The sequence below is a fragment of the Octopus bimaculoides genome, chromosome 2, assembly GCF_046866305.1.
Source record: "Octopus bimaculoides isolate indiv1 chromosome 2, ASM4686630v1, whole genome shotgun sequence".
Taxonomy (NCBI): domain Eukaryota; kingdom Metazoa; phylum Mollusca; class Cephalopoda; order Octopoda; family Octopodidae; genus Octopus; species Octopus bimaculoides.
This window is the reverse complement of record NC_142929.1, coordinates 145,266,251-145,338,339: the sequence shown is the minus strand read 5'-3', so window position 1 is coordinate 145,338,339 and position 72,089 is coordinate 145,266,251. Positions and strand designations below refer to the sequence as shown.

At 37.3% G+C, this 72,089-nt stretch overlaps 2 protein-coding genes across 3 annotated transcripts; one reads left to right on the top strand and one right to left on the bottom strand.

Moving 5' to 3' along the window:
* The first annotated feature begins 23,498 nt into the window (after nucleotides 1–23,498).
* LOC149137248 (uncharacterized) lies at nucleotides 23,499–41,120 on the top strand. Of its 2 annotated transcripts, XR_016240772.1 has the most exons (4): nucleotides 23,499–26,375; nucleotides 28,554–28,650; nucleotides 40,185–40,284; nucleotides 40,425–41,120. XR_016240772.1 is itself a non-coding variant. In XM_089347827.1 (3 exons), exons 1-3 carry the CDS (start codon nucleotides 25,422–25,424, stop codon nucleotides 37,034–37,036), a joined length of 1,110 nt encoding a protein of 369 aa, XP_089203953.1. In that variant the 5' UTR covers nucleotides 23,499–25,421; the 3' UTR covers nucleotides 37,037–39,280. The 2 variants fall into 2 exon arrangements, 1 of the variants encoding a protein (XP_089203953.1); XM_089347827.1 differs by lacking the exons at nucleotides 40,185–40,284; nucleotides 40,425–41,120 and adding an exon at nucleotides 36,978–39,280.
* Nucleotides 41,121–41,259: 139 nt separating this feature from the next.
* LOC149137247 (mediator of RNA polymerase II transcription subunit 14-like) lies at nucleotides 41,260–58,187 on the bottom strand. The gene is made up of 10 exons (XM_089339109.1): nucleotides 58,182–58,187; nucleotides 57,654–57,716; nucleotides 53,346–53,595; nucleotides 49,461–49,643; nucleotides 48,635–48,840; nucleotides 47,976–48,099; nucleotides 46,452–46,513; nucleotides 45,614–45,721; nucleotides 43,582–43,704; nucleotides 41,260–42,076 (listed from the first exon to the last, which is right to left on the bottom strand). Exons 1-10 carry the CDS (start codon nucleotides 58,185–58,187, stop codon nucleotides 41,810–41,812), a joined length of 1,392 nt encoding a protein of 463 aa, XP_089195235.1. The 3' UTR covers nucleotides 41,260–41,809.
* Nucleotides 58,188–72,089: the final 13,902 nt, after the last annotated feature.

Below are 72,089 nucleotides of genomic sequence, written 5' to 3'. Positions count from 1 at the left end.
GTTAAATGGGAGGAAAATACATTTACAACGCGCACATACACATACATACCAAAACACATACACGCATCCGCGCATACGCGTGTAGACATGCATACATACATACAAACATACATACATACAAACATACATACGCACATACATTCATACATACATACATATGCACATACATACACACCCACATACATACATACACACACACATACGTACATACATACATGCATACATACGTACGTACGTTCATACATGCATACGCACATACATACATACATACATACATACATACATATGCACATACATACATACACACCCACATACATACATACATACACACACACATACATACATACATACATACATACACACACACATACATACATACATACATACATACACACATACATGCAAGTGACCTTACACGAACGCATGCCACGCATGCACATACATACAAAATACGCAAGCATTTCTGCGCGTGCGTGCGTGTATTTATGTTACTGTGTAGCCCCATGTCTCAGAACTGATCGAGTAAACCTATGATCAAAAAAAGAAGCATTCCAGTTAAGATCTTCCGGTCCATTTTTTATTTTTAATACTATATAAACTAAGCGTATCTATGATTATATCCTCAAAAATGTCCTTCCTATTTTTTGAAGACAACAGGATGTAATTTGAAAGATTTGACAGGAATTTCAAGCAACACGAAATGGTGATGCTACTTCTTTGTGTCATATTAGTGAATGTATATATGTATATGTGCGTGATGTGTGTGTGTGCTCGCGCGTGTGTGGCGTAGGACTTGGTCACAGCGATGGATTGGTAGAAGTATTAGAGCGTCGGGCGCAATGTTTAGTTACATTTAGCTTTTGGCTTTTAGCGTCTAAGTTCAAATCCCACTCTTGTTCGTTTTACTTTTCTTTCTTCCAGAATTTATAATCTCTGTATCAAACAAGTATTGGATTCAGTACAATCGAACTTTTTCCTCTCTCTCTCACCTCCAAATGATGGAGCCCTTTGACATACTGCAAATGACTATTTCCAAGAGTAAGAACAAGGAGTGCCACAGAAAAAAAAACATGAATGTGGGTGCAGTTGTAGCTATGTGGTAAGAATCCCATCATACGTATTCTTTTATTCTTTTACTTGCTTCAGTCCTTTGACTGCGGCTATGCTGGAGCACCACCTTTAGTCGAGCAAATCGATCCCAGGACTTATTTTTTGTAAGCCTAGTACTTATTCTATCGGTCTCTTTTGCCGAACCGCTATATTACTGTGACGTAAACACACCAGCATCGGTTGTCAAGTGATGTTGGAGGGACAAATACGCACACACACACACACACACACACACGCGCGCGCGCGCACGCACACACACACACACACACACACACACACACACATATATATATATACGACGGGCTTCTTTCAGTTTCCGTCTACAAGGTTTTGGTCGGTCCGAGACTATAGTAGAAGACACTTGCCCAAGGTGCCATGCAGTGGGACTGAACCCAGAACTTTGTGGTTTTTTAAAGCAAGCTACTTACCACACAGCCACTCCTGCGCCTATATATGTAAATATTATATATAGTGTGTGTGTATGTGTGTGTGTGTGTGTGTGTATGTGTGTGTGTGTGTGTGTTTATCCCCCCCCCCCACTCACCGCTTGACACGGAACGGTTCGGCAAAATAAATCTATAGAATAATTATCAATCTTTAAAAAAAAAGTACTGGAATCAATTCATTCGACTAAAGGTTCCTCAAGACGTTGCTCCAGAATGACCGTAGTCTAATGACTGAAACAAGTAAAAGATAAAAGATACAAATGAAGATCGCGGTAGTAAATACTTGCCAATTTGGGTGTGGGGCTCAATAAAAGCTGCAGTCGACATTGATTGGAGACTGACCAAGGTCCCATGATGCTAACGGAAGATAACTTTGACCACACCCAAAGTAAGACCACTCAACTGATTGACATAAAATCACTCATAGATACATTGTAGTTTCTAATTCAAGTATATGCTTTTCTACTCTAGGCACAAGGTCCGAAATTTTGGGGGAGGGGTTGGCAGTCGATTACATCGACCCCAGTATGCAACTGGTACTTAATTTATCGATATCCGAAAGGATGAAAGGTAAAGTCGCCCTCGGCGGAATTTGAACTCAGATCGTAAAGACAAACAAAATACCGCTAAACATTTCGCCCGGTGTGCTAACGTTTCTGCCAGCTCGCTGCCTTCTGGTCCAAGTACATTATCTCCCCTCTCTCTCTCTATCTCTCTCTCTTTCTCTCTCTCTCTCTATCTCCCCCCTTCTCTCTCTCTCTCTCTCTCTCTCTCTCGTGCTACTATATGAGCATCTGCTTCTTGGTATTTCTTAGTATCGTACAACCTTCGCTCTAGCCCTGCCGACTCGTCTTTTATCCTCTCGACACTAATGTAATGTCTATTCCTACCCCTATTCATCACATCAACTACTGCTCATTGTCCTTCCTTCCCAGAATGCCGACCTCTGGAAATCCTTTCTTGCCCCTGTCTTTCCTGAAGGTGTCAGCATACAACAGTTTAAGCAGTTAAAAACGTCAATCTCGCAGATCTTAGGGTGGCTGGTTGGGAGTGTTGCGAAGCCATATACACTGCCTCTTATTCCAAACCCAACAATTTATCTTTAATCTTTTATCCTTTACTTGTTTCGATCATTAGACTCCGGCCATGCTGGGGCACAACCTTGAAATTTTAGCCGAATGAATCGATCCAAATGCTTTTTTTTTTCTTTTAAGCCTGGTACTTATTCTCTCCATTTCTTTTGCCGAACCGCTATATTACGGGGACGTAAACAGACCAACACCGGTTGTCAAGCAGTGGTGGAGGACAAGCACACACACACACACACACACACACACACACACACACACACACACACACACACACACAGATCAGAACTTAACTGCAGATCTTGGTGGTCCAAATCAGATATGCAATCTATGTAGGTGTCTTTTCAATACATTGTCTGGTTTAAAAAACCCCACATCAAACGCTATGATGGTTCTAAGGTGTAGGTACAGGAGGTGGTCAAACTCTGCATAAGGAGTAGACAACCACCATATATATATATATATATATATATATATATATATATATATATATATATATATGCTTGAAAATGGATGTGTGGCGTTCAATTAAATAGTAAATAATACACACACACACACATATATACATGCATATATAGGTGCAAGTCGTCACCAACGGTTCAAACAACATGAAATACGTAAACAAACGAGTTAAATATGTAAGCAACGAGGTAAGAAAAATGGAAAGCAGGACAAGTAAACATAGAGAAAGGACCTTTCATCAGTTGTCAGCTGTCTGTCTACTCCTCATTTTGAGCATTCAACGACAATATGAGTTTTCAAAGACAGTTGCTCTCATAAATTCTTTGAAAAATTTAGGCTTTATAGAGGGTCAAAGTTGAGAACAGAAACATGACAGTGGAGACATACAAGGAAACCGAACGACCCTCTATGTTTGTTTTCGCTCGGTTTCCTTGTATGTCTCCACTGTCATGTTTTTGTTCCCAACTTTGGCCCTCCATAAATCCTCGATTTCATTTTAGAATTTATGAGAGCATCTGTCTTTGAAGACTCATATTGTCGTTGAATGCTCGAAATGAGAAGTAGATAGACAGCCGATAACTGATGAACGGTCCTTTGCCTGTGTTTACCTGTCCTGTTTCACATTTTTTTCTCGTTGTTTACGTATTTCATGTTGTTTGAACCGTTGGTGACGTCCTGTACCCATTATGCATGTATATATATATATATATATATATATATATATATATATATATATATATATATATATATATATATATATGCATATATGCATATATGCATATATATATAATTTTGTTCGTTTTTTGTAATTGTGAAATTTTTTCGCCATGAACGGTTTGTGTTTTTAAACGGAATGTATTTTTTCTGATGTTATATCTGTTCCTGAATGATGTGTAAAGAAATTTTGATTTAAGCATCTTAATGAATTCTTTATACTGAAATATATATTGAAGAAGATAAATATGTTCTTTTGAATTTATACGTTTTTGCGTCGTAACTCCTTTATTATTATTATTATTATTATTATTATATATATATATATATATATATATATATATATATATATATATATATATATATATATATATATATATATATATATACGACAGTCTTCTTTCAGTTTCTGTCTACCAAATCCGCTCACGAGGCTTTGGTCGGCCCAAGGCACTTGCCCAAGGTGTTATGCAGTGGGACTGAACCCGGAACCATGTGGCTGGGCAACAAGCTTCTTACCATGCTGAGAGAGAGAGAGAGAGAGAGAGAGAGGGGGGGGGGTGCTTTCGAAAGCAAGGATTGTCGCTTTTGCTAACTGCTATGCAATAAAGTTTGTTACAAAATGTACTGACACCCTTCTGTTAACTATAAAGGATTCAATGGCTAAGTTGACCAGGTAGAATTTGAAACTGAACCATAAAATCTAATTGAATGGTGTTATCTGTACACACATTTCCCGACCTTAATTTAAGTGCATTTCTTCGAACAATCCCTGTGGCACGTATTTAATTCATTGTTAATTAATAAAAGCTTCTGTGTTTGTAAATTTCCGGACACATCAACTAAGAACTTTGCAACATTATAACCAGACCTCGTGTCTAATTAGAATGTTTTTATTTTCTTCTTTTTTTTTTTTGTTCATCACAGATGAACACTCATCAAATACTCTATTCTTTGAAACATTCAAAGATGAGGTGCTAATTTAAACACCTTGTATGAAATTTATTTCGACGTAAGCATCGCCAGAAATTGATCAGATAATTTGATTTGTCTATATCTTCGTCAGACTTGAATAAAACCTTCAACCTTAAGAAAAAACAAAATGTGTATACTGTATGTAATGCTGATATTATAGAGGCGAAATAGTTGACTGAATGGAGAAAGAGACCACCAGCTAATTAATAATGTGTTCGAACGCATTACAAAAAGGTAGATGGCTGGCTTTCCGCAAGGTTAACACGCTCTAAGAATACGAGGAGGTACCCAAAAGTAACCGGAAACGTTCTCTGTGCAACAAGCCCGTTGTAGTTCAGGCTTCCACCGCAAGAAGCCAGATGATGAAACCCTCAGGCACCAGCCTACCAACTGGCATCGTTGGATGATGTCGTACTGCCACGTGGTGCGTCTTTGTTTTGCAGTTCTTCTCTGTTCGTCGATTTTTGCGATAGCTGAAACGAAGGAACAGCATGCTTCCGTGAAATTCTGGGGAAAATGGCGGCCGAAACAGTTATGTTTCAAACAGTTTACAAGGACGCTGCCATGAGCAAAACAAGTTTACGGGTGGTTTTTCACACTTTAGGAATGGACACTTGTCGCTTTGAAGACCAATCTCATTCGGGACGACCTTCGACCTCCCGAACGAAGGAAACATCATGAAAATTCTTGAAATGATCTTGGAGGACCGCCACCGAACAATTGACGAACTTGATATGACTAGTGTGTTCTGGAGCTCCTGGCAACGAATTTTGAACGAAGAATTGCAAATGAAAAGAGTTGCAGCAAAATTTGTGCCTCGCTTGCTCACAGAAGATGAAAAGCAGTCATGACTGAATGCGTGTCGTGAACTAAAAGAACAGTTGGAAGTTGATCCGGATCTTTTTCGAAGGTCATCACTACGAAATTTGCAGATGTGGAAGAGGTGAAGAATAAAATGATAGAGATGTTCCAGCACTGCTTCGAACAGTGGAAAAGCGCCTGAACCGATGCATTGTTTCAAATGGAGAATACTTTGATGGTGATAAAAGTGTAAACATACATACATACATACAATTCTGTTTTCTGCTGAGAAAAACGGCGGCCGAAAGAGTTGTCATGCTTCAAACAGCTTACAAGGACGCTGCCATGAGCAAAACACAAGTTTACGAAGTTTTACGCTTTAGGAATGAAGACCAATGTCGACCTCCCGGACGAATGAAAACGTGATGAAACTTCATGAACTGACCTTGGAGGACCCTCACTGAACAATTGATGAACTTGTTGATACGACTGGTATGTCCTGGAGCTCCTGCCAACGAATTTTGAGTGAAGAATTGCAAATAAAAACAGTTGCAGCAAAATTTGTCAGTTACTACTGAATGCGTGTCATGAACTAAAAGAACAGTTGGAAGTTCATCCGGATCTTTTTACGAAAGTCATCACTGATGATGAAAGCTGGTGCTACGGAATTTGCAGATATGGAAGAAGTGAAGAAAAAAACGACGTAGGCTTTAAAAGGCATCACTTCGCAAAAGTTCTAGCACTGCTTCGAACAGTGGAAAATGCATCTGGACCGATGCGATGCTTCAAATGGAGAATACTTTTGAAGGCGATACAAGTGTAAACATGTAAAACTAAGTGAATAAAATAATATAGCAAAATTCCAGTTTCTTTTGGGTACCCCCTCATACTGTTGTTGTTGTTGGCACTCCGTCGCTTACGACGTCGAGGGTTCCAGTTGATCCGATCAACGGAACAGACTGCTCGTGAAATTAACGTGCAAGTGGCTGAGCACTCCACAGACATGTGTACCTTTAACGTAGGTCTCGGTGATATTCAGCGTGACACAGTGTGACAAGGCTGACCCTTTGAATTACAGGTACAACAGAAACAGGAAGTAAGAGTGAGAGAAAGTTGTGGTGAAAGAGTACCGCAGGGTTCGCCGCCATCCCATGTCGGAGCCTCGTGGAGCTTTAGGTGTTTTCGCTCAATAAACACTCACACCGCCCGGTCTGGGAATCGAAACCGCGATCCTATGACCGCGCGTCCGCTGCCCTAACCACTGGGCCATTGCGCCTCCCCCCACCTCATACTGCATGGAGAAGAAATCTGATAAAGGACGCAAGAACTCAAGTGTATCGAAGAAAACTTTTCATTTCATTATCTGCAATTTATAAAAAATCCCTCCTCATATATTTTGTTTATTTTGAATTACGAAAGATTCGGTAAATTTAGCTGAATAATCATGAACAACCAATTTAGATGTCATTGCTGGTGCAGATAATTAATTTATTTATTCACATCATGCAACAGCTTAGTATCTTTGTACTTAATGACTCAGAGCAATATTTCTGGTTTTCATTTTACATCATACGGTGTCAAGACCCGAGAATGATTTAAGGACCTATAGCAGGGAATAACGTTATATTTATCGACAGAACGATGGACTGCTTGAATCAATAGAGTGGTGAATAAAATGTTATGCTGTAATTAATTATGCCTTTTTACAATCTGAGTACAAAACACACACACACACACACACACACACACACACACACATACATTATATTCCGTCCAAATGGTGTGCAACCTTCTGTGTTGTTATTTTTAGTTGGATTCGCATCTGTGTAACATCATTTCTAGAAGACTTATGAGAAGGAAGGAGAGAGAAAGTTGTGTGGCTTTCAATAAGAATTATAATTTCTCTTTGAAGCCGCTCATTTTTGAACTCCGTTCTAGAACGATGTAGTTTCATTGTATATTGCTCTATCAGAAATTATTGTGGAGATTCGCCAGCTTAAGTTACTGATTAAATTTATTATTAGCGAAGTTGGTCGGTTGGTTGGTTGTTTGGTTCGTTGGTTCGTTCGTTGTACAAAACTTTTAACTGAGAAATCAATGACGACCTCAGTCAACAGGGAGGGCATACTTTCACATCTTCCCCGACTGATTGGCCTTTTTAATAATGTTTTCATACAGAAATCCTCAGTTAATAGGTGCTTAAGTATCCACTTGATTAGCTGCGTCTAAACAACAGTATGGATTTAATTGCATGATTGTCTATATACACACACAGTTACACATCGTGAAAAAATACGAGAGTGTGTATATGTGAGTATGTATATGTGTGTCTATGCATTTATATGTGTTTAGGCATCTATGTAGCTGTGTGTGTGTATGAATATTGTGTGTATGCAAACACATACACATATTATATACACGGTGACTTTTCCAACTCCACACGAAAGGAATAGTAAAAGAAAGCCTGGTAAGATTTTGTTGAGAAATACATTGGTGCTGTTATCACCCTCACACTCTTTCGCTGCAGGAAGAGATAATTTTACAGCGACTGATACATCATTAACGATAACCAATCATAGTAAAAATAATTGCTTTCATCCCTGCTACCATTATCATGATCCCTAGTATGGGCTTTTATGGACTTTTTTGTTGTTGATGTTTTTGTTTTAGCATTTTTCTCAGGAGATGAGGGGTAGGCTTTTCAAGAATAGTGAGATTGAAGCAATTGAAGCTTTGCCTGAACAGTTACAGGACAATGTATGCAAAGAAAAAATTGGATGGAATGCTTCAGAGTGAACTCCAGTAAAGCAAACAAGGATCTAGTGAGGTGGAGAGTTAATGGTAGTGGTGGTGACGGTAAGTGGCGGCAGCGACGGCGGCGAAGGCAGAGGCAGCGGTGGAGACAGCAGAGGCGGTGATAGTGGTGGTTTTAGTGGTGTTTAACTGATCGGAGTGTTGGACCTACGGCCTAGAACTATAACAAGTATTATGGTCATCCTCGCCGTTCCCCGGCGAGTATACATTAGTGGTTCCCAAACTATGAGTCGCGAACCACTGATGGGTCGCGAACGGAATCCTAGTGGGTCGCAAAAAGTTATAAAATTACGCATTAGCTTTGATTAACTGCTGTCTATCGAGATAGTTCAAGACTCATGTTTTCAATACCAGACTGGTTGTTTTATCAAGCAGTAGGCTTTTTTCACGAACTTAACAAATCAGAGGTGGTCATTTTCTCAAGTTATTTATTCGTACGTAATCGTAAAAAGGAAAAGTCTGTTTTTACCTATTTATAGAGAACTTTAACTAGGCGCAGTACAACACTGATCGAGCCGATAACAGTTACTGCTTCGAGGTTTTGTATTAGAGTTAATACCTGCCCATGGGGTATGGAGACGTTGAAACAGTTATAAAACGTTTTGTTTCACATTTAATATAAATAGTAAAATGAAAATGTAATCTGAAATAAATTTGTTTCTTTCATTAATGTTTTTACCCAGTAGAGTTAAATGGGTCACCATAAACTGGTGTCATAAATAGTGGGTCGCGTTTCTAAAAAGTTTGGGAACCACTGCATTAGACAATGCAGTAGTTCTAAATATAGAAAAAAAAATCGAGATTGTCCTGTCTAGAACACCATTGACCATAAGACTGCTCGATTATAACTGATCATGAGCTTAACAACTACAACTCCAGCCTAGATCAGCTTCAACAGTTCTACTTCTACAGTGATCTGCACCACACACAAATACATTACTATGATTTTCAACACAATCTCAGGATTTTTGCAGTTGCTCGTTGCGAGAAACAACAGCTAAACATACCTCTGATCGCATTCTGCCGTCTTAAAAAAGAAAGGATTCATTGGGTAAAGTAGACATAGATACACAGATTGCAAACACGGAATAGTCACAACTTTGATGATACGTCTCTTTGACTTGGAATAACACGAAACAATGATGGAACGCATACATAGTCATTCAACCTGCTAGAAATAACAGCCAAATCACTTTTACATCGCGCTCTGTTATCTGAAAAAAATTGGATGGCCTCTAGAAGTGAAGGTGTCTCGAAAGTTGACTAATTATTAGACTTTATTCACATCAATGTCACACTTGTGCACATCCATTTAGTTCACCACTATTATACACACACTCACACACACACACAAATATATAGAATCGCATACAGCTTCTCTCAGACACTAAAATATACATATACACTCACAGACTTCGGAACCCTTCCTTCGGGCATTTTCCCCTTAACGCATTTTTCCCAAACTCGTCTCTGATTTAAACCACTAACTCTATCCTCTTCCTGTCCACCATTGATAAACATGCTTCGCCTTTGAGAACCCTATATTGCTTTTTATATATTTTTTCATCCAAGTTTTTCTTTCTCTTCCTATCTGTCTGGGCAAAAGACAACTGCCCAAAACGTCGATATTTCTTCCTTTCTTTCACAGCACAAACATTGGCCTTGATACTCTTGCTAATTTTTGTTATGCCTTGTTTGTTTTTTCTAAATTTTGGTCATGTTTTACCCTTGATATACAAGAATTATTATCTTTAACAAATCTAAAATGCTCATATTTGCAATACAGTCCTCAGTAATATATTTCGGCTGATATAAAGCCTTAATAGATAAATTTGTTGGTAAATTTGTTGTATAAGTCTTAATACATAAATTTGTTGGTAAATGCTGCTATTTCCTGTTATAGATATTTTTTTCGTGCTAACCTATTTACTATATCTGTTTCAGCTTTGATCGTCTGATGATTGCTGCACTACATCGTACATCTGCACTAGACCAAAGGTTTCACATCCCTTTCCGTCAGAATCATGTATATTATCTCACAGTGATAGTCATATTCCAGTATTTTTCCTCTCTCTTTATTGCATTTTAAAATTTGACGCCTTCAGAAAAGATAAAAGAAAAATATTAAAAGCAATTAATATAAAAGCTGATATTTTTCTTAATCAATATTATACGCTGCTTAATTATGTATAATTTTAAATCAGCAACATATTCTTGAAATAAAATATTAAAGAAGTAATATATTTGACAACCAAATAAAATTTCAGTCAAAATTTACATAATTATTGAGTATTAAATTTCAGTTTAAGTTAACAACTAATATTGCACGAGCTGAAAGAGCTTCTATGTAGCCCTTCAGTCTGGTATTTATTGCAGCCAAAATTCCCTCAAATTATGCCCTGCAATTTAAAAAAAATGTAAAAGGAAAAGAACGTGCACCAGATGCACGATGCTAGAATAAAAGATGGGATAGTCACAGTGGAAACACCTTTGATCGTGGGTCTGCTCAATCAGGGTTAACTCAGAGCCAAACAACAACAACATAAGCATTAAATACAACACAATATCACATGCAGCCAACGAAGTGCCTCAAGCTGTCGCTATCTGCTAGAAATAGTAACCAAGTTTCTTCAAATTTCATCCTACCGACTTTAAAAAATGGAATTATAGGACTTCATGATCCCAGAATATACATATATATTTGATTATAGATCTACTCAATCAGAGCTGACTACAACCGAACAACAGCTTGTTTGCAACAGTAACGATAATGATAACGATGGTACTAACAACAGCAGCAGCAGCGACAATGAAAACAACCAAAAATCTTTCATTTACGAAGATCAACGTTTTCAATCTTATCTCTCTAGAATCTAGAAAAAAACACATTAATATTTAGAAGCGAAGAAATACATCAACAGACAAGAACAGGAAAGAAGTTACGCTCAGTATACCGCAACATCTTTTGGACCAAACGAAACGGGAAACAATTCTGTACAGATTCTTATCGATGAAAAGACAAATGAGAGCGTTTACCTTCAGACCAAGCAGAACTGTTTAAAGAATATAAGGCAAAATATCAATTTCGTAGAAGATGCCCATAAATTTGGATCCACTCGGGAATCCTAACCGAATATATAACTGAATATGTTACATCGATACCAATTTACCTTGGACACCACCCATCAGAAATCTAGTTCTGGTGGGTGGTAAAATGTGTGGTTTTGGAAGATCCTAGCAAACTGCTAGAAATATAAAGATTCAGAAAAGAAAATTAAGTTCGAATGGGGCTGGAGATTCTGATTCAGGTAAAACATGCGACATTGGACAAAATCCCCGACCTAACAGACATCCCAAGAGGACAACAACTAAATTGCTCTCCAAATTACTCTTAAAAGGGGGAAAACATTTGAGATAATGCAATCCTAGCTACCCCTAAATAGACGAAATGGCCGTAACTGGAATGAAAATGAATACCCTTAATTCTAAGTCTACTAGATCAATGTACAGCTAAGGTTAAACATTAGATTGGACAGTGGAAGAAATACAACGTCTCAAGTTTCTCACATTGTGCTTCCACATAATACATCACTACATTTTGGAGTGAGCAGTGTGATCCTTGGTAAAAAGGAAACCAAAGAATCTTTATTCAGAATGCTAGATTTCTGATACATGCGCAGGCATTTGACCTTCGACAAGTTACCAACCAGTCATGGAACTGTTCGAGTAGAACTCACTGACTGGGACTTCTCAACAACAACATACAAGTACCTTTTAAGTTGGCTTAAAGTGAATTTTCACAGAGAAGGGCGTATTGAAAATTAAAACAAAATAACAAACGCACTGCCAATAATCAATCTCTTTTAAATTACAATATTTAATTGAGAGGGTTAATTACAGTAACACCTGTAGTAAGAAGAACAAAATCATTAACTTGAATACTTTATTATTTCTATTGAGTTAGTAATTTTAATTAATTAAACATGTTCAGACTATTTTTAGTCTGTTAGCCCTTCACATTTTTTCTTCGAAGAACGCGTCCCTGGATAAGCCAACCTCCTACCAAAATCATTCTTATATTACAATAAAATGTATTTTATCGATGCCCGTGGGGATAAAAGGTTTACTTAGTCGACCCCCAAAGGGATTTGAAATCGGAACAGAAAAAGACGAAAGTAAATACTGACATGCACTTAAATTGACACATTACTGTCGTCACGTCCATCTTTACTTCAAATTAACTAACAAAATTAGCCGTGTGTTTTTATATTAAATAGGGCCAACTAATGTACTGATCTCCCACATCGACAAAAATGTGTCAGTTTGTTCATGCTCATAAAATTTTGTTTATGTTATTCACATATGTCGCATATGCGTATGCATACGCACATGTGTGTGTGTGTGTGTGTGTGTGTGGATGGACTGACGTACATATATGCACTTAGTATGTCGAATCGTTAAAAAAAATCGCTTTGCAACTACGAGGTCTCGGATTCGATCTCGTTGTGTGGTGTTTTGAGCATATGTCTATCATTTTTATAGCCACGGATCGGTCCATACCTTGTGAGCGAAATTGAGTTGATAGGAGCTGTATACAAGGCAGTCGGATTAATTTTACCAATCGTTCAAGAGACACAGTCATGTCTCACACACACAGTCTCGTTGACTCTGCCTGAGAATTACGTTAAGGTTACAAGTGCCGAATCTTCCTCGTTGAAACCGATGAAGAATGCTCCAGTTACATGTTTACGTATTCATGTAGACTAGAAGGAAATTGCAGGTGTAGGAGTGATAATAATCTTAATTAATTAAACCTGGAAAAATATAGGACAAGAAAATGGGATACAAAAATAATGCAGCTGAAGTTGCAATTTGTATTTAAATAATATGCCTTTTGGTTGGTTTCGGATGTGAAAAGGAAAGAAAAAATTTAAAGGGAAGACCATATTGCCTTTGAGTAGAATTTTGCGAATGTTTTCAAATTTGAAAGGCCATGTTCTTTTTATATGCATATCCTTTTTATATGCATATCTAATTGAAATCGTGCCCAATGGTTTATGCTGAGTTTACGAAAGATAAATATAATTTTGTGCACTTTGGAGAAGGAAGGTTTGTGCATTTTATCTTTTATCTTTTACTTGTTTCAGTCGTAAGACTGCGGCCATGCTGTGACAACTCCTTGAAGAACGTTTAGTCGAATGTATCGACCCCAATATTTTTAAAGGCTGGTACTTATTCTATCGGTCTCTTTATTCAAGCGCTCAGTTACGGGGGCGTAGACACACCAACGCCGGCTGTCAAGTAGTGAGTGGGGGTATAAACACAAACATAAGGACACATACACTTAGATATGTATATGATATTTACATATATACGACGGGCTTCTTTCAGTTTCCGTCTACCAAATCCACTCACAAGGCTTTGATCAGCCTGAGGCTATAGTAGAAGACACTCGCCCAAGATACCATGCAGTGGGACTGAACCCCGAACCATGTGGTTGTTAAGCAAGTTTCCTACCACACAACCACACATGCACTTATCCACACAGGTTTATAGAAAACATGAGCGTTGGTGGTTTGGAGTTTCAGAGTATTAAATAGCCCAAGAGTGTTGAGTTTCCAGAGCTTCATGGACATAAATTCTGAATATTTTGTCATTAGGTGGCATAAATTTTGCTTTTTAATTTAGGAAGATAGACGTCACATAAACCACCACATTATTTGTCTAGGATATTATAGCCTATTTGACTGTTACTAAGAAAGTCAAAGTGCATCGTAGTCACTCTTCACTACCAGTAGATGAGCTCTTATTTCTGTATACCTAAATGTTAGCTCAACTATAATAGGAAAAACATGAGAAGTAGGTAACTGAGCAGTTTAAAATTTTGAAAGATGGACTACATTTCCATGATAAACGAGTGCTTCAACTCCACCACATTTTATTTAATGCGGAGAAAATAGAGAAAATTCCATATAGGATTTTCGTCACAGAAGGAGTTGGAATCTAAAGAGAGAGAATACTTTTGCAATTGAATGAAACTGAAAACTTTTTTTTATTTAAATTCCAAATGCAGCTGCATTATTTTAAAGCTTCCATTTTTTATCTTGTACTTTTCCAGGTTCTGATAGTTCAGTCTTCTTGCAGCCAAAAAGAAAATTAAATAAACAAATGTTAAGACAAAACTAAAAAAAAATATAAAAGGTAGACAAAATTGAATTTTTTTCAAAATGTCTTAATTATTATATTAAAAAAAGTAAATTTCATAAACTGACAAAAAGTAAATTATATAAACATGCTAATGAGGAAACCAAGAGGAAAAGGAAAATGCCATTAGAGCAGCTGTAGATAAATTAAATTACGCCCGTTAGAAAACAGTACAACAATATGAATTCACATGCCCGAGAAATACCGTGAATTTCCTCGTCGTAACAGAGTTAGACAAGTAAGTTTTAAATGTTTCAAACGATTATAATTCATTTTTTTTTAATGTGGTGATTTGTCCACGCTCTTTTCAATCCTTGTAACACTCTAGGGAACCCTTTCTCTCTTAGAAAAACACTGCCAAAATGTATCTTGGGTGTGAGTAGAATTATTATTGAAGACTCGGAAACGAACCAAGTGATAGGAAATGTTTAGGAATTTAAGTTGCGTGGCTCTGGCACTACTAACATTATAACTTTCTGGTTCCAAATGAGTCAGGCATAACAGTGAAAAGAAATATAAGGACAAGAGTTGCAATTTATGGTCACACTTTATTCAAACGCCTAATGGAAGGTACAGCAAAGATTGATACACCTTAAATGATACTGTCAGAAAATATATCGGTTTCTCATTATGTGTGAGAATAGAGTGTGATTAGAAAGAGATTAGACAGCTATGTCTAACAAGTCAAGATACCATATAAAGGCTCTGTCATTGGTTACTACATATAAACATATGATATTAGAGTGTAATCTGCAGGTAATTTGGTTACTATTTCTTGCAGATCGTACGACTACAGAGAGCTTTTCATTATTAGTTCGTTCTTATATGTGGTAATAGACATTAGCTATGCGTGATTTGGCTGCCATTTCCAGCAGGTGTATCTACCTGTACCAAGTTCTCATAGTTCAAATCAAAGATTTTCTTCAACATGTGCGTATTCACACAAGCACAAACGCATACATATATACGTACGTACTTATGAACGTACAGTAGAGTGCATTTTGAGAGAGAGCATACATTAGACAACAGGGTGTGGTTTCAGGGAGATACGGTGGCTATTTCAGTCAGATCTAGCTACCATATAGATGTCACTCACGTTAGCTCATCTAAAATATGTGCACTTACATAAGAAAATAGTTTCAGGGAGATATGACAACTATTTCTATCAGGTCGAATTACAATTTAGAGGTCTCTCTTGTAGGATCGTGCGTGTGAAGAATAAGAGTGATATCTGAAGATAGGACAGCTATTTCTACCAAATGCAGATGTCTAGATACTGATTCCCCCTCCCCCCCATATATATATATATATATATATATATATATATATATATATATATATATATATATATGTATAAATAATGCTAAAATCAGGCATATTCACTTAATGAAAGCAATTTATTTTTCACACGATGCAATAACTCTATTCATCAATAAAAAACACGTCTGAAACAGCTGTAGCAAGTGGACTACAATCCATCTGTTATTTGTGTGTGTGTGTGTGTGTGTGTGTGTGTGTGTGTGTGTGTGTGCGCGCGCACGCGCGCTTCTTTGTCTGCTCTCTTGTATATAAAACAATAGAGTTTGATTTAAGAGCGATTTGTTTATTGTTTGAAGCAAGTCTGGTTACCAAATAAAAGTTTCTCTTGTAACTCTTATATACACATATACACATACATAAGATAGTAGAAAAGTAGTTGTTAGCTAGCCTACACAGTTTGCTGAATTTCTTTCTTTTCAAGGCGTGGTTGTTGGGTACAGTTCTTATAGAAGACAATGTTCTGACATTTAAAATGTTGTACAGTTTGTTGGTGTAAATGTTTATCTATACTATATATAAAACAGGGATGTGTGTGTAATCGCTTATCACGTGAAAACGGCTTCAACATTTACTTCCATACTTGTGATGCATGAATAATTTGACCTCGGATAAATCTTAGGCTCTTCATTTAATTTTTTTTTATTAAGATAAATAATATTGCTTTATATTTAAGATTCACTTCTTTAAAAAGGTTCCTCAATGTCAACTTCCGGTAGCCATAGTCTTTTCTTCACTTTCACTTCAATCGTTACTGTTCTCAATAAAAGTTTACGTTTTCAATCGCTAACAAGTTCACATTTACTGATGTAAGTAATTTCATCATTTACTAACAGAAGTACGGTTTTGTGTTTTCCTGTTGCTGAGGTTTTTTTTTTCTGGTACCTTCGATACTGGCTGTTTGGTTCACTGAGTAACAAATTTCGCTTCAACCTCACTTTCACTTCAATCGTTACTGTTCTCAATAAAAGTTTACGTTTTCAATCGCTAACAAGTTCACATTTACTGATGTAAGTAATTTCATCATTTACTAACAGAAGTACGGTTTTGTGTTTCCCTGTTGCTGAGGTTTTTTGTTTTCTGATATCTTCGATACTGGCTCTTTGGTTCACTGAGTGACAAATCTCATCCAGGAATCAAGAAATCAGATACACTTGGCAGAGTCTATGTTGTCCATCCCAACTACTCAGAGTGCTACTATCTAAGGCTTCTATTACACCATGTCAAGGGACCCACATCATTTACGGCCTTACGAACGGTTGATAACACAGTATGTCAAACATATCGCCAGGCTTGCCACCTCAGAGATCTTCGGGAAGATGATGCACACTGGGATGCCACTCTGACAGAGGCACAAATGTGCAAGTCTCCTATGCAGCTCAGAAACCTCTTCTCCATCATGCTGGTGAACTGTGGATTGTCTAACCCAAATCAACTTTGGGACAAATACAAGGAGGGGCTTTCTGAAGACATTCTTCAAAGAATTCAATATCAGTGTGACGGTGATGTCACATTCAATGATGACATCTTCAATGAGACATTAAGATTAATAGACGACAAGGTTCAATCACTGGGTGGAAACAAACTTGAAATCTATGGTCTTCCAGCTCCTCCTGTCACAGATGTTCAACACAGATTAGCACAAGAGCTAATCAGGGAAACATCATACAACATGGAAAGTTTGCAAGCAGTTGTCAATGAAAAGGAACCAATTCTGGTACAGGATCAAAAGGAGGTATACTGGCAAGTTCTTACATCTCTGGACAATACCACTGGTGGGGTTTTCTTCTTAGATGCTCCTGGAAGCACAGGAAAGACATTATTGATCAACCTGCTCCTTGCCAAGGTGAGACAGAAGAAGAAGATTGCTCTGGCTATTGCAGCCACCCTCCTAACAGGTGGAAGAACAGCCCATTCAACATTCAAGCTGCCTCTGAACTTCATCCAAAATGAATCTCCTTTATGCAACATAACAAAGAATACAGCGTTAGCAAAACTCCTTACAGATGCCAAACTTATTGTCTGGGATGAAGCAACAATGTCCCATAAGGCAGCCTTTGAAGCACTTGATAGAACACTACAAGACTTCAGAAACAATAAAAAGATCATGGGTGGTGTCACCCTCCTCATGGCTGGTGACTTCAGGCAAACAATGCCTGTCGTTCCCAGAGAAACCAGGGCGGATGAGCTGAGAGCTTGCATCAAGTCCTCATATATCTGGCAACATGTCAAGCAGCTTACTCTGACAACCAACATGAGGGTTCACATTCATGGTGACCAGTTAGCCGCACAGTTCTCCAACAAGTTACTTGACATTGGAAATGGAAAACTTCCACAAGATCCAGAAGATAATCTGCATCATCTCCCATGTGGCAATATGACTGCCTCCCTTGAAGAACTAAAGAGCAAGCTGTTTCCAAACATTGCCACAAACTACAAAAGTCACAAGTGGCTATGTGAAAGAACAATTCTGGCACCAAGGAATGATTCTGTAGACAAGCTAAATTTCAATTTGTTAACTCAGCTTCCAGGACCTGAATGTTCATACAGATCAATTAACTCTGTCCGTGATCAAGAACAGGCAACGCATTACCCAGTGGAGTTCCTCAATTCACTTCAGCCACCAGGATTTCCACCACACATTCTGATCGTGAAAATAGGTGCTCCCATAATGCTATTAAGAAACCTTGATGCACCCAGACTCTGCAATGGAACAAGGTTGGTTGTTAAAACAGCCATGCCCCATGTGTTGGAAGCAACAATAATTACAGGCAACATGATGGGTGAGAATATCTTCATTCCAAGGATACCTCTCATTTCAAATGATCTCCCCTTTAAGTTCAAGAGACTGCAGTTTCCGGTCAAACTTACCTTTGCAATGTCTATCAACAAAGCACAAGGTCAATCTCTAAAGGTGGTGGGACTTAACCTCCTTCAACCTTGCTTCTCACATGGTCAGCTGTATGTTGGATGTTCTAGAGTTGGAGATGAAAAGAACCTCTACATTCTCAGTGATAAACATGGCAAGACAGAAAACATAGTATATGAAGAAGCACTTACATGAATAGTATGTACATGACATATACAAAAGTGTAAAACCATTGAGTGTTAAAGTAAGTATTACTATTACACTTTCACTTTTTGACTGATATGCGTCAATGTATATCTGTGTATATAACAGTGAAACAATAATGTGGTATATTCGCTGTGTGAATTTTTTTCATTTAAGCCCCATTTTAATTATCGTAAAAGTTTCCAAGTACCAATAAGCAACAATTTCATTCCCGGGCAACGCCGGGTGGCTCTGCTAGTATTTAATATAATGAACATAGTTAATTTATTTGCCTTACATTTAGTGTTGGGTAAATACAATAAAAACTGTTTCGAGTTACATCATTAAAAAGGAATTTCTATTAGTGTGACTTAATGCTTTCAAGATACAATCGCAGGCGTCATTCATTGTTGCTATTCTTATTCTTATATTCTCATATTTAATCTACTGGCGAACTGAAGTTTGCAATCTCGTTGTTAACGTGCTGAAATTGTGTGTGTGTGTGTGTGTGTGAATGTGCTGAAATTGTGTGTGTGTGTGTGTGTGTGTGTGTGTATGTGTGTGTGTGTGTGTGCGTGTGCGTGAGAGAGAGAGAGAGAGAGAGAGAGAGAGAGAGGAGGGGGTGTAAACTTAATTGGTTTGATATCTATTGACTGCTTTATATCCAGATGCGCATACATTAAAAAACAACTGTCATTGATTTGAGCCCACTTCCTGCCATTCATACTACGGTGGAAAAGGAAGTTGCCTGACGATATCCTAAGTCGTATTGTTGTTTCCATGCATTTACTTCTTCACACTCGTTCCATGACATTGATCGGAGATTCAAGTGAACAGATGATGCCAAGATTTCTCGATTTCATATGAAAACATTCATACTTTTATTTAATTTAATTTCAACTTTTATATATTTGTGCATTACTTTTAAATATCTATTTATATGTATATATATGTTTATGCATTTGTTTTGCAAGATTCCAAATGTGAAACCGTGTGTTGAAATAGATATTACTATATTTCGGGATGGCCTTTTTTTTTTTTTTTCCATTTTCCGAGAATGGACTAAGTGGAGCTGGAGCATACACGAGGACGGAAAGTGTCACTTAAAAGGTCACAGTTGTGTGACGAAAGATTTCCGAACAATAGACATCCGTTAAAATAAGAACAGTAATAAATGACTGAAGAACGAATATATAGTGCGTGTGTTTCTTCGTAGAAAAAAAAATGAAGCGCAGGAGTGGCTGTGTAGTAAGTAGCTTGTTTACCAACCACATGGTTCCGGGTTCACTCCCACTGCGTGGCACCTTGGGCAAGTGTCTTCTACTATAGCCTCGGACCGACCAAAGCCTTGTGAGTGGATTTGGTAGGCAGAAACTGAAAGAAACCCGTCGTATATATGTATATGTATATATGTGTGTGTTTTTCCCCCCACCATCGCTTGTCAACTGATGCTGGTGTATTTACGTCCCCGTAACTTAGCGGTTCGGCAAAAAGAGACCGAAAGAATAAGTACTAGGCTTACAAAGAATAATTCCTGGGGCCGATTTTCTCGACTAAAGGCGGTGCTCCAGCATGGCCGCAGTCAAATGACTGAAACAAGTAAAAGAGAGTAAAGAGAGTCCCAAAATATAACAATGTATATATATATATATATATATATATATATATATATATATATATAATGCTATTCTTCCCATTTATAGAACTTGTTTCGTACATGTGTATTGCTATATGGCTCCAGTCCTGTTAATTTCAAATTAATTTAAGTTTAATCTTACTATGCATATATATTGTTGTAGTATGGTTAGAAATAAATGCAAATGCAAGATATAGGTCAGAATATGAATGCGTTAAGAAGTTGGCCAATGGGTGTGTGTATATGTTTTGTATTGTGTGTGTGTGTGTGTGTGTTTGTTTGTGTGTGTGTGTGTGTGTGTGTGTGTGTGTATGTATGTATACGTTTTTGTGTGTATATTTCTTTAAGATTTAAGTATTTTTCTTGGTGCATTGTAGCTGGTCGCTAACAATATGACAAGGCTCTTTTGTTTTAAGTCAAGACAACTCTTGGGGTTGACATTTATCTGAAATGATTGATGTGTGCTTATATGAATGTGTGTGTCGTGCATACATGTGAGCATACGTATAAACCTACACCGTGTAGTGGGTGTGCATGTCACGTTAGTACACAAGTGTGCATTCGTAAGTCTGTTGTATGTATATGCGATAGGGTTCATGTATTCATCCAATGGCTTAGTTTGAGAATCCCTGAACTGTTTTACAAACTTTCACTGGACCTCTTATCGATTGTATTCGGAGAATGAGAATCAGTTTGTAGTGTTTTTTTTTAAGAACCCTAGCATTTATAGGTTTTTATGCAGACCTGCTGTCACATAGCTAAATGCACCCATGGTAATAGGTATCAAGATCTTGTGCTCAGTGACCCGCGGAACGAAAACGGCATGAGATGGAGACATCTGAACCAGATATCGTGAAGTTGTACCGTGAAATTGGTCAGCTTCACGACTACTTTGAGGTATATACAAGGCAACGCAGAGGAAGCATTTTGAGGTAATAGATGTGCAGTGGAGGTGCACGTGTGCAGTGGTTGGGTTCTGTGATGGAGTAGATGTGTTATAAGAACGAACAAGTAAGCCAACGGGAGCAGGAACAAAAGAAGGATTCAAGAAAGGCGGAATGGGAAAGGGAGAGAGAGCTGGGGACCAATATGTCACAAATTACGGGCACGCTTCAATGAGAGGGGTGGTGGATAGGGAAAACAGGCAAGGTCTGAGTGGATGAGACTGTTGGCTTGGCGGGTTCGGATGAGAGAAGCTCGGACTAGGGTTAGAGTGTATCCCGTCAAAGGAAGAGACAGACCATGTATCGTGTTTGGGTCTCAAAGTGGTGATTGCGGTTGCGCAGACAACGGAAACGGAGAAATTGGAAGTAAGAGATGGCTTGCTTGGTGTAGGAGGAAGAAAAATCAATATAAGAGTGGATGTTGGTGAGCTTATAAGATGGCAGAAGTGAGTGTGGCAAATGTGCTTGATAGAAAGTCTAATGAAGGTTTCCGAGATAACAGAGAGAAGAGTAAAGAGAGTAGACAAATGAAATGAAAATGTTCATTTGTTCGCGGGAGGAGGACGTGACGCCGATATATAGCGACTATATTGTAGCGAGTCAGAAAAGCTATTTTTGTTATCGAGTTGTAGCACAGTTGTGCTATGGCAACTCCAGCCAATCAGGGCTGGGCATGTATTAATACCAAAAGCAGTTCTCTGCCCCAGAAGAGTTAAGCGGGTGTTTTAACCAGTTAGCTAAAAGATAGCAGTCCAGCAACATCGGTTGTCAAGTATGGGAACAGCACTTTGTTTTTCACACCAACTTCGCGCCACTAGCTTTGAATTATATCAGCCTTCAATTCTGGCCACATCATGAACAACCTATTTCATTTATACCTACTTCGCTCTGCGAAATCCTGAATGACATCAGCCCACTACACTGGCCATATCATGAGCAGTATATTTTCGTTTACGCTATCTCCGTTTCTGTTACCTTATAACGACTTCCAACTGAATCCCTTTTTCAAACATAAGTTATAAAGCTCTTTCTGACGCATGCACATACACCGGTTACGCTCATATTACTTGTTAGCTCTCGTTATCCTTTTAACAAATTAAAATATTTTGTATGAAAATGCCATCAGATATTTTCATTACACGCACTTCTCAAAAGCTCACTTACAGACCTCTCTATGAACACTTTCACTAAAGTGGTGACTCTTTACCAACATTCTCTCTATAATACAGTCCTGGGGTAGGTCGGGTGAATTAGGAAAAGATACATACATACGCCCACTTATATTCATAAATAAATATATATATTTACACCACTAAATAAGTATATTTATTTATGAATGTGTATATATATATATATATATATATATATATATATATATATATATATATATATATATATACCTCTGTAAATCTGTACGTTTAACGAAAGAGAGAATCAGCATCTTTCAATTACACTAGTTTTAATATTTACCATAATTTTTTACGTAATCTCGGACAAATTACGTAACAAATTTTGGGGAATATTAAAACTAATGTAATTGAAAGATGTTCTCTCTCTTTTTCGCTTTTCTTTTAGTTATAGATTTGTAGTTTCGTCGAGAATTATGTTTATTTGAGAAACTTATTATTAGAAAAGCTGCAGTATTTAATACGAACATCTTAATATTGTCAGCAACAGGTCAGAGAGTTCCCATGCTGCAGTTCAAGTATTTAGGATATTAAGTAAACATTCTCTGCTTTATAAATAAGACAAAATATACGTCCTGTTGATTCAACAAAGTTTATTATGTAATAAGGGGCAAAAATTTTCGTTATATTTGCTTAGTTAATTATATATATATATATATATATTACAATGTCTAGTGTCCTTCACCGATTTTGACATGTTGACTCAAGAAAACACAATTTGACCGCGCCCTAGTTTGTTTAAATATGCATTTGTGGGGATCTGAAATCTGTGAGGATACCATTATCACATTTTTGTTTCTTTGCACTCAAAAAAGGCACAGATTTAGTCTGTTGAAAATATGAGTGGGTGATAGCTTTCTCCAGGCAGAATTTTACAGTTACACACATCTCTGAACCCGAGTACGTATGTAATATTGTTACATAATTAAAAATTATCCACAGCTAATTCTGTGATTTCACCGTAAATTCTGGATATACAAACAAAACATTTTCTTTAATCAATTGCTAGATAGTTTGAGAGTCAATCCCAATTTTTTTCCCGAACTTCTGCCTCTGAATCTACAAAAGGTTTTGTTTAACATAACTCTTTGCATGAGACTGTGGAAAGCTGTAGTTTTTAACATTGGCACAATACCAAAAATTTGGAGATGCGTGCGTAAATCGACTTCAATAAACCCAGCACTTGACCGGCAATTAGTATATCGATTTTGGGGAGCTATCTGACCAAATATTGTAAAATATTTTTATCATTATTCAAGCGATTCTACAATCCACTACCCTCGATATGGAAAATAATAGCGCTATAAAATATGAAGAAGTGACCAAAAAATTCGCAAAAGATTTAGAATTTGAAATTTTGTGAAATTATTTGTTACGGTTGTTAAATGAACTAAGTTTCTCTCATCAACGAATTTTGTTAACTTTCTAAGATAACTAGCTTCCAGATTATGAAAATCTTTAAACAATCTAATTTTTATAATTATCTGACATAATGAGGAAGCCATTGTAAGGCAGTTAGACTTCAGAATTGTTAGAGAATCGGAAAAATAATTTACTCATTTGTTCTGAGTTCAAATCCAACCGAGATCATCCTTGCCTTTCATTCGTATGGGATCGATAAAATAAAGTATCAGTCAAGAACTGGATTTGATTGTATCGCTTAATCCTTTACCCTCAAATTTGCAGGTCTTGTGCCTAAATCAGAAACTATAATGGGTATATTGTAGTATATACTGAAAAGGATGAAGTATAGCCGAATTTTTAAACTAGTTCGCTTCCAGGTCCTACGCATGATACCATTACCAGCGTCCTTAGGCATGTGTCTTCATCATAAAAACCTGACGAACGGACTATATCTGTAGTTCAAAAGCTTTGTCACAAACTATATCACATTGATTGTGAGTGAAATGGTAGAATATTCTTCGTACTTCTGGAATATTTAACCATTTTTATGTTAATTCAACAAAATCGATTACAGTCCCTATTAAAATTGGAAATAAGTAATATGATGAGACGAAGGATACCCTAATAGTAGTAGTATTTGTAGCAACAGCAGCAAGTTCGGTCACTAAAAAGTTGAGTGTTTCTGTGTTTTTGCTACGAGAAACCTGAAGCCTTATGAAATCTTAAAAGTCTTGTCCTTTTAAATCAGCTGATGCCGAGTTCATTTGATCAGACGTGTGTAGAATGCTCAAAAATTACGTTATCGAACCAAGTGACTCCCTCTGACAAAACACAAGAACATATTAATGGTCACAGCAAAAGGGGATTGTCTACTATGAAACTACTAATTGCCCATATGTTGAGCAGCAGGTAAGCGTCTTGGATTTTTTTACAAAAAAAAAATAATAATTATTATTATTATTATTAATTAATAACTAAATAAATAACCTGCTTGTGTGGTATAATACTATTCACTTACGTAACGCGTGCCACTGTGACAATTTGCATATCAATGACAAAGTATTTCCCGCCTTCGAGAAAAGCTATCAGATGGTTCAGCTTAAACTTTTAATTTCGATCTTTCAAATGATGTCGCATGTTCCGGGAAGTGCTGCCTGGCCAGTAAAGGATTGTGTTATTTGTGAAATATCTTTCAGAAAGGATTGTTTTATTTGTTGCGTGCTGCTTTGCAGCGGTGTAGTCGTACGTTCTCTCTTTGAGAGTTTGTATGGCTAAAAATAGAAGGAATACCTTTTACTCAGACTTTAGCGGGTCTGAGCTGTCGACATCTGAGGAAGAATCGTTGAAGGCTGTTGACGCTATGGATGTAGAACTCGATAAGAGGAAGTTTGCGGAGGTTGCCCGAAAAGAAGAGGAAAATGTAGAAATTGATACAGAGAAATATAAGACGTTGTTGAGGCGAGACGGTTACAACGTTAACGTGACCCCTCCGCTCAAAATAACGAAAATGTATGAAAAGCAGAACTATAATGTACAAAACTTAATTAAGAAAGGGAAGATAGACCACATAATGACGGCGCAGGTGGAGAAGGTGCTGAAGCCAATTTGGCAAGAAATATCATATCTTGCCAGAGGGCCGAAATCTGGTGAAATAAAATTGAGATTTACAAACGAAGACGCGACAAAGAAGCATGCGGCAACATCATTGAAGGATGAAGAGCTTGTACTTCTACCCACGTACCTGGGACGTAGAGCGTCTCGGGTATGGGTAGAAGGAATTCCTCCGGAAATTGACGTTGCCTGGATAGCGGCCGCTGTTTTGGCTAAGACTGACGGCAAAATAGTGGTGCTCCAGGCAACTAAGTCAAAAAGTTCAAACTGGAAAGGCCAGGTCCTAAATATGATAGTGCAGGGTTCAAGTGAGGCATTAGAAGAGATGGTGGAAACAATAACTCTGGACGAAGTTGTAATGAAGGTAAGAGTTGAGGGCAGGATACCGCGCTGCTTCAAATGTGGTCAGAAGGGCCACATAAGAGCGAAATGCCCTCCACCAGATAAAAGAGAGGAAGAAATGCAACCTCCACCAGACAAAAGAGTGGAGGAAGTACAAGAAGAAAGCAGTAAGGAGAAAACGAAGGGGAGGTCTCGGGAAGAACAGGAGGAAGAGGAACTGGTTTCAGAAAAAGAGGAAGAATGGGAAAAGAGAAGGAAGAGAAAAAAGGTAAGTCCTATACACTCAGAACTTCGCACACAAACTACCCAAGACCCGCCCGTACTCTCTCCGTCCCACCCTCACCCTGCAGACACCAAGCCTTCCCATTCCCCTCCATCACAAAAACAAAAGAAGAGAGTGCAGACAGACAATGTTTCAAAAAATTCCCCCTCCAAAAAATGTTTTGCGTGTATAATTAATGATGAAGAACTGTTTGAAGAGGCTTTCGGATGGGATAATACGGTGCATATTTCTACAGTAGATATGAAGTATACGGTGATACTATTATCGGCACAACAAAAGACGTACATAGAGAGACAAAATGTAGTCTATGAAATGTGGGAAGTTAACTTAGATAGGGAGAAGCTACCACATTTTATTTGGGCTGACGATCTGACAAAGAGATTTGGGCTGGATATAATGGAGAATAGGGGAAAGGAAGCAAGTGGTGTTGCCTGATGGGGCGGGTAACACCATTTCCATCTTTACATTTATTCATCGTTCATTATATCATACGTTTTATTTATTTTGTATTTCATTTTAATTGTACATTTTATGTGTCCCCAATGTAATTGTATGTCCCCTCTTTGTTGACGCCTTTGTGGGTAATAAAAAAAATAGATGTTGCATGTTCCTAAAGAATTATAAGCAATCTTATTCGTGAAAACGATTTGGAAAGCATATATGCTTATTTAGAGGATATCACTAATATGTACTAAAAATACAGAACATAAACATTCATTTTTATTAGCAGTTCGCAGATCTAAATTTTCAATTAAATCAAATTAGCCATAAATCTGGCTTCTCGTGTTCAATTCCGCTTAAAGGACTACCCTTGTCTGCTAATAAATAATCTTTATAGTGTATAAGTGTGTTTGTGTATTAATCCTTGGTTGTTTCCCTGCTTCTTAAAAGCACTAAAACCTCTAATCAATGTCCAAATTTTAGTTTCAGTAAAAACTATGACGACCACCAATGGTTTTTAGAAAGTTACTATGGAATCCGTAAAGGAAACAGACAAATGTATGCTGTCCAAATTGATGATGCCAACAACTTTTTTTTTTTACTGAGAAAAATCATAGCCTAGTGGAAACACAAGTTTATAGGCTAGCTGACGTTAACAAAAAGTGGCATCGTTTTGTTTTAGGTAAACAGTTTTTCCGAGCGACTAATCAGTAATTCGCAGCTTATATGTTTGATATAAAATTTAAATTTAAAAATTGGGAAATCTCACACTGGCAATTAGAACTAGTTTCGTTCTGTTAAAAATCTTACGTCGTCTTGGATCATTTAATGTTGCTGCAGGTGAGCTATCACGTGAGTTTTGAGGTACTATTTGGCAGGGAAGTCGCTTAGGACTCTGCAAATCCTCATACTATTCTGATTTTATAAGTCTGACACAGTCAAGCACGAAAGCTTTCGTATCCAGTGTTATCTCTGTCAACAGTCAAGCCCACAATACTAACGCGCAGAGCTCCATGACCTTGTTGAATCTATATAGCCCCCTCGACTACATAAGCATCGATTTTAGGGGTCTGTCGTCTTTGCCATTAAGTTATAGATATCTGTAATTGCTGTCTACGAATATTCTCATTTTCTTTCTTCGCAACGGTTCTTTTTTTTTTTTTTTTGCTTGGCCACGCAATTTTATTTTTTCAGTTTACTTGCATAAGTTCGCTCACATCAAGGAACCTCTTCCATGTCTCACGAACTGACGTCTTCTCTGCATAATAAGGGTGCTCTAACTAGCCTTTTGATTCCATCCTACTCTACAGAAAATTGGTAATGTGAACATATTGGCAATGTCTGCGAAGCAGTGATATTAGTCTTGGAGTTTAAATATCTGCTTAATCCTGCATGAGAGTCGGTTTACCTGAGTTTTTATACTCTTTGTCTAAACCCACAAACTCAACTCCTCGTGAATATCTCTTCACCTTTCTTCGGAAGAACGAGGATGTGAATGAGCATACCAGCCTCGCTTTCTTGAACTACTGGAGTTAAACCCCTTAATACTTACATACGTTTTTCGAGCAGTCGAAGAGGTACTGTAACACTTAAGGATTTAGACCGGTTAAGAAACACCTAACTTCAGCTTTAACTGGTAAATGACGAGTGTTATTTCATCTGTGAGCTTCAATATTCCTGAAAATTGCTTTGACTAGTCTATACTTTTTTTTTCCGATGAAGTACTTACACAAGAAACGGATCAAGCTCGACGGACTAATGAACTGTCTACAGACTTGGTGCTACGCCGTTCTACTTGCATTGAAAGATTTATTGAAAGGTATGATTACATTTAAATATTCGAACTTTTATGATTACACTTAAAAATATTGACTTTTTTTTCTGATTCTATATACGTGTAGTTTAATATTTGAGGAGTCAGAGAGTACATGGATTTTATGTAAGTAATATATTAGATAACAATAGAATTAGTTGAATCTCTAGGAGATGCTGCTACTAGTATGAATATTCTTGTTAACTACTAAACCTGCAGCCTGCCAGTGCATGTCAGTGAAATTTGTAAATTAAAAATTGACTTGAACTGGTTTTCATTGTAAATTAATCGTACTTCATTTGGATACATACTTCAAAAATACATTTATAAACTATGCACACACACACACACACACACACACACACACACACGTTAAGCAGGTATGCCTGAAAGAACTGAATATATATTTTTCTTTTAGTAGGGAGATAATAATCAGAAATAGTTAATACTCTTTAATTCCTATTTGATATTCGTTTTTCCCTTATTTTTACGTCAAGCGTCACGTGGCAAAGGTAACTTCTTAGCAGGTGTACGTTAAATTAGAAACCACCCACTCTTCTCTCAGACCTCGTACTTAGAGGATTTTTCTAATATTGATAAGGAAAAGGGTGAATACAGCTGATATTCTTCTGGGAAATGAAACTGGTGTTTGCTTTTAAGCTATACTAATGGACTCATTTCACGAAATCAGTAAGACTCTAGAAGAATGCGCCTACGATTCTGTCTGTACACCTCTCTTTCTCCACACTGAAAAGTATTTTCCTGAAAATTTTGATATTGAATAAGCAGCCAAATCCAAACAACCTGATGTAGAATAAAAGTGAGTACAAAAAAATGTGAGGGCGAGAAAAAAAAAATCGGAAGGTAAAGAATACGCACACCCGCAGTTTAGGTTTAGGGGTTAAGGTTCGGGTTACGCTGAAAACGGGTGGTGTGCGTATTCTTTACCTCCGCCAAAAAACCATGCAAATGATGGATATGCCCCTGTGATGCTGAAGAGTTTTCTCCAAAATATACATTTCAAGTTAAAAATCTTCATTCCTGCAAACTTTGCCTGAATCTTTCTCTTCAGAGAAAGCTTTTGAGGAATAAAGGTTCGGGAAGAAGTGCAACAATATTCAACTATACTAAAGCGGCGAGCTGGCAGAATCGTTAGCACGCCGGGCGAGATGCTTAGCGGTATTTCGTCTGCTGCTACGTTCTGAGTTCAAATTCCGCCGAGGTCGACTTTGCCTTTTATCTTTTCGGGGTCGATTAAATAAGTACCAGTTACGCACTGGGGTCGATATAATCGACTTAATCCGTTTGTCTGTCCTTATTTGTCCCCTCTGTGTGTAGCCCCTTGTGGGCAGTAAAGAAATAAGAAACGTTAGCACGCTGGGCGAACTGCTAAGCGGTCTCTGTAAAGTTAATACGTGAGTTTATGTTGAACTGCTTATTGAATTGTTGCCATTGTTTATTAAATTGTTGTTCGAATTATTGCCAAAGTTAATTCGTTAATTGTTGTTTTGGTTCCCGTTGTGGGGAAAATGGAGAAGGAGCCGGAGGTAGGCCCAAGTTATGCGGCCGCAACGGGCAAAGGAGTAGATGCGCGAGAGTTGGAGGTCCACAAGATAAAAGTGGAGCCTAGAAAGATGGAGAGTGAGAAATTAATCACAAAAGAAGGAAACATTTTGAAGCTGACACCACCTGAAGAGCTATCGGCCAACGTGATAAGAAGAACGGTTATATTTAAAACCATGAAGGCAGCCACGAGAAAGTTAGAAATAGCACCAATAGAGGCCATAGAGGAATGTGTTAAGAATATAAAAAGATTCACACCATACATTACGAGAGGGAGAAGATACGCCACTGTGGAGGTGCGCATCACAACGGAGGAGGAAGCAATAAAGCACTCCAGAGGCAATAAGGACAGAGGAATAGGTGATCTTGCCTTTGTACTGCGGCAAACGTGTGGCCAAGGTGCGAGTGGGTAAGGTGCCACCCGAATTGAAAGAAGAATGGCTGATGACTGCCATAATATATAATATGAAAGACGGGAAGATAATGAAGGCTACAAGGACCCAGAAGGTAGATTACTGGGGATATGGGATCGAATTAACAATTCAGGCAACAACAGAGGACTTGAACAGTGTGGTGGAGGAGGTTATGCTGCCAGAAGATCTGAGAGTTATTGTGGAGGGTAGGCCGCCAGTGTGTTTCATACGTGGAGAAAGGGGCCACATGAAGGCATGGTGCACCCACAGAAAGCCACAAACAGAACAGGGGGAGAGACAGGAGAATGTGGACCAGGTAGTACAGGACAAGGTAACAGAAAAAAAAAAAGCGGAGAAGGGATTCACTGTTTAAAAAGAAAAAGAGGAGGAGCGGAGGAATAAGTTCTCCGCCAGAGAAGCAGAAAAAGAAGAGAGAAGAGGTGAGAAAAGAAACTGTGAAGGAGGGCAGTAGGAAGGAAAAAGAAAGTCAAAAATTGGAGTTACCAGTGGAGAAAATATCGGAAACCCAACTGTATGAATATGAGAAGGAGAGACTATTTATGGAGAAAAAAAAAGAGAACCAACAGTCCTTAGAGAAAGGAAAGAAGATACAAGGAGGAGAAGTATGGTATTATGTAACGTACCCCAAAAATGTTGAAACAGAGAAAAAAATAATAGTTACACTCAATAGTAAGAGTGAAGGTGCCTTCATACGTCTATGCGGAGGATATGAAGGCAATATTGATCGAAGAGGAAAACTACAGAAAATTGAAAGAGATGTGTGGAGATAACGTTGACCCGCCAGGATTGGAGGTGGAATTTAAAGAATTGCCACCAGTGGTGGATTTAAGAGATATCGAACCACTAACGAAGTTCTACTAAAGACAAAACAAAAGTATGAAATTAGAAGGGAGGAAAAAAGAACAATTGTAAATAATACATATAACGGTTCAAATGGTACTGCATGAGAGTGGGGCCCGTGCGTCCATTTTCATTTTTATATAACTTTCATTTCATTTACATTCGTTTTAAGTATTTTGTCCCCACTGTGGTCTTATCTGTCCTTGTGGTGTCCCATCTATGTTTAGGGCTTTATGCCTAATAAAAAATATCGGTATTTCGCCTGTCTTTACGGTCTGAGTTCAAATTCCGCCGAGATCGACTTTGCCTTTCATCCTTTCGGGGTCGATAAATTAAGTACCAGTTGCGTACTGGATCGATCTAATCGACTGGCCCCCCTCCCCCAAAATTTCGGGCCTTGTGCCTAGAGAAGAAAAGACTATTCAGTTATACTAGAAACAATGTTTTTTTTTTAGCTCATTTAGGAGCTGTTAGCAAAAACTTACGTTAATAAAAGAGTATTGTTTAGATGCTCTTTAATCAGAGGTGACCTGAAGCACTTCCACATCTACAGCAAGCAGAATTAATCAGGAAAAGAACAAATTTGCCAAAGTGATCTATCAAAATCATTTTCCCTGACAAGATTTATTCCGCTTGTCAAATGCAGAAGCAATTTCACATCTGTCATAATTGATGGTTCCAAATTACTCAGGCTAAAGATAATTTTCACAGTTGAAGAGAAACAAAAATGAACTGAGAATTGCTCTGTCGCTAGAAAAACTGGTTGCACTTAGCCACTTGTGCACAGAAAGTGATTAGTCATTCTACTATTTGAGGACAGAACTGATAATTATAATTTAAGGAGTATACGCAGAGTAACAAGAATCCAAACAATAATGCGTGTTGTCATTCTGAATACTTCTTGCAGATTTGAACGGGAATATCAGATCGTTGTACGCGTGGTGTCAACGTAGAAGATATCTTCTCTTTAGATAATGTGTGTTCATAGCACAATGACCCCTCGATATTAATGGACTTTGAAACACCGTGGTTTTTCGAACGTATTGTGTCTCCTCAGACAAAGCTACCTCTTTGACTAATTAATCTCACGAGAGCACGAGCTCTTGTTTATAGGAATCGGCAGACAAATTATGTGCTGAAGCGTGTTGATGTCTGCCAGACTAATGATAATTCATGGGGAGTAATCACTGACGTAGGGGTGGGGGCAGTCCCCCCATCCCCGGGCGGCACTTTTAAAGGGGCGGCATTTTTCATCCTGTTGTTGGCTATTGCTGTCGGCAATGTGTTTTTGGTGTGGGCCCGGGAGCGGCAAACGGAAGGGCCGCCCCGGTTGGCATACACTCTGGCTACGCTGGTAGGTGTAATGCACAACAGCGGAAATCCAAACAACGCTTCTGGTCTTTCTTGATACATTCTGGCAGGTTTGAATGTAAACATTTGATCCCACCACTATTTTTTTTTTATACTTTTCATTTTTAGATTAGTGAACCCCTTTGCTTATGGACCCCTTTGATTCCTATTTTACTCTACTGGACCCCCAAAGCTAATTCATATTTTTAAAAGATCCTATTATATTTTTATACTTAAATATTATTAGGAATTGTATTTAAAAAATTATTTCGTGAATTGTAGATGTATAACCAATTTGATGAACATAATCTTTAACAACAAAATCTAATATGGACCCACAGGGGTCATATAGAGCCTAGTTGAGAACCATTGCTTTAGACGATGTGTGTTCTATAAATGAGCTCGTGCGCTTGTCGAATTCATTGGTTTGAGGGGTATTTTTGGCTGATGAGGCAAGCATACTTTAAGGTCGAAACACCGTGGTGTCTTAGTCCTTAACACCAGTGAATCACGTATGTTATGAATCGCATCTTTAAGGAGTTGTTCTTCGTTGACGGAAAAGCTACAACGATCGGCTATTTATGTCCGATTCTGCCAGAACGCATTGACAATGAATAGATGTCTTATTGTTCAATAGTTTTTATTTGCACACATCAAGAAAGAAATGTTTAGTTATACAACTTTTAAAGTACTTTTAAATTATTTTAAAAAATGCGATTTTTTTAACGAGGCCTCGCCGGATTTGAATGAGATTCTAAGACATTCGTCATAAATATAACCATTTGTCCAATTCATAAAGATCCCCGACTCCAGTCTCTCTTTCTCTCTCTCTCTCTCTCTCTCTCTCTGGCTTCCCATAGCTTTAAGCCAAGACAAATCTCCAACTGAGTAGAACGCTGATTTACTGTAAACAAACACTTCCTGCAGAAGAAATCTAACTTAATGCTGTAAAATAATGGAGGCCTCATCGATTCTACTGTGAGGATCTACCGCTGCATGCAGCAATCCACGAAGGAAACCGCTATGCAATCGCTCGACTTGGATAAATGTCTTTTTGCTCAGAGGCATAACCCAACAACTCTGACATGACACGAACCAGTGTACCCTCTGTTAATAATCCAGTGCATTGCTGATTCAATTATTCAGGGACTTGATAACAAGAAAGTTCAGCAAATGATTTCAATTTTTGGTACAAGGCTAGCAATTTTAAAGGGAAAATGTAAGTCGGTTACATCAAGTTCTAGTGCTCAACTGGTACTTATTTTATTGACCCCGAAAGGATGAAAGGCAAAAATCAACCTCGGAACGTCATGAAGAAATATCGCAAAAGCATTTTTTTTCCAACGCTCCAACAGTTCTGTCAGCTCGCAACCTTAACCCAAACACATAGCTATTCAAACAGAATAAGACCTCAAGAAGGCGGTGAGCTGGCAGAAACGTTAGCACGCCGGGCGAAATGCTTAGCGGTATTTCGTCTGAGTTCAAGAGAGAGAGAGAGAGAGAGAAAGAGAAAGAGACTGGAGTCGGGGATCTTTATGAATTGGACAAATGGTTATATTTATGACGAATGTCTTAGAATTTGATTCAAATCCGGTGAGGCCTCGTTAAAAAAATCGCATTTTTAAAAATAATTTAAAAGTACTTTCAAAGTTGTATAACTAAACATTTCTTTCTTGATGAGTTCAAATTCCGCCGAGATCGGCTTTGCCTTTCATCCTTTCGGGGTCGATTAAATAAGTACCAGCTACGCACTGTCGTCAATGTAATCGACTTAATTCCTTTGTCTATTCTTGTTTGTCCCCTTCTATGTTTAGCCCCTTGTGTGCAATAAAGAAATAAGAATAAAACCTCAAGCGTATGAGTTAGCAGGTGGAGTCTATTATATCTATTTTAACCTATTTACTTCTAAAAAAATTACTCCCTATAATAGCGCTGAATTAGCCATTAAGTAAAATAAGCACGTGCTTAGGCGATCAAGAAAGAGGGTGGCGCTACAGAAATAGTAACTAGTTTACGTCACAAAAGAAATCACTTTTAACTTGCTAAAATAGTATTCAGGATGCCTTATCTCTACGAAGTATAGAAGCAGGTGAGTTACGTAAAATTAATTTTGAGGATCTAATCAGACTTTGCAATTAAGAAAAACAAAATTTTTCAAATGGAAGTACGCAAAAATAAACGTTTTCCATTTTACTGTTTTGTTTCATTTTGAAAAATAGATAATTATTTTATAATTTATCACTTATATTTAGAATTTCAAATATATATAGATGCCAAAACCTTTTTAAGTGGTCAAGGCTACTATCGGTCTAAAATGGCTTCGTGGTTAGGGTACTGAATTCATGATCGGAAGATTAATGTTTCGATTCCTGGACTGGGTGATGCGTTGTGTTCTTGAGCAAAACGCCTTCATTTCACGTTGTTCCAGTCTGCTCAGCTGGTAAAAATGGGTAATCCTACGACCTACCGGCTTCTCGTCCAGGGAGGAATGGAAACCGGTCCTATGCTTACTGTAAAATAATGTGGACTTACCCCAGCCCTTCCCTGTTACTAGAAACCTGTTCTCAATTTGCGCTATGTTTATATGACACTCTTCATCTCTTATATCCCTAGGAACAGGTAATAGACTATTTTACTGTCTCACAGTGAAATTGAATTTTAATTTCTTTCTAATTTTGCGATACCACCGTCCTAATCACCACTATCATCACCATTACAAACCACCCTTACGATTATTAATACTACCAACACTGCTGCTACAATTATACCATTGCTGCCATTACCATCGCCACCTTTGTTTATTACTCCAACTCTACCACTATTATTATTATTATCATTACTAATATCACCATAACTACACCTATTACTAGCATCACTATTACGACTGTTATTACGATCCAAGAAGTGGTTGTATATAACCACTCAATTTGCTAGGAATAGCAGCCAAATCTCATCCTGTGATTTAAAAATAAGTGTAATGTAGTCGTGGATTCTTTCTACACACACAGGAAAAAGACAGGGTGTCATGGCTGGAATGCCTTCATAGATCTACTCGTTTAGATCTGACCTGGGACGAAGTAACAACTACACCACTGTTGCTATCTATTAACCACCACCTCCACCGCCAGTATAACTTCATTATCACCACCAATTATATTTACCAGCCTCAACATCACCATGTACTGAAAAATCTTGTCAGAAGAATAATCGATCGACCGTTTTTCTCTTGTGAGGAAAGTTAGCTGTTGATCGAAAACATCAGTTCACTTATGAATCGTAGTGATGGTGTTAGTCAACCCGCAGCCATCTTTCCAACCAACATTACGCTCATATATATATATGTATGTGTGAGTGATTAGTGGCGACAGAAGCAGTATTAATGCCATAAGGTAATACTTATTACTTAAAAGTGCATGTTCTATCGCTCCTTTTAAGTGGTGGTGCTAACGCACAAAACTCTTAGTTGCTTCTGCTAAATATTGGTTTCATGTCTTGGCACGAAGCCAGTAATTTCACGAGAGAGGGTAAGTCGATTACATCGACCCCAGTGCTCAACTGGTACTTATTTTATCGACCACCGGTAGGATGACAGGCTAAGTCGATCTCGGCAGAATTTGAACTCTGATCATAAAGACGGATGAAATGTAGCTAAGCATTTAGCTCAGCAGGTTAACGATTCTGCCAGCTTACCACCTACTTCTATTAAATATTAATTTATATATATGTATATGTGTATGTGTATGTATATGTATATATGTATATATATATGTATATATGTGTATGTATATGTATATATGTGTATGTATATATGTATGTATGTGTGTGTGTGTCATTTCTTGTTAACCAAGACGCTACTTTTTTTATGGTCTCTTTTACTTTCTCTATTTACGATTTTAATTGTAATTTAAATTTCTTTTTTATATATAAATTTTGTATTTTATACTGTTCCCATCCATCCTACCATACATTCCATGAACAACAAACCTGTTAAAATTTTCGAGGTAGCTCCGTTTTTTTTGTTTTTTTTTACTTTTTGTACCAACCGACCGACCAGCCAAGCAAACACACACCCACTCTACACAGACTGGATTCAAATAGAATTTATAAATTTACTCTTCTCACTGGTTTTTTTGTTTGTTTTTGTAGAGATGGGAAGAAAAGAGAAATGTGGTAAGAGATGGATAAAGAATGAACCGAGAAATTAAGTGAGGATGAAGGAGAGAGTGAATGAAAAGATAACAATGGAGAGAAGTGTAGTAACGTACAGCAAAAGAAATTGTAATAAAAAAAAAAATATAAACTTCAAAAACAAATTTTAATTTGGAGAGGGAGGATTCTGAAAATGAATAAATAGAAACAGAAAAATTGTTTAAGAAAACAACAAGAAAAAATGTAGGAATATATAAACTTCATTTCAAACATGTTACTGAAATCAATAAATTCCTTAAATATTAAGCTGACATAAAGATTGAAGTATCTTGCACATATTTGTTTATTATTTTATTGTAGCATTTATTCCTGTTAATGAGAAAATTGAGAGGTAGAGAAGGAATAAATGGGGGGGAGGGCGGAAATAAAGATGGGGATTGGAGAAATGGAAGTAGGAGAAAACTATGTGTATGGAGTGGAAGTAGGGGGGGATTTGAAGTGAGGAGTTGTAGAGGGGGGCTCAAAGTGATATAATTAAAGCAACTGCCAAACACAAAAATGGAAGTCATGTCAGATCAAAGTTTGAAGGTGAACATCGACAAATCCATAAATTAGCTTCTTCCTACCTCCTCTAGTGTTGCTACTTTTGTAAGCTCACCGAGAATCAACATTAACACTAGCATCCACAGCTATGGGGAAAGTGATAAAGTACGTCCTGTAAATGTATGTTTAAATATTAGATTCAGAACCAGTAACCAATACTATTGTCTCTAAACATAGTTCTGATAAAGCTTGGTATAATGAATATATACTTCAACCCGTTTGGTAATAACCTACGGAAGGCTGCCCCTGGTTCTATATCACAATCTGCCTGTTTAAAATAATCTAAATTAAAACCTTTTATCAAAATAACATAGTATTGTATGTTCTGCCCACTACACTCTAGGAGTGGTTGGCATTAGGAAGAGCATCCAGCTGTAGAAACTCTGCCAAATCAGATTGGAGCCTGGTGTAGCCATCTGATTCACCAGTCCTCAGTCAAATCGTCCAACCCATATTAGCATGGAAAGTGGACGTTATACGATGATGATGATGAATAAACTATATTTACTGAATTCTTCAGTTTCAAAATCAATTGAAACAAAAGCAACATATTTCTACAGAAATATGGTAACAAAATGTTAACTTGCTTTGATTCTACTCTTCACCAATCTGCTCAAATCTCACTGAAGAGCTATTGCCATGCTTTTAATGATTTAAAACTTAAGTGCTAAATTTTACAACAGTAGACGATAAAAAAGTACAAAGTACTCTGTTAATATCTTGACCGTATAATGAAGTTAAACTAAATTGATTAGCGTCTTGTATATGCATAGTGAGAGAGCAAGACTTGTAGTTTTCTCAGGAATATTCCTATCAGCCACATTGAAACTCAGCTGTTTTATAGTACCAAACTAAACCACAAATTTTGATGCCTATAAACAATTCATTTCACTACCATCACTCTTGATCTAGACTCCAAAGAAATACATATATCCAGTTTTAAGTTCTATTTAAAAAAGTTAAACTGACTGACACAAAAAAGTAGTTTATATTTTCTTTCAACAACAAAAAAATGGCACAATGCATACAGATTACGAACCCCCCCCAAAAAAGGCAGGATATTTACTTCAGTTTCAATTTCAGTTTTCTCAACAGCTTCATGAGATATAGCAAGGTTTACAAGAAAATTAGATTTGTTTCTAACAGATAATGGGCCAGACACTGTCAGAAAAAAATGTGCAAACCCTGGACGATCCAATGTCCTGGTTTTGATTTCAAGTTAGAAAAATTTCACTTTGTCATTAATACCTTTCAGAAATGTGCAAACACCTTGGTTTCTTGTTTGTTTTCCATCAATATCTTAGAAAATCTTGTAAGTCCATCAATTTCTGTTTATATGGACCTGATAAGTCTTTTCCAGCAGTGTCTAGCCACTTGATGCAATCCCTTATCTACTTAAGCCTTCACTACTTCTTTCTCAGCTGCCCTATGAAAGAAATGAGTGTTCTGACACAAGTTCCTTTTACCTGGATCACTCAGCATTTCTATACATATCCACATGTCCATACCAGCACAAGCTTCTCTTGCATACTACAGCTGGCTCCTCTTATACTAAGTTTTTCTTTGTTCATTTGCACTTCATTGAATGTGCAATGTTAGTGTGCAAGTTCACTTTGTTTCCTTTTGACCTTTCTATATTGGCCTCCATCAACACCCATGGTTCATGACCATGCAACATCATTTTTGTCACTCTTGAAAACTTCTGGCTTCAAATTTGTGTTAATTATTGACAAGGTTTACTCAAAACTTAAAGTATGGCAGTATAGTCAGTTGCTTTGGAAAATAAAGTCAAACTTAGTCATAATAATGTAGGCTTTTATGTTGTATGTCGTGCTTGAGAAGACCCAACAAGCCAAGCAAAATTGCAGTTGTGGCAGGTACCAATGTTATGCAATTGGCACCTGTGCCAGTGGCACATAAAAGCACCCATTACACTCTGAGTGGTTGGTATTTGGAAGGGCATCCAGCTGTAGAAACCATACCAAACCAGACTGGAGTCTGGTGCAGCCTACCTACTTGCCAGCCCTAGTCAATCCGTCCAACCCATGCCAGCATGGACAATGGACCTTAAATGATGATGATGCTCATGTCTATATAATAAAACTTAAATATTCCACCTGTTCACAGGACCTATTATTTTGTCAGCGTTTTAGGGATTTATATCAAAAATTTAACTAAATGGATATTATTCAATCAACTTGAAATATCTACTACTTATGGAGAAAAAGCCACTTCTAAATGAATACTGCAGTTCACAAATATTAGGTAAGAACTTCAGTGATGATCTCCAAGTAGTGGGTGTGTCTCATGAGGGTTCCAATGAGCAACTTGAGAAGAGGCACAAAAGCAGCATTATGTCCAGAATGTATATATGTATGACACTATTAAAAAGAAAAAAGCAAAACGTGTTTTTACACACTCAATAAAATCTATGTAGTATTGATCTCAGTTTCTTTCACACAAAACTAAAACAGATCTTGAATGTTTAATTTCTTAGAGACATAAAATTAATTCATGACAAAAGAAAAATTGACCACAATAAGCCCTTGAAATATGTTTTTAAAATCAACAATTATAAAACTATTGTTTTACTATCCTCAGCTTAACCCTAATTGAAAAGACCTATGAGCAAGAATCATTCCAACCATAGACTTCTCTTGAGCATTGTATAACTAGGACTACATTGTACCTCTTCAAAATGGTAAGAAAAATTTGGTTACTATTTTTCTAGCTGTTTGAATGAGCCAAACAATTTCATGTAAATTGCATATCTCAATCATTTTATTTCCAAAGATAATTTTATGGTGGTTTACTTAAAAAAAAAAATTCCATTCATTTCAGTTTTCTTGAATAAACAATTGTATAACCGGAGAGATTTATTGATGACAATTGAAAGAAATGAACAGGAGCTGTGTCGTAAAGCACTTACTCAACCACAAAAGATCACTCTTGCATTATGGCAATACCCAATTATGTGCTGCATCAAACCCTCAACTAGATTACAGGATACTGCCCCTTCCACTCAAGACTTCTCACCTATAAATTAACAAAATATATCTATAATTTTAAACAGCATTTAAACATTTAGACACATTGGTCTTGCCTTTTTATTACAAACACATCTAATAGACTTTACAGGAATATTTCACTGTACCAGTTCTGGAAGAAAGGCTAAGTTGACCTCAGAACACAAAAGGCTGTCCCTAAGTACCACATGAATTTAGGGACATGATAATTTTTATCTGACACCATAACAACTCTACAAATCCACAGTGAAGAATTTTTTTAAATTTTTTTTTTTTTAAAGAAATTATTAAATTTTAGGAATTCATAATTCTATTGTGATAGAATAAAGGTATTCTTGCTTGTTGGAAGTAATGTATACATGCATTAGGTTCCCATGGTTCTATGTCCACTTTTTTTTTTTAATAGAATGAACAAATGCATCATTATTTTCTGACCAATCAAATGAATGTTGACAAAGATTATAAACACCTCCTGATCATTCAAAACAAGGATACGAGGTTGTTTATGAAATTTAACTTCAGTAAATATCGAGATAAATGTACAATGTTTCTTATTAAAAAACGAATAATTTTTTCATTTTACGCTTAATATTTTTAGGATGTGTTGTAGTTATAAGTTTAAAACATTATGAAATTATTCAATTTTTTTGTTTAGCCCTAGGTAAGACCTGACTGAATAAACACAATCAAAGGTGTTCCAGTTGTAATTGTTTTTTTTTTAATTTTATTTTTCTTAATATTTAACACTGTTGTCCAAAATGAACTTCTGAATGACCACAAAGAGGCTACCTTGTTGATAACTGGGGCACAAATGCAGACCATCATTGTCATTGTGTCACAGACAATTTAAATAAAATTGAGTACTATTCTCCTTTTATAGTTAAATGGTTTTTGTTAGAAAGAGCATCAAGCTGTTCCAACATAATGAAGTGATTTCTGTAGAAAATAGCATCTGTCTGGAAAATATTTGCTCTCACAATTCATGCTTGCAGAACTATCCAATTGGTGCTAATATGGAAAATCAGATCTCAAAACATGAAGGATAAAAACAAATTTTAAAAATTGTAACCTGCCTGCACCTAGTCTCCACTTTATTCTTTGCAATAACTGAGTTGCAAGGATAGTTTAGAGACAGGAAATCAACTTAAGGTGTTTTGTAAACATTTGTACAGGAGTTCGAAGGAAATGTTTCTATCAGCATTACTGCTGAATAGGAATTACTAAATTAGTCATAAGTTCTCGCACTGATGGGAATATGGCACATTCGGTAGGATTTTGAGGAAGTTCAGCAAATCGTCTTAACATTGAAACAATAGCCATTTGTGCAGGAGTCTGAGTGTGAGGGGCAGGTGGCCGAGCTTCAACAAGTTGTATTGTATTAGCATTGATGTCATAGAGCAGAGGAACAATAACAGACTGAGGTTCGGTGTTTGAAGACAACATTAGGCCAATCCGGGTCAACATAAGCTAAAACAGAAAGAATAAACACAATCAGTACATAATACAAGCATATGAATTAACAATTTTTGTACACACACGTGTGTGTGTGTGTGTGTGTATATATATATATATATATATATATATTCTTAATAATTTGGGGGTTTAAATACTTAGACAGAATTTATGAACTGAAATACTCATTAAAAACTTAGTTACATGTCATTTCACTTCAATGTAGTCTTAACCTGCTATATTTTTTCTAATTCTTCCCCACAAACTCCTTCAGGAAGATGGCCCTGCTCAGTATGTAGAAAAGGAGTAGGTAGTAACTCTATAAGATGTACCCGGTGCAAGCTATGGACACATAAGAGGTGCAGCAACATCAAAGGCAGGTTAACCAGGAAGTTAGTTTTTGTTTGTGGCAGATGTTCAGGTGTAATAAAGACTGTAAACAAACAGGAAACAACTTCTATCTCATTCCAGGGTGAAAAACTAGAGGTAGTCAATAGCTTCCGCTATCTGGGCGACCAAGTTAGTAGTGGGGGTGGGTGCGCTGAAAGTGTAGCTGCTAGAATAAGAATAGCCTGGGCAAAGTTTAGAGAGCTCTTACCCCTGCTGGCGACAAAGGGACTCTCACTCAGAGTAAAAGGCAGACTGCATGACGCATGCGTACGAACAGCCATGCTACATGGCAGTGAAACATGGGCTGTAACTGCTGAGGACATACGTAAGCTCGCAAGGAATGAAGCCAGTATGCTCCGTTGGATGTGTAATGTCAATGTGAATACCCGTCAGAGTGTAAGTATCTTGAGAGAAAAGCTGAACATTAGAAGCATCAGTTGTGGTGTGCAAGAGAGACGATTGCGCTGGTATGGACATGTGGTGAGAATGGATGAGGATAGCTGCGTGAAAAAGTGCCACAACCTAACAGTTGAGGGAACCCGTGGAAGAGGTAGGCCCAGGAAGACCTGGGCTGAGGTGGTGAGGCAAGACCTTCGTACATTGGGCCTCACCGAGGCGATGACTACTGACCGAGACCTTTGGAAATGTACTGTGTGTGAGAAGACCCGGCAAGCCAAGTAAGATCGTTGCCAGTCCCCCTGGACTGGCTCTTGTGCGGGTGGCACATGAGATGCACCATTTTGAGCGTGGCCATTGCCAGTACCGCCTGACTGGCTCCCGTAGGATTTTCGAGTGAGATCGTTGCCAGTGCCCCTGGACTGGCTTGTGCGGGTGGCACATAAAAGACACCATTTCGAGCGTGGCCATTTTCGTGCGGGTGACACGTAAAAGCACCCACTACACTCTCTGAGTGGTTGGCGTTAGGAAGGGCATCCAGCTGTAGAAACTCTGCCAAATTAGATTGGAACCTGGTGTTGCCATCCGGTTTCACCAGTCCTCAGTCAAATCGTCCAACCCATGCTAGCATGGAAAGCGGACGTTAAACGATGATGATGATGATGATTAAGGTCACATTGATGCTAAATAATAGTTGACAGTGTAGAGAGAGAGAAGTAGCAGATTACAGTTACCATGATTATCATTTTGTTCTTTACCACAACAGCTGGAGTGCCAGCTGGTGCACTGATTGGATGAGCCCCAGGAGGTATGGTTAAGCACCACTGCACAGACCACTTGAGGTTTCGATCAGGCATCTAAAAAACCAGAGGCATCAGAATATCATTCACATTAAAATAAAATAATCTTTCTCCCTTTACCGTTTCTCCTATACACACACATACACACACACACACACACACACACACACACACACACACACACACACACACAGTAGATCAGATTATACCCCAACTTCATGCTATATTAAAACTTTGGACCAAAATTACTGAAGCCACTCAGTGGTTCAATTCTCTTTGCCCTAAACCTGCTTTTAAATTTATCCAGGTCAACATTGAGCAATACCACTCTAGTATATCTCCTATTCTTCTAATCAAAGCTCTAATTTTCACCAGAAAGCACTCCAACCTATCTCATGACAATATTGATATCTCAGCATGCCAAACTATCATACAATTTGATGGGAAATCCTGGGCCTGCAAAGATACACCAGAGTTTTTTGACATCCTCAAGGAGGCTAGTGACTGCGCCCAAGTTACAAACCTTGTAGGCTGTTACCTACTTAACAACCTTTGGGAACAATTCCCTAACATCTCCAGCAGTCTACACAGAGACAACGCTCTGTTCACAATCTAAAATTCTAGCAACTGGAAAAAGATGAAGTTTTTTAAAGATGTCAGCCTTGGCATCTCCTTCTGTAACAATCTTAAAACCACTAATTCCTTAGACGTCACACAAGACTTACAAAACCAAATCTGGCAAATACCTTGCCTGTCAATTTTTCCTCCAACCACCCCACTTCCATCTTAAAATCTATACTGGATTTCTTCACTATCTTCCCCACCCAAAATATCCCACCACCCCTCTATCTATTCAAATTTCAAAGTAGTAGATGACTTAATAGAAAATCCTCCCACCAGACAATCCTAAAGCATTGCAACCTGCCAAAATTGACACCAGTGCACACCTCCAAAGCCCTATCCTCACTCTGATAACCCCCCTAATTGGAATAAATGAACAAGAACCTGTGATGTTATCTGGTTTCACCCCCATTTTGCCCTTAATGCTCAGCCCCCAAGTACCTAAACTCTTCATCCAACTTAAAAAACATTTACCTAAATCCAGCCCCCTTAGAGAAATCTTTAACCCCCAATCTATAAAATTGTCTTGCTCCACCACCAACATTGCTGGAATAATCTGACATCTTAACAAGGAACTCAGAAACCCACAACTAGCTAACATCTACCCTAATAACATAACTCACCTAATCCACCCCCTGCTCCATTCATATAAATCCAGAACTCTAATAAACCTCCTTACCAACACTATGGAAAGCGGACGGTATATGATGATGATGATGATATATATTTACACACACACATTTGTGTTTGTTTCTCAGCACTGGACAACCTGTATAAATTTGTTTATACCCAAATTATGTAATGGCCTGGTGAAAAAAAGCAACCAATTGTGAGTGTCAAACTCAAAATAAAAATTGGAATCAATCTCACTGACTAAGAAACCCTTGAAGGATGTGCTCCAGCATAGCTTGCTATCCCATGACTGAAACAAGATTATTAAATACACATAACTGCATTCTTTTGTTTAACAACCCATATGTGTCTATATATATATATATATATATACATTTCTATATATGAAGTATAAGGAAAGGAAAAAACTGTAGGTGTAGACAATCGAAAGATTAAGCAGGGTCTTTTCATAGATGGTTTTCAATAGAGCCATTCATAATCCAGGTTGGTACAAAACCAATACACATTCTACAAATTGTTTCAGTCTAATTTGTTTTTGCAAATACTGAATATATATTTTTTGTATATATTCTTTACTTGGACTGTACCAGCAGACTTGGATGTTTGACATCTCTTTTATTTATTTATTTATATATATATAGACACACATACACATATAAATATATATATATTTAGAATCTAAATTAAAATGAATTATAAGAATGTTTCTTACCAACTCTAGTCTCATGATTTGCAAACAGTCTCTAAGTATACATGCCGGTGCACCAAGAAGTCTGCAGAAAGCTGTCAGAGCATTCACTTTGTAAGGAGGACTGGCCACCTGACATGAAAATATAGAAAGTATAGAAACATAAATCTGGGAAGTGCAATCAGGTAGATATATTTTTAATGTACATTTTGATGCAGAGAGATCTTGGCTTCTATCAAATTATAAAAGGCTTGATTTATGTTGATTTGTATACAAACATCACAATGTACAGACATATTTACAGAAAAACTATTTTAGCTGAAAAAAAAAGAGGAAATACATCAGCAACAGCATAATATGCTGCTTCCAGTTTGTGCTGATCAAACGGTCCTACATCAAAAATTACTAGGTGTGTTCCACAGACCCGCCAATTCAGATATACTAGGCGTTTGCCAAGTGGAAACTGTACAGTGGACTCAAAACTGCAGTAATTTCTCACTAGTTGCACTCTGTGATAGTGGATCATGTTTCAATTATAGCTTTGTTTCTTGTAATGTTGTGCATTATAAAGATATTTTGAAGCCATTACTGTTACATTGCAGCAGGTTCAACTTTTTGCACAATAGCTATGTCATTTACGTTGACATTTACAGTGGTTGTTATCGTTTGAGACTGGGAACATTCATGAGAAAACAATGAGGCTAATCAGGATTTTCAGGACTGCATTTGTTGAGATTCAGAGCATGTTTTTATGAGATTTTGGTGATTCATATTGTTTATATGTATGTATAATTTTTGTGCTGAGGTGTTAATAGCAAAAACTGTAAGATTCTGAAAGTCTTAATTTTTACTAAGTTCTTACCTTTAAGTCAAAGAATTTTTCCAATATCTGAATTTCTTCATTAGTCCACTGGTCTTGATAATCTGCAAAGAAATAATATAAAAATAACAATACTATAAAATAAATACATGATAAAAGCAAGCAGCAATTATTATTTTATATCTTGAGAGAAATAAAACAACTGTTCTTCATTTAGAAATAATACATTTCTAAATCTCTCAGAGAGATATTTACAGTAGTGATATGATGAAGTAGTTGTATGCTGTCAACTTAATGTGACAGTCCCCTGAAGGGAATAATACTACTGTTGGTTAGATCTAGGAAGCTGCACCGCTTCCTAAGCTGTTCTTCAGTTATTTCATGTGAATAATTGTAATATTGTTTTATATAAAACTGGCTTAACTCCCGGATGCATTAAATTCACTATAGTACAACATACTCCTTTTAAATTATAATCACATATATCATGGGGTCATTAAGCTCACTTCACAACCATGTAGTTCTAAGTTTCATCTCAAGTGCAAATCTCTGCACTTGAGATCAAAGTTTTCTACTGTAGCCACTGCTTGACTCATACACTGTAAAATTTGGTGAAAGTCATTAAATATATATACATATATATACATCATCATCATTTAACGTCCGTTATCCATGCTGGCATGGGTTGGATGGTTTGACTGGGCTGGCACGCTGAAAGGCTGCACCAAGATCCAGTCTGATTTGGCATGGTTTTCCACAGCCGGATGCCCTTCCTAACACTAACCACTCCAAGAGGGTAATGGGTGCTTTTATGTGCCACCAGCACAGGTGCCATTTGCATGACACCAGTATCTGTCACGACTGTGATTTTGCTCGGCTTGATGAGTCTGCTCAAGCACAACATAATGCCAAAGATCTTGGTCATTGCATCTGTGAGGCCCAACACCCAAAGGAAGCTTGGCCACTTTGCCTCCATGAGGCCCAACACTCAAAAGGAACTCAGCCACCTCACCTCTGTGAGGGCCCAACACTCGAAAGGAACTCAGCTACCTCGCTTCCGTGAGGCCTGCTCAAAAGGAACTCAGCCACCTCACCTCCATGAGGACCAACGCTCGAAAGGTACTCAACCACTTTGCTTCCATGAGGCCGCCCGACATACAAAAGTTGATTTTGTTATGTGCCACCAGCACGGGTGCACTTTCCATACCTGCATGGTTCAGATGCAAATTCATTAAGGAAGATTCTCTACAGTTAAATGCCCTTCCTGTCACCAACTCACACCTACTTCCAAGCAAGGTAATATTTCTCCATGACTGAACAGAACTCATTTATGATTATTGTGTGATGTAGAGAGTAAAGAGACATAGACACACAACTTCACATACACAACAGGTTACCGCAATGTTTCTACACCCCTACTTCAGGTTTGGATGGTTAACAGAGTAAGAAACTGCAAATGTCTACAGTTGTGATAAAGCATCTAACATTAGTATTTGATGTTAGTATGAAAATTAGATGTAGAATAGTATAAAAAAAATAAAAAGGCTTTGAAAATGTTCAACTTACCCAGAGTTGGAGTCACTTTGATATGAAGAGACTGCAAGGTGGTTGGATTAAGACTCACTCTAAATTGTAAACTATCAACTTTAAATGCACTAACTCCAGGTTCATTGGACTGAATAGACTGTAACTGAAATGACAAAAGGTCAAATTATTTACACATACAATAACGTTTCAGGATATATTACTGAATGCATATAAAAAGGAGCATAGTTTTCATATTGAATTAGCAATATGTTATACAGCAGACTGACAAATACATACATATTTGGTCTTGCTGCATATGGACTTGTCATTATACAACTAATTTTTGAAGGAGCATAAATGGCAAGGATATAGCAAGGTTCAGTCCTAATTGTACAGCTAAAAGCATTGTCCTTTTGCAAGTTTTCAATAGCCATGTTATACTGATGCCTTGCAGAAAGCTTGTTTAGCTTTGGGTTCCTCTATAAACAAGAAATGATAATAATGGTAGCTTACAACAGACTGATAACTTACATATATCAAATTATATACCTACCACTAAACTGGTCTTTTTTTTTTCTCGAATTACTGAACCTCATTTAGGAAAAGTGCTAAACCGAAAAATATCCAAAAATTGATGTTTTCCATAGGCTGACATAACAGATCATAGGCTACTTATATAGGAACATACTGATATTTACTGAACTTTCTCCTTGTATTACTCGAGGTAGATGTCTCCGGAAATAGACACAACCCAAAAATCGTTCCAGTGGAGATGCTGGTAGGAAATTCATTCCTGGCAATGGGCATGGTGTCAGCAGTTTACTGAATGCTTCATGAGATAATATAGTTGGAATGGAAGCAGCCCATGATCTCTGTGGTAACATTCTGGGAGCAGGGCTCACAACTAGACATCATAAAAAATATTAAATATTGATTAATAATAAAAAGCAAAGGTAAAAAGACATTAAAAAAAAAACAATATAGTTTTGTATTTTTAATTATATCTTTCAGTCCAAAAACAAAACAAGTATTCAACATCCATGTTTCTAAATTGGCATAGTTGGGTTAAATCCATTATAATGCCTCTCCAAATTGTTGCAACCCCTTGTTATCATCTTTGTGAGGTTCAGCATGCTGAGATCAACCGTCTTCACTTCATCTTCCACAAGCTTCGTTCATTTGGATCACTTGACCCTTATTCACCCAACTGCCATCATTCATGCACACCACATGTCTGGAGAAGCAACTCTCTAATGCTAGGATGCTATAAAACTGGTGGGTTTCCTTTTTTTTAATTTTTTGTGGGAGGGGAGTGAAGGGGAGCTTTTTTTTTGTTTATTATTATGTCAGGAGAGAAAAGACATGAACACTACTTGATGGTAAATAGAAATCAGATGCCAATACGAAGAATATATCTCAAAATCATTCTACTACTATCAGAAAACGTCAGGGAAAAAGATTTAAAAATATAAAATAAAATTATAATATAACTTTCACCATTTTAAAGAAATATTCAAGACTTACCTGAAGATTTTGAATGTTCTGAATCTTTAACTTGAGTTTGAGGTGAATGTAATGCTGGATGGCCAGGAGAGGTTGCTGTGCCATGCCGTGATACAGGCGAAGGTCCCTGAGCTGATGGAGAGCCAAGCCAGTTCCGTGTACCAGGTGACGGCGTTGTAAAAGGAGAGCCACCATCTACCATTCCTAAAAAAGGTGAAAATACTATTAATGACTGGAGGAAGAAAATGAAAAAGCAACAAAAATGATGGCCAGTTCTTTAATTGCCAATAAGTAATATATTTCAAAATTCATTGATTATTAAAAGTTTCAGTTTCTATTAATTTTCATAAATAACAATCACATTCTCTCTTAGCCTTCATCAGCAGCAGCTATGACTATGCCATTTCAGTTCACTCTGTCATTTAACTAGTAGTTAGTCTTTGGTCCAGCTTTAACAGAATAATTTCCACTAGTTTAAATACATGTATACTATCTCATTTTCCTTTGCTGTTAGCCATTTATCCACTTTCACAACCAAGAAACTATGTACACTTTCTACAACACAAATTATCCAATTGACAATGTAGAGAATGGAAATATGTGTGTACACATCCGAATAAATTTACATGAAATTTGCTTTGATTGATCTTCTAAATTAAATTCTCTTAAATTCTTTGTTAAATTCCATCCAAGCATAAATTTGTATTCACAAACCATATATTGTGTAATTATTGAATTATTCTATCAATCAAATCTGAAGACTTTGATGGTATGTACAAAACAAAAAGAAAATCCATATTTATATAATCTTTCATTGTTTGCAATCCCCAAATTCAATGAACCTCTAAATATTCAAAGAAACACAAACTATTCCCCTGAATGTCATAATGGGAAACTAAAATAAATTGGCAACAGCATGGAAAAAAACACAAAAACTGTCATGAGATGCATGAATGCATACGTATTACATACATTCACACACGTGTGAGTGTGTGCAGAGATTAGGGTTTTTCACCTAACTAGAACAACATATCAACACAGACATCTGATATAGCTGCGTCTTAGACTTTCCTCTTGTATCTCGGCCTCTCATAAACGCTAAAGACATTTCAGGGGAAATAACCCACATCACCTTTCGAGGAGTTATTCACCTTAGTCAAATGCCCAGCCGTGGAATTTTTTCCCACAAGATTTCCAAACCCCAGTAATGAACTCATTTGCATACAGCCAATTAGAGCTCACCTTGACTTTGTCAAGTTTACAAACTCTTTACCAAGTAAACTCGACGAAGAACGGTGTTGTAAGTCGACCGATCGCCAAGTTATGCCTGATTTTAGGAGACAAATAATTAGATTTGCATCTATACCTATTATTGAATTTTGTTAAGGCCTCATATTAAAGATGTGGATAGGAAAAATGTGGGTAGAGAGTGATGTGCTAGCAACCCTCTCCCCTTACTGTTTTACAAAGTTTTTCCCTTACAAGAGCAAGTTCCTGACTTCCTAAAGAAAGAATGTAAACCAGGTTTGTATGGTTCATGTGATGACATGCACTATATGACTGCCTTTCTGATGCAGCATTATGCAGAACCATGGCAGAATATTCTGAGTTTACAGACTTGCACATTAAGAAAAAGCAAATTTTCTTCCCAAATATTTCTCATAATTTTCTGCCATGTGAGATTAAACAAGGTCACAAAACCAATGATAACCATACAAGTTAATTTGTATTGCTACACAAATGTGTGTGTGCACACAAATGTGTGTATGCACACATAAATGTATTTCAATTATGCAATAAAAACAATTTTAAGTAGTCTTATATGAAATTAATAATCTGATACATCTGAAGTTAATTACATTTATGTTGATGTGATTAACAAATTCCATATGTAAACAACAATTCACACATTGTTCTTCACATGAAAATGTAAAAAAAAAAAAATTATAATCATCTGTACAATGTGACTTTTTTTATATTCTAAGTTGATTGAACAAAGGAGAGTATCATAATCTATTTTCGATTCTCTTTTATAGAAGGGACAAACCATAAATTTAGACCTTTTATGAGTGCTAGTTTATATTTATCTACTGAAAAATGAAATAGGATTTGTCTATTAAATGTAATAATACCCACATAATTAACAACATATCTAAACTTCATATATAATAAATATTTGGAATGTAACTGTCTACTTAGCAATGCACTTCCTGATGAACTGTACTAGATTACAATAGGCTCTGTTAAATAAAGGAATATTAAGAAAAATTATTTCTTTCTAGATCACAAACCCTGTCTTTGAAGTGTCAAACACATGACAGATGAAATCTCCCTCTAGATAAAACAATAACAACTGTTCAAGAAATTGAACACAAAACTGCAATTTGATTGCTAGATTGTTGTCACTATTCACAGTAAATGATTTGGGCTATCAAGAGCACAACCTAACTACTTAACTTTTTGATTTAGTCAAATGCAATAAAGAAAATTAGCATAACCAGTGCCACTGAAAACAGTGCTTTTTTTGTGGTGGTGGTGGTGGTGGTGGGGGGGTGCCATAAATATTGATTTCCTTTTGATTGTTAACAAAATATGTTAGCTTTCCTACTTTTGTTACTAACCCTTTGTGGCTAATAACATGAAAGTGCCTTGCAATAACTTACTGATATTTTGAATGAGAATATCAATGCAAATCTCATTGCTATGTTAGTGATAATATGTGTGACTTCACTAGATAATAATAATTAATATTTTTTCTATAATTCCTTACATTGGAAACCAGTTTCACATTTACTAAAGGTAACTCCAAATTTGAAGAATTTTCAAAAGAAGCAGTAGAAAGAAATAAAATATGCAACCAACATAACAAGACTTTCCAAAATGACATGCATTTTGCAAGATTCTATAATGACAAGTAGGATGGGGCCACCCAGGTACCTTATAACTATTATCTATGTCTTGCAGCTCCTACCAATCAATTTTTCTTTCTCTCACCCCTGTTTTTTCCTACAAGATGTGAGTAGCCATGTAGATCCCTCTGCAGGAATCTACTCCTCCACCACTACTAACCCCCTCCATCATAGAAATCCTGTTGACCACGAATACGAAGCTGACATCCCCCACCTCCCTGGGGGAGGTGCAGGATGTCAGCATGGCAACCTCAATAGTGCAAGGTGGCATGAAAAAAGCACCTGTCAACGATGTAAGATGGTTAGCATTAGGAAGGGCATCCAGCCATAAAAACCATGCCAAAGCAGACATTGGAGCTTGATGCAGTCCTTGGACACATCAGATACTGCCAAACCATCCAATCCATGCCAGCATGAAACATGGACTTTAAATGATGATAATGATGAGAGAAACATTTAATTTGTGTAGAATTTAATTTTATAAAATACTTTATTATCAAATTTACTTCATTCTCAATTTTTTAATTTTATTTATCATTTTGTTAATTATATTAGTCAATCCTTTTTGTGCAATATCCATGGATTTATGTAAATGCACATTAATCCTTTATTTTGTAGGTTTTCTACAAACATAATTCCAATATTTTGTGCTGTTTTACCATTATCATGCATCTTTTTCAACTGAAAATCCAATATGAACAATTCTTCTCTATAAAAATTCTGTTATATACCCATTTGAACATAAGCATCTTTATATGGTGATATTTATAAAAGAAATATTAATAATTTTACCCATATTCAAAAACCATATTCATACATCAATAAATAAAATAATTATAGCTGTTTTAAGAAAATCAGTCCAAGTTCTTGAGTATCTCGAAATTTAATTAAAATACAGAATGAGTACATTTAGTTAGAAATATAGTAACAATAGGGTTACAAATAGAGTAGCAACAAATATAGTAACAGTAGCAATATAAATTTTAAAATTACTAACCTTGAGGTGCAATGAAAGGACCTGCAGGTGATGATAGATGGATACCAAGTGACTGTGGAGAGGGAGTTGGCACAAATGATCCTGGAGAAGGGACATGTAACTGTGGATTACCAGGAGAACCACCTTGACCTAATAATGTACTAGGTGATGGTGTGCTGATTAGGGCTGCTGAGGGACTTTGAGATACTTGTGGAGGCAAGGATGGAGGAGATGAAAGAGAAAAGGCAACTGCAGGAGAAGAGGCATAGCCCTAAGGGAGAGAAAAAGAGGAAAAGCAATCCAAGTTATTAACCTCATTTAAAAGAAAGTAATGAATAAAAATAACTCCTTTTAAAAAGCAACAAATGCATTAAAATACTTTGCTTATTAGAAATTCTATTGATGTGAAGTGTGAAGCACAAATTAATATATTTCTATTTAAAATTATACCCTTTTTCTATCAATGGATAGAAAAACTGAAGAACCAGAATGCAAGAGCCCCAATTAAAACAATAATCTACATATCTCCTTTAACCAACCTAAAAACTACTATCACTCTCACTTGATAGGTAGAGCATTACTATTGACTAAATAACCATATTGCAACAATTAATACAAATAAGTAAATTATCACATTAATCTCAACTATGACAGTAAGTAAAAACATGCAAAAAGACAAGAAATAGCTACATTTAAAATGCTAATAATGGCAAAAAATAGCAAGCAAAAAACTATATTTCTTAAAGATAACATTATCCCTTGACATGAAATATAAACCTTCTGCTCACACACTAAATTGCAACTTAAATTACTTTACTTTACACATTTCATTTCTCATCACCACTTTACCAATCAACAATTAAACCAAAGATCTGCCAACTATTCATCTTGTTTCCATCTTTCTATCAGTTCCAGTCAAATTCAACACATAATAATGACACAATATTTTATTCCTCTCTTATTCCACTTTTCCTTAACGGTTCTTAATGAGCTAAACATTCTCTTTAATAAGAACCCAAACAACAACACATGACCAGAAAACAAAATTCCACTCCGGATTCTCTGCTTATGAATTGAAATTCTATCAATGCTTACGAATTGAAGGCATGAGTGATTTTGATTACTGGGACCGCCTTAAAGCCTTGAAGCTCTACTCTCTCCAGCGCCGCTGCGAGCTGTACATCATTTGTACGATGTGGAAAATATACTGCCAGCATTGCCCAAACGACCTGAACATTAGTTTCAAGGTTCATCCAAGGATGGGACCACGATCCATACATCCCCTGCTCAATTCAGGATCACAGCATATAGGTACACTGCGGCATAATTTCTTTTCCTCAACAGGCCCTGCCCAGTTTAACATTGTCCCGAAACAGATAAAAGAGGAAAAGGATCCTATGAGCTTTAAACGGAGTCTAGACAGCTTTCTTCAAAGAATACCAGACAAGCCACCCATACCTGGATACAACTCACTCAATAAGAACTCACTACTTCAATGGACCATAAACAAAACTTGACTGTAAAAAGGATTTAGATAATCCTATCAGGTGGTGCTATTAAATTAGACATGGCCTGGACCAATCTTTGGTCAAAACATATCTAAGTTTTACACATAGAAATTATATTGTTTTCTCAGATTCTATGTGAGACTACAACATATGCAAAATTCCTTTGAGGAAACAGAATTTAAAATATTCTTTACTCCTGCACAGTTATAGAATTGCCATTGTCCAGGCCCGCTTCGGCATTCACCTGCTTCTGTGACCAAAATACATGACTGCATCTCATAAAAAGTTACATGCCTTATAAGCAACTATTCAACACAAATCAATTACAGTCATTGTCTTTGCTGAATTGTCACCCTCCTCTGCTGTGACCATTGTTATAATTACAACTACTATACCACTAAATATGCTCCCTTCCACAAAAAAGAATATGTATGTGTGTAGTAGTAGTTGTAGTAGTAGTAGTAGTAGTAGTTGTAGTAGTAGTAGTAGTACAAACACGCTATCTTTGAGATAGTATATTACATTGGTTTGATATCATTATATCATATATTCCTATATTCCCACTCAATATGGTTTTATATCTATGCTACGAAACATTATTATCCTGCCGAAAAATAGCGATAAAAATTTGATTTCCGAGTTTGAAATCAATCTCAGAAATATGTGTAATGTGTAATGTCGTAGCTTGATTGAATACATTTATTATTTCTTTATTAATGAAATAGATGTCATTCTCAGCACCCTTTCAACAACTATAGATAAGATAATAACTGTACAAATATATTATCGAGGCAATATGTGAAACGCTATAGCTTTTCCGATATTACCAATATTTGAGAATGTATTTCATTTGTTGAGCACAAATTGTGTGTGAGAAATAGAGCAAAAATAGGCAGAAAGACTATGTGTGTATCAGGAATTAAGGAGTTGGGATAAAAAAAGAAAAACTAGAATAAAAAGGAAGCTATAGTAATATTTATTGCAATGTTCTGGAATTGTCTGATGGTCATGTTCATTTCTAAAAGGCTCCATTATGTCTATTATTTAAAACCCCACATTGTATTCTCTATTACTATCCCAATGTATTTTTATGAATCCCAAGCGAATAATAAAGAAAACATTATCATTATTATTAATATTATTATTATTATTATTATTATTATTATTATTATTATTATTATTATTATCATTATTATTATTATCATTATTATTATTATTATTATTATTATTATTATTATTATCTGTTTGACTTTTGCTTCTTATTTGTACAAGTTGGATCCAAGTCTCATCCAGAGACCTCAAGAGACAAGTTAGAAGTTCATGTTGGTATTATGCCTTGGGTGTCATATATTTGGTTTTGCACATAATATTGTTCTATAGAATGTTTAAGAAAACATAAGAAAATAATGAATCTGTTTTAAAATTTGAGATGACATTTTACGTAGGATATGGGCAGTTCCCATGAGCACTATCTTTTGAATTTCTGCCATTTTGGGCTTTCTTGCTATCTGAGCTAGGTAGGAATCAGCTCCTTTTGCTGTCATTCCTAGGGTACCTATGACAACAGGTATTGCTTTAGTCTTGAGGTTCCACATTTTGCCAATTTGCCAATTTCTATTTCAAGATCTTTATACTTGCTCAGTTTTTGATAGGTATTGACAGATATATTCATGTCGATTGGGACAGCCATATCAATGAGGAGTCTTGATTTTTGTCTGAAGTCTTTCAATATAATGTTTGGCCGATTCGCATCTATCTTTCTGTCAGTTTGAATGGTGACGTTCCAGAGGAGTGAGATGTGATCATTTTCAAGAACTGGAGGGGGTTTGTGTTCCCACCAGTTTTTATCATGGGGCAGGTCCACTATTCGCTCTCTTTGGGTATTTGGCATTGGCAGGTTTTTCTTGCCATTTATCAGTAAGAATATCTAAGGCAGCAGTTTTAGTACGGATTTTCATACGCTTAGTTTCTTCTGTGCTTGTTTCTCGCACGTCTAATTCTGGAACTTGTATTTGGAATTCACTTAGATATTATTTTGCCTGTTTTGTTACTGAGTATGATACTTTCTTGTTTTCATGCTTTGAGACAAGTTTTAACATCCAGTCATCAGAGTTTTTAAGGTAGGTGTCTAGGCCAATTGTGGCAATCTTCATTATAAATTCCAGTTGTAAAAGTACACAGCCACCCTCTTTTCTTGGCAGATAAAGTCGTTCTATATCTGCCTTACAGTGGTGCCTTCTATGCATTGTCAGCATTTTTCGTATTTTTCTGTCAAGATTACATATTTCAGTAATTGACCAGTTAATGATACTGAAACTGTAAGTCAGGACTGGTATGGCTAAAGTATTGATCGCTTCAATCCTGTTTCTTGAATTCAACTCTGTCTTGAGTGTTGCCCTTACCCTGCGATATTCTCTTCTGATCCTTTCCCTCATCATTGAGTGTTTGATTCCATCCCCTTCAAATACCCCTAGGCATTTGTAGCTCTCCGCTACAAATCAGTAGCAATCGTATTCTTCCACAGCTGTCTATCTGATGCAAGACCTTCGCAGGTGTTAGTATTTACATTGATCTTTTTAAGAATCTCTTTAAGATTGTATTTGAGATGTTACATGGCTTGCAACGGGGACGTTTTCTTTTTCCCAGCTCACCATACAACACTAGATTTGGAATTCGGATGTCCTCTAAATTTTCAAGATGACAAGATGACAAGACCATCATACATATATACATTCGTACACGCATACCTAATAAACAAGAGACAGTGAAGCCCTAGATTTCAAGATGCAACTGAAAACAGATTATGTCATCAAAGTCCTACCTCCCGATGCAACACGACGCTGTCGCAAAAACAATATACAATGCCATCCGGAAAAAGACTGTGCTGAAATAAATATAGAGAATACACCTGTTATTGAATACGTACACAGACATCAACATAAAGAATACTGGTGGAACATTCTCATCAAAACATCTGTCAAGTGTAAGCTTAACAGGCCGGATATTGTTACTTGGGACAGACAAGGAAAAGTATGTATTGCCATAGAGGTCAGCTGTCCTGCAGGTGTGAACATATTTTTGAAAACCAAAGAGAAAGAGGATAGCTATGGAATGGACAGCTGCTTCGAAACTTCCAACTTTTATATCCAGATTACAAATTTACATTTATATCAATAGTAATTGATGTATTAAGTTTTGATAGTAAAGGCCTAACTGACAGTCTGGATAAGCCTGGATTTTCAGAAAAAGAAATCAACAAACTTACACATTACAAATACAATTTATAAGTGGAGCAGTAAAAATATACAAGACTTTTCTCAAGTTTAAAATGTAACATCGTTTTCGTTACCTGCATTCCAACGATGGAGTTTTATATCTTTGTTAGAAACCAGTTCCTTCCTCAGAGGAAGAATTTAAATAATTATAAACAAAACTTACAAACATACATGCATATATGAAATTTCGTCCGTCAAATTTGACGATGATCTTGTAGCTGTAAAAAAATGAAACTAAATAAAAAAGAATGAAAGAAAACAGAGAAGGATTGCTTATTTATGGCATTTTCTTCCCGCTCCATCCTCAACCTCAGAAGTTCTCAACCGGGAATATATTTTAAAACACAGAGGAAAGAGTATCATAAACAGGCCGATAAAGACTATTCCTGGTAGAGAACTCTTTGCCACAGGTCACTTATGAGCGCTATTAATAACATGTATCCCCAGTACAATCTGTTGCTAAGTCGAATGGTCGGCGACTAAACAGGCAATCTCAAGCTTGGTGAAGAGATAAGGGGCAACCTGCAGGAGGAAAAACAAGACCTATCAAAGGACAGTGCATAAGCGCGCGCACTTACATACATGTGGGTGTATGTGTGTGCGCGTGTGTGCTGTGCGTGTGTATGTATATGTATATATACATGTGTGCGTTTGTGTGTGTGTGTGTGTGTGTGTGTCTCACCACCACTTGAAAATTGGTACTGGTCTGTTTACGTTCTCGTAACTTAGCGGGTCAGTAAGTAAGATCAATAGAACGAGTACCAGGTTTTAAAAATTAGTACTAGGGTCAATTTGTTCCACTAAATCCTTCAAATCGGTGTTCCAGCATGGCGGCTGTCCAATGACTGAAACAAGTAAAAAATTAAAAAAATACATCTAAGGGCCAAAAGACATTATTGAGGAAATACCAGAGACACTATCGATAGATGTAAAGTGGATAAGAGTAGAGGGCAGGACCCCTGGATGCTACAAGTGTGGCCAGAAAGCGAACTGCCCTCTACAAGCCAAAAATACGGAAGTACAGACAAGAAAGACGTAAGTAATAACACCAGCAGAAACAGAAGAAAAGAAAAAGGAAAAGGAAGAAACCAAGCAAAACAAACGCAGAACCCTACCAAACACCCACCCACATCCTCTTCCTCTCACCCTCCCCTACAGACGCTGAACCTACTCACCTCCCTCTGACACAAACAATCACATACGGATACAAGCTCTCCAACTTCCCCACCTCCGGGAAAAAAGCAAAAGAACAATTACACACTAATGTATGACAATTCTAACAGAAAAATGTGCGAGGGGATTAAAACATGGAAAGACATAAGACCACTGGAAACAAATAAATATGATAGTATGCAAGGGTGGCATTGTTGCCTGTTATTAAATGAAGAACAAAAGGAAAAACTCAAAAAAATTTTAAGCCATTATAAAATATGGGAAATAGACCTGGATATCGAAAAATTATCATTGCATTTGACATACGTACAACTAGTGGAGGAGTACGGGTTCGATGTCCTGGCAGGCACGAAGTATAAAAAGTGAACAAAGGTATAAATGAAGTGACTCAGAGGTGGGGCTGAGAGAACTTCATTCCATTTCTCATATTCATTTATCATCCACCTTATAATATACGTTTTTGGTTTTGTTTCATATTTCATTTTTTCCCCCTGTCTCTTATATGTCCCCACATGTCTTGTATTGTCCCTGCTTCGTTGGCCCCTTTTGGGAAATAAAGAAACAAACTTACTCATCTCAGTATCGGAAACCCAAAAAGTGTAATGGTTGCCTCTCTTTGTCGTATGGTTAATCTAGTTTAAAAAATGTATGTAGACAGTGGAATTCCATCTTCGGTAAAAAGAATTACTTTGTTAGCAACAGCCATCTTGTTTTACTGTAAGAGAGCAACTCTATATTCAATTTTGATATAGAGACACGAAGAAATACTCGTGAATTTTTACGATGATATATTTTCAACATTAAAGTTCCACCACTGTTTTTTTTTTTTCTCCTTTTGTCTCGTGTACACTTCTGTTTCAAATGTATTCTGGGCAAACTTATGTGATTCTCTAAATTTGCGATAGAATTATTTCTTCCTTCAACACGTTCAAATGTACTTTAGATCTTATACCAATTATTAGTCTTAAATTCCATTTGTTTCACTAATATATCGTTTTTCCCCAGGAGTATCTTTAATGCCCTGGCTTTAACAATTTCATTTGATGCGCTTCTGAACTCGATTATGTTTGACTGCAAACAACCATACTTTCTGTTAAGTACGAAATGAACAAGGAAACCTTTCACTGAGCCTTAATTGCTTATATCTGTAGCACCACTTCAACAAGTAAGGTTCTTTTTCTTTTAACGTCATAAGTGCCTGTAGCATAATTACTGAATTCCGAATAATTTCCGATTCAGTTTTAGATCTTGGAATATTTTCTGCTACTTGGAAATTAGGAAAAATTTTCTTTGTAACAATAGTGGACTGGTTTATTGATTTGCAATTTCAGCTACTGTCTCGTTCATTTTCGTTATCAGAGTTAACAGATTAATCGAGTGATTCTCATAGATGGGACAATCTTCCCGCCCTCTGGGACGAATGAAGATTGGAAAAGTGAGTGGATACATTGCCATGTTTAATAATATTAAGATGATTTTAAACTTTTTGAATTTATCAAACGTCATAGCGAAGGAAGAATTATATGAATGCAAGTAATTTTGTCTTCTCATTAAAAAAGAGCGCAAGGGGTAGGGTGGGGGACAAAAACGTCCACTAATATTGGTGGCAACCTGATATTTTCCGGTTTGAGAGCAATTGGTTAATCTGTCGCCACTACTTTGCTCAATGATTACAGGCATTCCATCCATGGCCATCACGTCTCTGTTTACGTACGACTACAATGCCCGTGTCATTTCATAAAAAAAAAATAGGTGTTATTTGAGGGAAATTTGATTATTTCTATTAGACAGTATAGCTTCATAAAGACACCTTCATTTGTTTATGTGTAATCTGTTAATTTTCATTGGTGAACATTCTCACTTTACCAATCTTTGTAAGTAATACGTTTATTTGTTGAAGAGACCTTTGTATCAGACTTATATACTAAACTTTCAATTTACGGGGTTGTTTTGCTTCATATGGAACCCTGAAACATACATACATACATACATATTTGTTTGTTTGTTTTTATGTTCAATCATAAAAACGATTTTACTTTAATATGATGAGTTACTCTGTTTTTGTAGTGTACAAATTTATTATTCTTAAACAAGAATATTATTGACAGCAACTTAGCTGGCCAAAACTTCGAAGTCATTGTCAATGATATTCTTGTTTAAGAATTATATACATTTAATTCTGAAATGAATTTACATTCGAATTTCATGATTGAAGGTTGAAAAAATACCTTCAGAAACGATAAACAATTTTTCGTTATTTCAATGATACAATACAGATAGGGACAGATATTAGCGTTAAAGTTGATTTTTGCACCTTCTTGAAACAAATCGGACATGTAAAGGACCAAAAATTGGAAAAAATTAAAACTCTGAATCTTTCTCTCTCTCGTATTTCTCACTCAGCACACTCTCACTCAACACACAGTCTTTCTTTTCTCATTCATCCTCTCTTTTTCTGTCTGTCTACCTCTATCTCTCTTTCCTTCTCTCTCTCCCTCTCTTTCCTTCTCTCTCTCTCTTATTGATTCTTTATGTTGTTATTAATTTCGTTAGGTGTTATTCTCTCAGTCAGTATTTTAACACCAATAAACACCAACTTTTAAAAGAGATCAACGTTATCAGTCTTATACATGAAAAGAAGTCGTGTAACAAAATAATTAAAGAAAAACAAAGTTAGTTTCTGTCATTGGCACAAAAAAGACAGATTTGTGGTGGAGGTGTAAAGTCATATAGAAAGACAAATTTATATGAGAGATGTGGAATAGGTTGGAGATAGATTTCTGAAGGAGGTGTAAAGTCAGGTGGAAACAAACTTTTAAGGGTGGTGTAGAGTAGACTGGCTAACTAAAGTATTCGCTTGGTAGTTATTGAATATGAAGAGTTAAATTGTGAAGTTGGCACTAATGAGATTTAAATTTATAAGGCAGAGAAACTAAACTAAATAAGGTTGAAAGATTTAGCTTTGTGTTCTACTGTTTCTCATAGCATCTCGTGAAAATATAAAAAAATATAACAAGACACATAGGTATGCAGGCGTTCATGCAAGTGGACATTAATGCCTATGTGTGTGTGTGTGTGTGTGTGTGTGTGTGTATACGCCAATTATATATATATATAATACAAAAATGGGACAAGAACGCAAAACATCCAGACAGTTAGGTGATACAAAAAAGGGACAACAAAACATCCAAAGCAAGGACAGGTCATTCGGAGTTTTCTATCCTCAGTCGAGTTCCAGATTATCTTTGCAATTTCGGCTGGTTATACTCGAGATTGCTTCAATCTGGCCAAACTCAAGGAAAAACTAAGCTAAGAGCATTAAATTCCATGAAAGAAAGCAGCGAATGTATACGAAAATAAGGACGGGAAAAAAACAGACCAATGTTACACAAATACATATGCAATTAACAGGACATAACAACAGGTGTCTTTCGACTAAGGACGAATTAAATTAAGCAGGCGTGTGTGGAAGTAAAGCCTTACAGCAGGGACATAAGATTTAACAGGCACAGGGAGGAATATAGATGTTGCACGGATGGTTGTCGAACCAAGAAAGAAAGGTCAGACCTGGCCGAACACCGGTCACGTAGGGTGAGAAGAGAGAGAGAGGTAGAGGCGGAGGTATAGAAGAATTAAGGGAGGGGCTAGAAAAAAATGAGACACCGTGATGTGAAAGAGGCAAGAAACGGAGCATGAAGAGAAGGCCAGGAAATGTGAGAGAGGAGGAACGAAAGAACGAAGGGTGGAATGAACGAAGTGTGTAAGGGCTGATAGAAGGAAAGAATGAAAGAATAGAAACTTACAAAATTTAGATATATATTTACTTACATATAAGAGACCAAAGTGTACGTACGCCGATATATATATATATATATATATATATATATATATATATATATATATATATATACATATGTGGGTTTGTGTGAGTATGTATAAAAGTATTGGCTTCAAATTTTGGCACAAGGCCGGCAGTTTCGGAGGAGAAGGTAAGTCGATTACATCGACCCCAGTGTTCAACTAGTACTTTTATCGATCCCGAAAGGATGAATGGTATAAAATATTCTTTTCTACTCTAGGCACAAGGCCCGAAATTTTGGGGAAGAGGACCAGTCAATTAGATCGACCCAGTACGCAACTAGTACTTAATTTATCGACCCTGAAAGGATGAAAGGCAAAGTCGAACTCGGCGGAATTTGAATTCAGAACGTAAAGACAAACGAAATACCGCTAAGCATTTCGCCCGGCGTGCTAACGCTTCTGACAGCTCGCTGCCTTATAACACATGAAATGCCGCTAAGCATTTCTGTCTGGTGTGCTAACTATTCTTTTCTACTCTAGGTACAAGGCCTGAAATTTTGGAGGAGGGGGCCAATCGATTAAATCGACTCCAGTACGCAACTGGTACTTAATTTGTCGACCCCAAAAGGAGGAAAGGCAAAGTTTACCTCGGCGGAATTTGAACACAAAACGTAAAGACACGAAATACTGCTAAGCCTTTCGCCCGGCGTGCTAACGATTCTTATTTCTTTATTGCCCACAAGGGGCTAAACATAGAGTGGACAAACAAGGACAGACAAAGGGAATAAGTCGATTACATCGATCCCAGTACGCAACTTGTACTTAATTTATCGATCCCGAAAGGATGAAAGGCAAAGTCGACCGCGGCGGAATTTGAACTCAGAGCGTAACGGTAAACGAAATACTGCTAAGCATTTCGCCCGGCGTGCTAACGTTTCTGCCAGCTCGCCGCCTTCGTGAATGGCATAAAATATAGAAAACACAACTCAATTCTAATTTAATGTTTTTATTCGGCGCTTCTATATCTACATATAAGACCCCCGTAGTTCATCTTTTATCAACGTTTCCAGGTCTCATCTTCAGGATGTTTCTTTTATAAGGAGGATTTTTATCCCGTTTTATAACATTATTGATTTCAAGCTTTGACATAAGGCTGGCAATTTCGGAGGAGGGGATAAGTCGATTACATAGACCCCATTACTCAACTGGTACTTATTTTATCGACCCGGAAAGGATAAAAAAAAGCAAATTCGATCTCGGTGTAATTTGAACTCAGACGAAATACCGCCAAGTATTTTTCCCAGCGTGCAAACGATTCTGCCAGCTCGCCGCCGTGTTTATAATATGTCATTCCTATCAGTGTTTGGTTTTGTGTGACGCATTTTGTCGTGCCTAAAACAAAAATCTGCTCTCTCTCTCTCTCTTTTCTCTTACTCTCTCTTTCTCTCTTTCACTCTCTTTCTCTCTATATATGTATATGTGTACATATACATGTACACATAAACGTATATGTATAGCTGTGTAGTAACGCCGTGCGCATGCGTAGTCTCACGCATGCGTGGAATTAAACAAGCAAGCGTTCCCGCTCAATTCATTCTCTTTCTTGCTGGCCAGCGATTGAGCATGGACGTGTTTTAGTTGTCACTCCCCATCTTTCGGACTTACACTCGACAGCTCGCTCACATCTACATAACAACGTCCCAACAACTATGCTCACACACATAGAAGCTGTAACAACAAGAGCTAAAGATGTATATATTTACCACCTAAATAAAGAGTTGTTTAAGTTGATAGTCTGGAGTTCAGCGTTCCGTTTATATTTCATAATTTTATATGGGAAAGTCAGGTATACATCTAATGGTGTATAACCAACTTTCCTATACTGGAGACCCCCGACGTGATTCAAACACGCAGCCCACTGAGCTGCAAATACCCACTTTCTTATAAAGTGGTGATTCGACGAAGAAACAAACGCAGCATGGACTCTGGACTACCAACTTATAACTGGTGAACCCCGACTAAAGAACAAATACGGCCATGGAGACTGAATTACGTATTACCAACACCAACAAGCGCGGTTTTTATTCTCGCCTCTGTTAGAGTGGATGTTTTCCACTCACGATAAACAGACAAGAATTACAGCCTGCGACTTTCCAATTGTGTACTAAAAAAAAAAAAACTTGGTATAAAACTCTTACGTGTACTGACTTTCTTTCTGCTGTGATATCTCACATACATATAGACGGCCTGTTTTTTATTATGTTCTTATATGTCGCATTCACACTCTCACATACACATACATTTTTTATGCCACACAATAACTCTTGTTATTCATTTCATACGGTTGTCTTTTCTATCGTCTCATTACTGGTATTTACGAATTCACTAATGTTCGTAGTATAACGTAATTGTATATCATCTTTGATATATATTTTGGTGTTCGACCGTGTGACACGTTTAAATAAAAGGAGTCCTCTGTTATTCCATTCGTCACCATTTCTCCTTTTTGAGTTCGCACGGTCGTTCTTTCATCTTGGGTTAAGAAAATTTTTCTTCGAGGTTTTCGCTAATGGACGTACAGAGATTTGTCTGTCGATCGTTCTTTAAAAGCGTACCTCTTCAAACACTCATCACCAAACAGCCTTTTCGCCACCAGCGTCGTACGCCAACCAAGATTACCACCGCGACGACAACAATTACTACTACCAACTACAAGCATTCCCCCCGACGTCGCCAAGTTACCACTGTCAACATCATTACCACCACACATACAGAACACAGCTATAGCAGTTCCTGCGCCGACGTCTTCATCAATGTACTGTCTACCACAATGTCGTGCGCCAACAACCCCACCACCAGGGACACACCAGATCAACACACTCGGTTTTATCGACTCTGTTAGAGTGGATGTTTCCACTCGCGATCAACAGACCATATTCTCCTTGTGGAATTTTAATACGAACTGGTTTTCTCTATCTCGGTGTTTTGGGACTTTTCGCAGTCTATACTACAGACACTTTCACTTGTTCTGTGTTTTTTCTCACACACACACTTGTGCACTCATACATTTTCTTTCCTTTCAGGGAAAACAAACAATCAGACTTTTACATCGCGTGATTCCAGTTTCCTGGACAGTTGTCATCACGGTTGTTTTGTCATTGTCATTTCATTTATACATTGCATGCATGTATTTCACAAGTGCACATTCATTTCTTTCATTTTTTTGTGTGTGTTTTGTGCTACATTCTTGTGGGTGGTTTTCAGTGGCCATCCTGCCTCAGGCGTTCTAACAGATTTAATATTATCGTGCGTTTCTCGCACTGGCAAGGGAGCCCTGTAGTAACGCCGTGCGCATGCGTGGAATTAAACAAGCAAGCGTTCCCGCTCAATTCATTCTCTTTCTTGCTGGCCAGCGATTGAGCATGGACGTGTTTTAGTTGTCACTCTCCATCTTTCGGACTCACACTCGACAACTCGCTCACATCTACATAACAACGTCCCAACAACTATGCTCACACACATAGAAGCTATAACAACAAGAGCTAAAGATGTATATATTTACCACCTAAATAAAGTGCTGTTTAAGTTGATAGTCTGGAGTTCAGCGTTCCGTTTATATTTCATAATTTTATATGGGAAAGTCAGGTATACATCTAATGATGTATAACCAACTTTCCTATACATGTATCTGCGTATTTGTATGTGTTTGTGCGTATACATATATATATATGTGTATGTGTGTGTGTGTTTACACAAGGTTTCTCACTCATCGAAATAGAGTAAATACTTAGGCATCCATATATTGCCTTCGTACACATACTCACATACACAAAAACACGCGCTCACATCACTAATGAAGTGAAACGACTACATTGAGATCCATCGATCCTGGAACAATGAATCTATCTATGGGTCCCAACTTAGTCGTTTCACTACATACCTGACGTAGATATGTTTGATCATGGTCGATCCGGGGCTAAACAAGAACAACAGATAGATAAATGGAGAGAGAGAGAGAGAGAGAGAAACAACTGAGGATAATGGTGTAGTTAATGGTGATGGTGATGAAGATAACGCAGAAAACGAAGAGGACTCAGTGAAAGAAGCATATGTATGTATGTATGTATGTATGTATATATGCATACAAATATGCATACATAAACACATACGCATTATATATATATATATGTTCATACATGGGTATGTATATGTATTAGTATATGTGTAAGGAACGACCGTGCGAACTTAAAAAGGAGATATGGTGACGTATGGAAAAACAGAGGACTCCTTTTATTTAAACGTGTCACACGGTCGAACACAAAAATATATATATCAAATGATGATATACATGATATGTTATGCGACGATAACATAGATGACTAGTAATGAAAGACCACAACCGTATAAGATGAATAACAGAAATATTTATTGTAGCGTTAAAGATGTATGTCTGTGTGAATGCGACATATAAGAACATAATCAAAGACAGGCCGTCATACAAGGAAAAGTATGTATGTGAGTGATACATGTATGTGTATGTGAAATATTACAGCAGAGAGAAAGAGTCAATAACACGTGAGCAATTATACCAGTTCTTTAGTACACTATAGGAAAAGTTCTGTATGTGAAAGTGAGGGGAGGCTGAGTGTGGCAGAGCTGATCACTAGTTGTGATGTCGTGGCATCGATGCCGGGCCGTGATTCTTGTTATGCAGATGTTCGTCGTTTGGCAGAGCTTATCACTAGTTGTGTTTTGGCTTCGATGCCAGGGCCTTGAGGACAGACGTTTATCGCAGGCTGAAATCTCTTGTCTGTTTATTATCGTGGTGAAGCTAAGTCACCTAACAGAATCGAAGAGAGATGTGTGCCGCGGAGGTTTGGTTTGGTGTACATAGAAAGTCGTGTTGACGCTGGTGGAGATTGATGCTTGGTAGTAATCGTGTTGGTCATGACGATGTTGCTGGATAGTAGTCGTAGACTTTTGTTGCTGATGTGGCGACGGCGGTGGTCATCGTTGGCTGGACGAAGCTGTTGAAGTGGTCGCTGGCTGATTGTTGCTGCTGCTGTCGTGTGGTACACGGAACAGTCTCAAAGAGAAACTGGACCGAGACAAATTTGTTGGGTATGAGTTGATCTATTTAAGGCGAATTATTGGCTCCCGAATGCTTCAGTTTAATACTCTATCACGTGACCTTATTAGGGGCTGTGATTGGTCAGTTTGCGTTCTGGCGGGAACGGTTCGAAGAAGTTGCCGATTCGAATAATAATCAGTCACATGATGACAAGGAATGGGTTCTCTACTACGCTCGCGTTTATTTATATTTAAATGAGAAGATTGTATGTAATGGCGATAGTAGTTTGTATCTAATGGCGGGTGGTAGTTTTGTATGTAATGGCGATCGAGGTGTTAGTTTCACTACATATGTATAATTGCGTGTGTACATGCGGGCGGACAGGCATTAGAAATCACTTCCTCTTGATCTTCATGCATTTCTCTCATACACACTTACACACACACGCACACATTTGATGAAAGCATTTTACACCATCAGACCACTGATACATTTTTTTATCGTCAATCCCAAAATGTGTGTGTGTGTGTGTGTACAGATATCGTTTCCTCTTTATATATTTATTCATGCATTTCTCACACAGAACATTGGCACACACACACGCGCATATACACACACACACACAAACATGTAACAAAAAGATCTCTTTCTGACATCCTCCCCCCTTCTCTCTCTCTCTCTCTCTGACATTTAACGTGTGAGAGGAGACAGCTATGGCAAGAGAGAGAACGTGACGGTGAGACGGTGTGAGTATAAAAATGCCTCAACAAAAGAAACTTGTATTATTTTACACCCTCAAAATATGAAACGATGCCTTTAATATTAATAAAGTATTCTTTTCTACTCTAGGCACAAGGCCCGAAGTTTTGGATGAGGGGATCACTCGATTAGATCGACCCCAGTATGCAATTGGTACTTTATTTATCGACTCCGAAAGGATAAAAGCAAAGTCGACCTCGGCAGAATTTGAACTCGGAACATAAAGACAGACGAAACACCGCCAAGCATTTCGCCCGGCGTGCTAACGTTTCTTATTTCTTTATTGCCCACAAGGGGCTAAACATAGAGGGAACAAACAAGGACAGACAAACGGACTAAGTCGATTATATCGACTCCAGTGCTTAACTGGTACTTATTTAATCGACCCCGAAAGAATGAAAGGCAAAGTTGACCTCGGCGGAATTTGAACTCATGTGGGAAGGGGCACCATGTGGTAGGGGGCACCAAGGAAGACGTGACAAAGACAAGCAAATTCCTACGACCATCAGCTTGTATTGGGTTGGTGTATTTTTACACTTTTTTCAAATTTTATTCAACAAAAGCAACAATATTTAACAAAAACATCTTTAAATGACGGTCTGATCGTCTGCCAAGCAAATGGGAAGCAGTAATTGAAGTAGACGGTGAATATGGTCCAGAATAATTATTTAAAGATGTTTTTGATACATGTTGTTATTGATTTTGTTGAATAAAATTTGTTGGAAAAAAAGCCGCAATAATTATGCACCAACCCAATACATGCGGAAGTTCAACTTGCCCGGGGTGCCAGCAACCCTAGGGCCGGCCCTGGCTATACCCCAGCATGGCCGCAGTCCAAAGACTGAAACAAGCAAACGAAAGCTTTTAATGCAACCATTTTATCTAGTATTTGAATCAGGAGTTTTGATAATCTTTTTAATAATTGATTTGTCCGTGATGTAATGAGAACCAGAGTGCAGTTTAATTTCTTTTATACGCTAATAGTCAAAATTAACCTCGACAAGCGTAAGGGTGTGGAGTGTTCATATGGATAGATATTTGTATATGCGTTTGGTTGTGTGTGCTTGTGCTTGTGCGTGTGTGGTTATCTTTAAGTTATTTGAGTTCGGTTAAAAGAAAATATTGTTCAGCCAAATTTGTTCTCACATAAGGCGCCAAAGCTTCCTCTTCCCAATTGCTTCAAGACGTCTTGAATAACAGAGTATAAGACTACTTCTGATACATGGAAGCAACTTCGGCAACAACAACAATTACAACAACGACTGCGGTGAACACTAAAACAACGAACGGCAACATAGAAACAAATTATATTTTTGATAGAAGAAGACTTAGAAACCTTAGAAGATGATGATTATGATGATGGAGGAGGAGGACCAGGGGCCTTTTCGCGTTCGTTACGTCACTCATAGTGGCGACAGCGGATGATGATGATGATGATGATGATGATGGAGGAGGAGGACCAGGAGTCTTTTCGCGTTCGTTACGTCACTCATAGTGGCGACAGCATATGATGATGATGATGATGATGATGAACGTAGCGAGGTGACGGGAATGGGGGAGGAGGTCGGGGAAAAATTAAGATGATGCTTGCGAGAAAGCGTTGAAAGAAGAATAGTTAATTCTTATGAAAGAGCATCCTGTTTGTGGAAGGAAGCGAAACGAGAAAGAAAGAAAGAGGCTATGAATGAATGGGTGTATGGATTGATGAATGGACGGCTCTAGGATAGCTAGATAGGTAGAAAGGGGTGGATGGGCGAATAAATGAATGAGTGAAAGATGAATGACCCCCGGCCAGATATCGGCACTCGAGTAACTTAGCAGTGTAATAAACGACGCAGATATGATAGCAATCTGTGTCAAAAATCAGTAAATGTTTTCAGTGTCTACTACTACTACTACTACTACTACTACTACTACTACTACTATTATTACTACCACCACCACCAACACCACCACCGGGCGTACGTTCAGGCAAAAGCTACGAACGATCGTCCGTAGCCTTTAGATCGAACGGGCGTAGGATCTAGTTCAAAACGGGGGCGCCAGTATTTTCTTAACGAAACACTTTGAAACTTGGGACACTGGTAGAATGTGTCATATAAAACATCTTTTTCTCTTAGTCTTCTTAAGAAAAATTATTATATTGCAACTTATTTCATGTTAAAGTTGTCGTATTTCTGTAATTTCAACCAATGACTGACGTCCATTCAGCCGAATACAGTAAGTGCTGACTACGTAAACAAACGATTCTCAAACGAATCTGGCGGTGATAAAATTATTATTTCCTTGTCAAAAAATGGCTGAAGCATATTGGCAGTAGCTAATAAACCTTTCTATTATAGGCACAAGGCCTGTTTTTTGAGGGAAGGGTTAGGGTTAGGGCAAATGTTGTACACATACAGTTCAGGCAGATGTTAACGAAATTATATTAAAAATAGAACGAAGGAAAACGAACACACGTGTGTTGCCTCTCTGCAAAATGTCAGAAGTAATGGAGATTAAATACGCTTTACACTGCTTAAACTGCCAAAGGAACCGCTTAAACTGCCAAAGGAGTAACCGTAAACAGCTGAATACTTGTCAGTGATTGGTTGAAATTATACAAATAAGACAATTTTTTACATGAAATAACTTCGAATACAAAAAATTTTTTCTATTCTATAACACAAAATAGATAAGTATACGAAGTTTGAAAGTCTTTCGGTACCAAAAACACTACATAAAACATAAATGAAAACTGGTGCCCCCGTTTTGAACTAGATTCCGGGCGTACGTTCAGACAAAAGCTACGAACGATCGTCCGTAGCCTTTAGATCGATCGGGCGTACGTTCAGGCAAAAGCTACGGACGATCGTCCGTAGCCTTTAGATCGAACGGGCATACGTTCAGGCAAAAGCTACGAACGATCGTCCGTAGCCTTTAGATCGAACGGGCGTACGTTCAGGCAAAAGCTACGAACGATCGTCCGTAGCATTTTAGATCGAACGGGCGTACGTTCAGTCAAAAGCAACTGACGCACGTCCGTAGCAGTTCGATCGAACCGCCGTACGTTCGGGCAAAAGCTACGAACGATAGTCCGTAGCATTTTAGATCGAATGGACGTACGTTCGGGCAAAAGCTACGAACGATCGTCCGTAGCATTTTAGATCGAACGGAAGTACGTTCGGGCAAAAGCTAC

What these genes read in the sequence shown, in the direction of transcription:
- LOC149137247 (XM_089339109.1), bottom strand. An exon ending in AGAACATTCAAAATCTTCAG is followed by an intron (nt 48,841 to 49,460) that starts GTAAGTCTTGAA and finishes TATGATGTCTAG; the next exon opens with TTGTGAGCCCTGCTCCCAGA. An exon ending in AAAAATTCTTTGACTTAAAG is followed by an intron (nt 45,722 to 46,451) that starts GTAAGAACTTAG and finishes TTTTCATGTCAG; the next exon opens with GTGGCCAGTCCTCCTTACAA.
- LOC149137248 (XM_089347827.1), top strand. Translation starts at nt 25,422, where the DNA reads ATGGCTAAAAATAGAAGGAATACCTTTTACTCAGACTTTAGCGGGTCT. An exon ending in AGAGAAGGAAGAGAAAAAAG is followed by an intron (nt 26,376 to 28,553) that starts GTAAGTCCTATA and finishes TTTCCGATGAAG; the next exon opens with TACTTACACAAGAAACGGAT. An exon ending in ATTGAAAGATTTATTGAAAG is followed by an intron (nt 28,651 to 36,977) that starts GTATGATTACAT and finishes TTGTTTTTGTAG; the next exon opens with AGATGGGAAGAAAAGAGAAA.